We start from the raw sequence: 72,089 nt of genomic DNA, 5'->3' as shown, positions 1-72,089 counted from the left end.
GCTATGTTAACCAGTGTGATGAAAATGTGTCAAACTGTTTATAAAACCAGTGTATGGTGCCCCACAGTCGCATTAATGTACACAGCTATGATTTAATAATAAAAAAATGAAAATATGCACATTGCCCTTAATCATAAAGAAATGAAATCAAAACCACCCTGAGATATCTCCTATCCCAGTAAGAATAGCCCACATCAGAAAGTCCCAAAGTTGCAAATGCTGGCATGGATGTGGAAAGAGAGGAATACTTTTACACTGTTGGTGGGACTGCAAATTAATACAGGCTCTTTGGAAAGAAGTATGGAGAATCCTTAAAGAATGTAAATTAGACCTCCCATTTGGTCCCACAATACCATTACTCATTTTATTATAAAGACATTTGCACTAGATTGTTTATTGAAGCTCAATTTTCAGTTAGCAAGATGTTACTAAATGGCCCATCAATCCAGGAATGAATTAACACAAACTGTGGTATATGTATACCATGGAATTCTATTCAGCCATTAAAAAAGATGGAGACTACATCATTTGTGTTAACTTGGATTGAGTTGAAGCACATTCTTCTTAGTAAAGTATCACAATAATGGAAAAGCAAATATCAAATGTACTCAATACTAATATGAAGCCAGTAGATAATCTAACACTTTCCCACATATAAGAAAAAAAATTAATTCAACTTGTTAGGGAGGAGGAACGAGGGTGTGGGAAGGGGGGGGTTGGTTTGCTCCTACTTAATGGACACATCATGGCGCACCTTTTGGGTGCAGGACACAACCACAAGAGGGACTCTACCTAACATATGCAAATATTGTAACCTAGTTGTTTGAATCCTCACATTAACGTGAAATTAAATACAAATAAATGATTACTTAAATAAATACTTGTAGTTTGGGTAAATTGAAAATTCAAAATAATAGTTTTAGTTAGTCCCCTCAAAGTGTTGATGATTATAACACAAAAGAATTTCTATCCGAATGAAGATTTAGAATATAAGAAAGATATTTATTCTTAAGCTTACTTAGTTGTTTCTAAGAATTTATGACTAGATATTCAAAAAAGGGCAAGTGAAATGTAAAATAATTTAGGGGCTGATTCTGCTAAAAATAGGATATTTTTCTTTGCTTTAATTTTTTTTAATTTTTTTTGTTGATTTGATAAATGTCTCCAAGAATGATTGCACTTCCCGAAAGTATATTTATCATAAAATATATTTCATGTAGTAATCTTTGCACGCTATGCTAAAGATACTCAAACTTAAAAGAGAACGAAGTTTAAGTAAACGATTTAATTGTTACTGGAAATTTATGTTCTATTTTGCAAAACTAAGTTACTATTTACAAAAGTCAGCTTTCTAAATGGCCCTAAATTGTGGCTACAATTTTATTTATAATTTTAAATAAACTCACAAGCTGTAAAGATAATTTTTTAATTATTAGATGCCTTTGGATTATGAATTATTAATGCATTGAAATCAATGAAGTAGGCCAGATTTTTAAATAGGGAAAACAACTTAATCAATTTTTTGAAGAATTTTTGTGTATTCTTTGCTTACCTTTAATCATTCATCAGATTATGTCTAGTGACTGCTTATTAACTCAATCTTTCTCACTAAATAATAAGCCAATTATGGGCCATGACTGTGTTTTACAGGTAGTTATTTCTAAGATGTTTTTTGGTTAGTGTTTGTTCTGATTAATTGGTACCATCAAACCAGTGGTTATATATATATATATTTTTTTTTTTGGTTAAATATTTTGAATATAACTCCAAGATGTTATGTGATGTGCCATAATGCCTGACTTCTGGAAGGGAAACAAAACACAATGGAAGAGTGAAAGCATGTTAAGTGTAACACACGAGGCCCGGCTCCTGCATTAAGTGCATGTGTATGAAATGTACCATTCTCCCATTGAAATAAAAGAAAAACATCAACAAATTAATCTACTATAGAAAGCATTTATAAGGTAAATATAAATTATTTCTATTATCCCTTTATGACTGCTATTCTAATCATCTTCATAGACAATCAAGAGCTAGCAGTATACATCAAAGGTAACTGTTTTCGTTAGATGGAATTATATGTGTATATATTTAAATATACAATTTTAGGAGTCTGCAGTATATTTGGTCATGGAATAGAAAAGATTCTTCGATTAACTAAGATGAACTTGCAGACTTGGATAGGTAAACTTGACATTTGATCCTTGCTTGTTAAAATTATTTAAATTACTTGGCAGTCCACCTGTAATACTCCTTAGTTATGCTAAATTTAACAAGCACTAATTATCTTCAGTTTGCAAGGTAGATGTGTTATGAGTCTAAACTTCAGTATACTACCCCGTTTCCCCAAAAATAAGACATCCTCTGAAAATAAGACCTACTCACAGGAAAGATAAGACGTCCCCTGAAAATAAGACCTAGCGCATCTTTGGGAGCACACCTTAAAATAAGGCACTGTCTTATTTTCGGGGAAACAGGGTATTGTTTTTGTGTAAAAATGTCTAATAATGAACACTCTATAAATGATGAAAAATTCTGTATTCTTGGCCTCAAGGATTTCAGCAGCACCATAGTGGTGGATATGCTTTGTGTATATTACATAGACCAAATAGCTTCCTCCCCAAAGCTTCTATCAAAAGTTTATCATTAAGTTTGAATCCCTATGAAATTTTATCCTGATCTAGTCTCTACAGGTACTCTTTGTTAAGACAATGACTTCGCTAAACTGGATAAACTAATCCATGCTATTATATTTATTGATCATAATCAATTGGCTCTCTCCTGATAAATGTAGAATTTAATAGTTGACATATATGAATGAAACCTGTCTTAAATTAAAGGTGTGGTGAGGCTCAAGGTGAGATTTTTTTGCAGCATTTTTCAACCTTTTTTATCTCACGGCACAATTGAACCTATAACTAAACTTCTGTGGCACACTTAAATTGTGTTGATCCAAAAAAATAAAATAAAATAAAATATAATGTTAAAAAAAAAAAAGAATATACTTACTGTGCTCTGTACTTCTTTCAAGAATAATTTACTTAATAATCTTTTTAAAATTTCATGGCACACCTAAGATCCTCTCGTGGCACATGGGTGAGTGGGGCACAACGGTTGAAAATCAGTTTCAGAGTGAACAAGAACATGCATTGACCAGTAGACGCTATTTTGAAAAAAGCAGATTTTAAGATACAGTAAAATTGAAACTCCCTGTCTTTTACCCATACTTATGGCTAGGACTCATGGTAATCTACCCAGGAGTTTTATCTGACGTAGTATGACAGTATTACTAGTTGTATTTCTTACCAAATCTAACCACTATTTTCTATTTAAATTCTTGTACACTCTGAAATTCCAGATACTTTCCTCATGGAGAAACTTCATCAGCCTTTATATTTTAATTCTTCATAATTCTCATCTTTCCACTGCTTCTGGATGGTGACTAGTACTTTTCTTTTTTATGCTCTATTTTATTTTTTCCTAACTGTGACTTCTATTCGTGACAGCTGATCCCTAATTTAGAGAATTAAGAATTCTTCATTCAGAATGATCTTTATACTTTCACCTTAGAAGAAAGGGGAAAAGGGCCAAGAAACTGCTTTAATGATGTGAATATTCTAGCACAGTTTTGCACTCTGCTTTTTTTCTCGCTTTAAAATGTCTCATCTCATAAATAATTTATCACAGAACCTTTGGACATCAATTACTGAGACTCAGCATTTTTCCAGGAGAGAATTACAGTATGCATGACTTATGAATACAAAAGTTTGGCTTCAATATTAACTCAATGTCCTTGAATAATATGAATTGAATCTAAGATTTCATCATAATCCCCTCCATTTCAGAATTCATTTAATGATCTAGGGAAATAGATTGTTTGGCTTTGAAGTTCTCTCATCAGTGAGTCTTGGGACCTTGAATAAGTGAACAGACCTTAGCATCAGCTTTCTCACCGGTGAACTAATTACATGTGCTTAGCTTAGTCATGGCACAGGGTAAAAGCCCAGCACACATAAAACAGGATAAAATGAGTGTTGGCTATTTTAAACTCTTGAAACAGGTACTTTAAATTGTAAAATTATAATGTTAAAATGCATTTTCAGGAACCCTTTAAAAGAAAAAATTACTGTGAGGTTTTCAAGGTGGTCCATATTCATGGTAAGTCTAGCAGGTTGGCACCAAGAGCTTCTTGTTTCACTGAAGAAATTTCCATTCAGTTCTATGACGATCTGTCTATCTATGAGGACCTGACTACTTTACCACAGTGTTGAGAGTGCAGGAAATATGGTGGAGTACCCCCCTCATTCTTCCCTCTGCTTTCCTTCTGGAAGTGATTCCAGTAAGCACTTGCGTAAGTTGCCGTGATCCGGTTAGAACCACCTTATAACTACAGTTCATTTCATATATTTATTTTTATTTTATTTATTTTTTTCCTCAATAGTGAAATTATCTATTGTATGCTTCTTACGTGTAAGAGCCTGCACAGGAAATAGATCATTCTTTACCCTATAGGAGTTTCTAGGCAGAAGAGACACACAGGCTACTAACCATAATTTGATAGGATAATAGAAGTGTCAGTGAAGTGAAGCACTAAGGAATTCAATAAAGGAGCACCTACTCTTTCTAAAGGTGGTCTGGAGCCATTGCCATGTGCATTACTAAGATAGTTGTAAATGAAGAAATTGCCTCTCGGGTTTATGTTCCCAGTAAAAGTGTTTAAGTAGCTAGAAAGAGCTAGAAATAGAACAGTAATAAAAGCATTTATTATCCTCTGGGTTCCAGACCAGCAAACACATTGGTTTGCTTCTGTCCCTAATGAGATGTTTCCTAACTAATGTCCCTGTCCCTTAATTAAACAATGCTTGAATCCCAGGAGGTGATTGGCCATCACAAGTCCTGATTTTAAAACTACCTGGTAGACATACATTTTTATTTTTACTCCTCAGGATTAAGAGAGTAAGCATCAGTTTAGAAATTTAGTTTTAAAATTTAACCCTATAATTCACAAGTTTGTTGATTGTCTTCTTTGTTAAAATGCAGATTGTTGATGTTAACTAGTGGTGCTAATGTCTAAAGGAATTCAAAATAGGAATGCCTTTAGCTAAAATGTAATTAGCAATAAAATTATTATAGCTATATAATAATAATCCACAGAAGTCCAAGGACTCTTGTGGGCCTGTATTTTCCCTCTTACCTTTGCATACCTTGATAGTTTATATTAATGGCTTAGTCTTAAGGTCAAAAAGACCCTCCTGATTAAACGCTGAGCCATATGACATGTTCAAATAAATAACTGAAGTGTCTTAATATGGTGTTTGTGCCAACACCATTATGATACCCTTTTTATACGTACTAGTGTATTATGTGTTCCAAAAAAAAAAAAAAACATGCATCTCTAAATACATCAGGAGCACAGCGATCATCTGTTTACATTTGTATGTTTTACTTTTACCACTAGGTGGCACCTATATATTGATATTAATAGTTGCAGAGCAAAAATTCTGCATGAGTTTGTAAACTTTACTTTGTATTTAAATACTTGTGCAGTAAACTGCAGAATTCACTTTTTAACAAAAATAAAATGTTATTTTTATTTTATTTTTGTTAAAAAGAAAATTCATTAAATATTTTTTTAAGATAAACATTTACTTTGTAAAATCCACCAGGGTGGTGGTGGAAACATATAGCCACTTAATCTTGACCTTAGCTTGCCATTCCATATAACAATCTTCCAGTTCAAGGAAATTTTATAATTAATAGAAATTAATAAAAATAAAAGTGTGAAATTATACGCAGCACCATTAAAATTGAGCTTTATGTTACTTTTATAACTTTGATACAAAATGAAACTGTCTAGTACAATAATGATTTTTGTGAGAAATAGTAAATTAACCCTAATTAAGTCTTAAATTACCAGGATATTGCATCCTCATTTATAAGTGAAATATGTTTGTAATTTCCCCTTTATAATAATGTATTTTCTCCAATTTTAATATCAGCTTATCCAGATTAAGTAGAATGATTTTGAAGTATTTCTTCTTTTTCTATTGTCTATAAGATTTGGCATAATATGTTTTTTGAAATTATTTTTTCCTTTTATTTATAAATATTAGTTGTCAATTTTTTGAGACTTTGGGGGCAAAAAAAAGAAGAAGCTCCATACTGAGCCTCAGAGTCAAAGCATTCTATAATAGACATACTCTTATCTGACAATGTGAATGTTACTTTCTTTGCATTATTATTATTATTATTGCTTAATATTTCCATGCAGTAATCGTCTGATTTCTTTCCTGAATGTATTTATTGTCGTTCATACTTTACGAGGTTTTTGTTTCTAGTCCTTATGGTAAACATTGTTATTATTAAATTTTAAGCCTTTTTAATTCTGTGAAGGGAATAGTTGAAACCTAATAAACATATGTATAGGTAAAAAAATTTTTTTTTAAAATTACCAAGACTAAAAGTGTCATGCTAAAAATCTAAATATATTCATAAAAGAACAAATGCAATGATGCATTTAGCATGATAATGGCATTATCAGTCATTAATTATCAAATGCCATACGCAAGTATTAAAAGATGCTAATAATAATAGTTTATATAACAGCTAAAAATACTAGTTAACATCAGCCCAAAACTTAAAAGAAATCTGTATTACTAGTCTTAGATGTTAAAAGTGTACCCAAGGTAACTTTTCTGCAAGATTCTTTTTTTTTTTTTTGGTAGAGACAGAGTCTCACTTTACTGCCCTCGGTAGAGTGCCGTGGCCTCACACAGCTCACAGCAACCTCCAGCTCTTGGGCTTAAGTGATTCTCTTGCCTCAGCCTCCCAAGCAGCTGAGACTACAGGCGCCCGCCACAATGCCTGGCTATTTTTTGGTTGCAGTTTGTCCGGGGCTGGGTTTGAACCCACCACCCTCGGTATATGGGGCCAGCGCCGTACTCACTGAGCCACAGGCTCCGCCCATTCTGCAAGATTCTTAACATACATTATCACATTTAAACATAACTATCCTGTGAGGTAATGCTTTATTTTCCTTATACATCCTTCATATAGGTCTCATAAAATAACACCAATAGAATTTGAAAGAAATTAAAAAGTAAAATAACATGGCAGTAACCATCACATTTTTATTACAACTCTTGATAGGGTCTAAGCTCTAGTAAGTATTACATTACATTTATTGATGAAAAATTGCAATGTTGAATTTAGGCAGCATAAGTTTCATAGTGTGATGGAAAAATACAAAGATGACTAGAAAGAAATACAGCTTCTAGATCATGAGGAGACTGCCCTGTTAAGCTTGTAGTCTGAATGGATGTCTTAAATTTAGAATAATCCCTTTTAAAAGCAACATTAAAAAAACATAATAATTTAAAATGAAGCAGCCTACCACGACGATCTGTTCAATGGTTTATGCAATTATATAAAGGATTAGAGTTACTTTACCAAAAGGTTGTCCAAATACATCCAAGTCCTTTTTGTGTTTGGAATGTGTTGCCTTTGTTTCTTTTTCCTTTAGTTCAAAACTAGGGTCAATTGGTAGTCAAGGATCATGTTTTTGAAAAATCCTTTATACTGGAACTACTTATTGTTGAAAATAGGACCATGAATTCTAAGATGTAAAAAACAGTTCTGTATGTGATCTTCATAGAGGAAACTTTAAAATACTGTTTATATAAAATGAAGGGAGCCAAAAGAGTCTATAAGCCCTTGGTTTAAAGCTATATGTTTGTATTTTTCAAAATAACAGTAACACAGATAACTATAGATACTCTTACAGCAGATGGAAACTGGAGTTAGAAATCTGTGCCTGGTCTCCAAGTTAGAAATCACTCTTTCACGCTAAGGTAAATCTCCTGGACTACTATAGCATCTATAATGGAGAAATGACCTTGGCAAGTTGCTGAAGGTTACTGGGGGCTTTCAACTACAAGGCATTAGGAGCTAGTGCTTATAGTTACGTAGAATATTGTAGTTCTGTTTATAACATCCTGTAGTTGTCCATGACTGAAGGAGGGTGATTGTTGGTCTCTCTTCTTGGGAGTCCTTCTGAATATAGTATTTTTCTGTGAGAGGAAATTGGCTGTGTGCCTGTATTTATATGTGTATTTATATATAAGCAGGTTTTCTAAATGGTTGACATCTAAAAGTTAAATTCTGCACTTGTTATATCCATCTTGACTGAATATATTTTGATGTGAAAGTATGCTTGATTTGAGACATTGCTAGAGAAGTATCTAAATATAGTTTGTTCGAGGAATACTTATGTGTCAAACGCTGCCTCCCTACCTCCCACCCTGCCCAGTAGTAGAACCACTACTAGAACCATACTAGAATCATATTACTATGTAGCAACGTACAGGTAGAGTAATGTATTTTAAAGGTGTCCTTCAGCTTTTTGATCTCTCCAAATAAATCATTCTTAACTCCTCTTGACCACATGGAAAACATTCTTACTCAAGGATGTTTGAGCCCAGCTCATTGGCCTGGAAGGGGTGAATCAACCTTGCATATCACACTTTTGACTTTGTGTGAGACAAAAATATCTCATATTTTTGAGATATATTTGATTATTATATTTGAGACAAAAATATCAGTATATCTTCCTCAGGTGCCTCTATTCTCAATCTCACACTGAAGAGGCAATAGTCTCCCTAGAGGTGGTTTGAAATAGAACAGTGTGCTCATGTATCTACAACTTTGAACTAAAATTGGAGGAATTGGGTTCTGAAATAATTTCCTTTTTTGAACCTCAGTCATTCATCTGTGAAAGGAAAACAAAACATCAGGTCCCAGGGAAGTTATGTTTAAATGTGATAATGTATATTAAGAATCTTGCATGTGCTCAAATGTTTGTTTTTTTTTTTAAATCTAACCTTTATGTTCTGAGCAAGTGTTTGGCAAAGTGTCTCATAAATAGTATTTAATATTGTTGGGCATTTACATATGTCTATATCATAATGAGCTTAGCTTTAGTTCTAACATAAATCAAAACCTTCAATAAAGTCACAATATGATGAATGATATCAAGTTATCTTACATGCCTGTAAAATTACCTATAAATTCTTATTAATAATTTTCTAAAGTAAAATTTTAGTTTTACTTAATTATAGATGAGAACCATCACAACTATGTTTAGACCAATTTATCGCACTCCGGTATTTTTTTCCAAAATGTGCATTGATACACATATACATTTAATCAGTGTGTTAAGACTGTCATCATATGTAAACTATCAGACAACTACCAACAAAAAATAGTTTCTTCAAGTAGTACAGTTGCATGTACTTTTATTTTGAAAGGATGCATTCAAATATCCATTGCTTATATGGGAAAGAGGGGATAATTTTTAGCAGCAGCTATTAGGGTATTAATGTCAGCTACATTAATACCTTGGGTAAGAGCAGAAGGAAAAAGGACAAAAAATGTTATCTTGGGAATGAGTTTAGCTCTAAAGATTTAACTGGTTTTCATAGTCTGAATAATGGTATGTGCAGCTCAAAGAAATGTAACTGTGGTTATCCTAGAGAACACAGAAAAGAGTTAATGAATAATTATGTTAAATTACCTTGGGAGATTTGACAGTTACAATTGTTCTCATCAGTAAGAAATTACTTTTAGACAGCACATAATAGGCCTATGACCTTATTTGTATATTTATTGAATACTTGTAATTACGATTAGAAGGTTCTGAATGCCACTATTCAGAGTGTTTGGTAAGTGTTGGCCCACTTAACCTTCATAATCTCATTTATTCTATGAGGTAGATATTAAAGATGAGTAAAATGAGAAGCCAAAATTTCAGTAACATACCTGAAGTCACACAAGTAGTAAGTGATAAAAGTTTTCAATGCACAAACCATGATCTTACTCATTAGAGTCCTTAAGACCATTGCAATGGATCTAACCACTACACTACAGGGATTCCAGGTCTTTAATGTACACATACATTATTTAGAGTCCTTGTTAAGACATTTTCTAATTCAGTAGGTCAGTCAGGAAGCTGGGGCTTCAGCACTTCAAATAAGCTCTCAACAGTTGATGCCGCTGGTTCATAGACCACACTTTCAATACAGAGGTAAAACCATGTGCACAGTGTACATTTGCACATGGCGCCAAAACTAAATAAATGTCAAGGGCATTTATTTTTGTGTGTGCTTAGTTTAGTAGTAACAATTGAAATATCTGGATATCTTGGTTCAACAGAATTGAAGTAAGTTTTCTTAGGCCTTGCTAATAAATCTAGACTGATGATAGTCAACATGTAAGAGAAACAATAACTTTATAAAATGCAGTTTAATGTATAACCAGCAACACTGATTTCCTATATTATGAATCTTCTTAAATAGCGGAAATTTCATCTTCACAATAAGCCTACATGATAATGGAGTGTGATCACCACCTTCGAAGAAACAGAAAGCCAAGGCAAGTGGCGATCACTACAAGTCCTAAGGCCGCAGGTATCCACATCCAGCTTTTCCCATCCTATACCTATATCTTCTTTTTTCCATCAGCTGACCTTAACATTGGGTTGTGCTCCACTAATTATCTAAAACTGAATAGATCCAGACAACTGCTAGTATTGAAACAGCTAAGACACAGCCACATTCTGATTTTGCTTTAAATACTCAGACCAATGATTTGGAAACATCAAGTAACTTTCAATTGTTTAATCAACAGGAAACCATCTGAATACAAATGATAAAACTGCATATATCACTTTATTATGCTACTAAAATAAAAATAAATTTTAAGGACATTGTTTTCTTATTCTTATCCACTCCCTACCCATGAGGTAATGTATCATTTACTTCCCAAATCCATAGATATAGTATAGCTGGCAGATTATTTTAATGGAACTAATTATGTTAGAAATACTGTCTTGCTCACAAACAGTTCTTAAAGTTTTATGAAATCATACTCAGAGCTCAGGGTTGATCTCTAAATGTCAAGTGTATTTAACACCTTTGGAGACTAATATTTCCCCTGAAAAAAAATCTCCCTCTGGGGGTTTTACTCGGGGGACAAATAATTCAAGAAATGCTGTCACTAAGAGAGGAAAATAACCAGCATTCCTACATGTTAAAACACCTCAGAATAGACAGCAAAGATGATTGTCAAGTCTAGGCCTGCTATACATGTCTGTGATGATTTGTAATGTTATTTTTCTGACAACTGACAAAAAAAATTGCTCCATTCTTGAAGAAAAGTCTAAGTGACACATCATTTTCATTGTACTCACCATATAAAGTTTTGAAATGACAGTAAGAAGAAACTCATGTAGAAAAATTGTTTTTCCTTCAAGTGTACAATTACCCTAAAACTAAAGACTGTTTATTCTGAGCCGTACTAATGCTTTAAAGTCTACTGAATCATCCTCCCTGAATCAACTGTAGGAAGTTCTCCATGGGAACTGAAAACTATGCTGCTCCAATTATGCTGAGCAACAACCCCTAGAATCCCCCTTCCTTACGTGATAGCAGGTGAGGAGGTCTCAGAAAGTGTAATGATGGGTACACTGGGATGATCACTCCCTCTAAACCCCAACATAGCTTAATCATTTTATGTTTGCTTGTGGTATTAGCAAAGTGACCATAACAATTTGTCTAACAAAAAAATAAATAAATAAATTCAGGTAGAAAGTCGCTGATGGATAATACTTTTCTCCTTTCATTATTTTTTCTCGTATCTATTTCAGGAAGATATGGATGGCACAGCAGTGACTAGACAGTGTGGGGCTTCTGCCTACCTCTCTCACTTGGCCGCTCCTTCAGAAACTTTGGTCTTTCTGTCCTCTGTTCCTCAACAGCACCAAGTTCCATTCTCCCAGCTCTTGGCCTTCAGACTCGGGGTTCCCTCTGCCCACAGCAAACATTGCCAACCTCATTCTTGGGTTCCCTTGTGGTACATGTTTCTATAGTGGAATATTTCCTTTAGAATTCTTGTGGTGACCAATTTGTCTAACTCTTTATTTGTCTGGCTTTTCTAATGAACTGTAAGCAGCATGAGAGCAGGGTATTTTCCACATTGTATCCTTATCAGTATTGATGGTGTTTGGCCCTTAGTAGTTCTGCAAATATTTATTGAAGGACAGTATGTGAACTAGAATATTGTTTCCTGAGGAATTGATCTTATTTACATCCCTTACAAAGATTAGTCACCACACTGAGAAGCAATTAATATATGTTGAATTTCCAAGTTTAAGAGTAGAATCTTTTGAAGGAAGGACTTGTGAATTGTCTAGCTGTGATTGTGAAGAAATTCAACCCTAAATGAAATGGTTTCTTTAATGAGAACCTACTGAAGTTTGGCCTAGTGATTATTTCCAGTGACTTTAATATTTAAAGGATATGACTTATAAGGATTTAGAACAGGTTTCTTGATTTACCTCTACAGATATACATTAGAAAAGAAATAAAACTCATATGGGTGGCAAATTTTAAAATTCTTTTGTAAGTTACTCAAACTGCATCATGTAGGAAGTATTGATTTCTTAAGAGTAAAATTAAATGTTTGTTATTCAGTGCTGTACTTTGGAATGTTTGGTATACTTTTAAAATTCCTACAATGTTTGTGTTAGCTCCTCCCCCCATTCACTGATGCATTGCTCCGTAGAATTCTAATATTCAAAGAATGAGAAATGAGAGACGAGATACTTTCATTTAATACTTTACTTATTTATTATTTAACAGCTTAAACTTATCACTTGAAAGCTGCAATATATTGAACTGAGATATATGAGTAAAAATCCACATCTAGATATCATCATATAGATTTCTTTTCAACAAATAAATACTAAGATGTCGTTTAAAGGCAAAAGATATAATTTTTGAGAGGGCAGGTTCAACTTCTTCATCTAGGGATATTCTGGAAATATGCTATCAATGGAACATTTTATTAAGTACCCAGGAAGAAATATATAATTACTTCCTAAAAATGTCTGAACTAAAGGGATTATTTTAAATGATGTATTCTCCATAGGCAGTTGCTTAGACATTATTAGAAACCAGGCTCACACCTACACATCTTTTACTCTCCTTTATAAGGAGGACAAACTGGGAGATCGAAGTTATGCCACCCCCAAAAGGACAATAATCTTTTTCAAAAAAATCCATTCTGCAAAAACAATTTTTAGGATCCTCTGACCTTATGACAAGGACTATATCCAGGAACACGGCGTCAAAACCTAACCTATGTTCCACGCAGTTACCTTGGATTTTAACTAGATGTGCAAGTTGACTTCTGACCATGGGGAATCCTCTCCATGCATGGATTATGGATTGTTGAGGCCATGGCAGATAACCAGTTCCACAGAAGCAACTTCATGTTCTTCTGAGGAAGATCCATAGCACTGTGGAACAAGGAATATAAATGAGCGATGCCACAACAGACTGCAAATGGGGTTACCAAAATACAACCCTCAAAAATGAACTCTGGAGGCGAAAAATCTACAAGAAAAAACGATGTTAAAAAAATACAGGGTTTTAAAATGGCGTCGGTTACGTTAAGAGCACTGGTGGACATTCAATAGTCATGGCATGTGCTTCTCAAACATCAGTCAAAATCTCTAAAGTTGTAGAAATTTGTTACAAAAAGAAACACTTTTTCTTTCAGCATTGCCAGAATTTTAAAAAACACATTCAATTGTCTACAGGAGAAAACACCACATGAAAATATTCAAGCTGTAGTAATAAAATCTTTGGCCTTTAATTACTTTCAATAAAATTATATTTGAAAACTTCCCCCACCCCCACCCATAGTCATACACAAACACATCAATGTTCAAATATTTTATAATGGCCAAAGAAGGGATTTACATAGATATGCTTATTAATGGAACTCACTTTGTAATCAGTTTTTAATAAATTGCTAATCCATTTAGCCTCAAATCAGTTCCATCCATTCCTCAATCCCTTTCCTGATGTTTAACAGTTAATGTCCTGTACCATGAGTAGAGTTTCCTGTGGCCCTTGGGGAATTATCTGTTCTGGGCTTAAGTAAGTGCAGTTGAAATAGTTCTCTCTCTCGTCTTCAGCCCCCACTAGGATGGATAAAGGCATTTCCAAGGGCAAATTCTCTTCCTCTTTCTGCTCCTCTTCTTCCAGCCCCTCCTCCTCCTCTTCCAGCTCCTCCATCTCTTCCTCTTCCTCCTCGCCCTCCTCCAAGTAGCCAGCCTCCTCCTCCACCTCCTCATCTTCCTCGGCCTCTTCCCCCTCCCCCTCCTCCTCATCTTCCTCAGCCTCTTCCGCCTCCTCCTCCTCCTCACTCTCCTCCTCCTTCCTATGGCACATTTCTTCTTCACACTCCTCATCCTCATTTTTCTCCTCTTCCTCCACCGGTTGCGGCGTGGGAGACTGGTTTTCCTCCGGCCTAGGTGTGAATACGAGCAGAGAGGGATTCTGCACGAAGTTGTACGGCGTTTCCTGCAGCTCCGCGTCGTCCTCGCTGCCGCTGAGGGGCGCGTTGTTTCCGGAGCCGCCGCCTGTAGAGACCTGGCCGCGGGCCTCAGCCTGCTGTGCACGCATCGCCTCCTGCTGGCGCCCCAGCTCCTCTTCCTGCCGCATATCCTCGTAGATCTGGTTCATGATGAACTGAGTGGTGTTCTGCGGCGCTCGCATGCCAGGTGCACGCCACCCGCACAAGTTGACCGGCCGCAACAGTGTGCCCAGATCCACCCGCGGCGGTGGGCTCTTCGGGGAGGAGCGGCGAGGGTGGCGGCGGCCCCTGCGGCCCCAGCGCTTCTTCCTGCCTGGAGGTCTCGCCCAGCCGGGGTTCCAGGGCCCGCGCCAGCAGGAGCAGCAGCAAAGGCAGAACGGATTCAGACCATACACCCGAATCACTTGCATCGGACTGGGGGGCTTCCAGAATCCCACCGGAGGAGGGCGCCAGGGCCCTCCCCAGCGCTCCCAGTTAGAGCACACGGCCCAGTTGGGCCTTCGGGGTGGTGGTTGGAACCAAGATCCCGGGCCATATTGATGCTTTGGCTGCTTCCTCGGAGGCTCGTACTCTGCCTTGGGGCCGTAGCGGTGTCGTCGCCTGTATATCGGGGCGCCCCTGCGCCTTCGGTGGCAGGACGACCAGGTGCGTAAGGGAGCTGATGGTGCCCAGCCGCCACCCAGATTAAGAGGGTCCTCTCTTGTGTCGAGGGTCTGGGTCATGGTTCAGGGTGTTCCGAGAGGTCTAAATGGTAGCGTCCTAGAAGCTATGACGTTTGGCCAGTTCGGACGGTCTTTAGAGCCTCGTCACCCTGTGTCTCTTCGCGCAGCGCCACGTGTCTGTCCCAGGGATCAGGCCTTCCTCTCCCGAAGGCGTTCCTATTCTCTGCTTGCGCGCTTGTCTGTCATAAACTTTTGTCCTTCACACCCGCGTTGTCTCGCCCAGGTGTGTTGGGTGGGGCTGGGGCTGGGTATGGATGGTGGGGGAGGAAGGTGTTGATGGGTGACACACAGTGAGACCCGCTCCCGGGTCCCACATACACCCGCCTCGGCAGAGGCGTGGGCTGGGGACGCGGAGGCAGGGGGTTGCGCGTTACCTTGCTGCTCCCTCTCAACCCAGGTGCAACGCCGTCCTGGCCCGACTGAAGCGGAGCGGGCAGTCGCGGCCTTTAAATACCGGCTGGGACCCTGGCGTGCGCACCGCGTCCTTGGTTGCCCATGGCGACAGCCAATTGGGATCAAGATCGTTCTCCCGGTGCGAGAGGCGGGGTTCTGACCAGAACCAAGTGCCCCGTGAGCTTTCACAGGGTGCTTGTGACGCAATTCTTGCAGGGGGAGGGGAAGGGCTGATTTTGTCTGCGTGTCTCAGATGAGGCTCGAGGCAATTCGCTTGAACCCTTTTTATCACTTTGAGGCAGGAGATTTTGAACATGGTCTTTTTCAGTCAGACCCCGGTGGGGGTGGGAGATCTTGTGTATTGTAAAACCCACATTCTACACTTTTTGGGAAGGTCTTAGGGAATAAAGGAAGGTTCCTGGAGTCAGTAAACCCGGCCTACTCCTTACCTTATGGCCAGTGCCAGCTGTTCTCAGTCCTGGAAGATGGGATTCATGGTACATGAAATGCGACCGACAGCATTTATTGCACATACTGACAGGGCACAGTGGGCTCGTGCAAATCCTCACAGCTACACTGAGATATAGGTGTTCTTACCACATTTCACATTTTCGGAACTGAAAGGTTAATTCGTCCAAAGTCGTGGGCCTGATGAATTAATTCCAGGGCTAGTATTTAAGCCTAAGCCTGTTTGAATCAGAGTTAAGTTCTTACCACACTGCTATAGATACTACCCACCCAGCTTAGAGAGGATTCTTGAGATACATAAATGTCATACATATGGGGAAATACTTTGGTAATTGTAATATACCATACATACGTCTGTTGATAGAGGTAACCTTATCACCAGTGGGTTTCTCCTTGAGAATAGGAGTATTCTAATTGTCATGTCTTTTGTTCCTTAACTAACCTTGAGTTAGTGGGTTTCTCCTTGAGAATAGGAGTATTCTAATTGTCATGTCTTTTGTTCCTTAACTAACCTTACCTCACATACATTATGAGCTTTTAAATTATCCTGGTTTTGACTTAAACACAGAGGGTGCCAAAAAAGTGTACATTTTAAGAAAGGAAAAAACTGCATTAAAATTATAACATATACTGATAACAAAAGAACAAAATATAAATACAATTGAGAGCACCTCTTGTAATTGCAGACGTCAAACACGACTTGAATGTTATGAATTTAATACAGGTTTTTTTTTCTTTCTTAAAATATGTATACATTTTTTGGCTAGGATTCAACTTCAGCTCACCAGTTCCTAACCTATATAAGCCTCAAATTCCTTACCATATCACGACTATAGTTTGGCACATGTTCCCTAGTGTTAAGGCCTAAACAAGATACAAGAATAGGCTTACTGTTCTGGATAGGTTCTTGGAAACTGCATACTGCAAGGTATCGCATTAAATAAGCTCATTTCAAAATCATTTCTTTATAATGTTGATGAGGGAAAAATCATTTCATTGTATATCATTATGCTTAAAATGACAAGTTCCAAGAACCTATGATATGATGTGAGCACTTACTGTAATTCCTTAAAGAACTTAGTGCGAACACGCACACAACTCACGTGCCATTCTAGTGATTCTCCAGGTCTCTCAAGTAGGAAGTGAGTCTTATGCTAAAGGTCAGGATTCAGTTTCCCACACAGTTATATATTCACATCTATCTGTAAAGAGGGCAGGTAATATTAAATGGCAAGTCCTTTGTTCCTTTCAGTGAGTTCATGACTTTGGTTCTATAGTTTTGGATGTAGGAGGAGAAAAATATGGAGCTCCTATGGACAATTGGCAGGGTGATGTCAGAGGCAAAGAAAGCAAGCAGGAGGGAAAGGTTTGAACAAGAGATGCTGGGAGTTGAAGGGTCAGTGAGGCTCAGGGCACAGAGCCTGAGGAATGGGTGATATGATGCCCACCATCCTGCTGGACGCTGCTTCTGTGGTAATGTGCGTTCACTTCCACTCCCCCATGAAAGCTCCCACCAAGGTTATCAGTTGCATGTGCACAGGTGAAAGGAGGCATTCTTATGGAGCTCACAAAAGAGGACAGACTCACATCTGAAGAAAGTGGTGGAAACCAGAGACAGATGTAGAACAGCAGGTACCTGGAAGGAGAGGAGATGAGCAAAGACGCCCCCTTACCAATACTCAAGGGCTTTGTGCTTTCACTCAGTTCTTGGCATTGAGCTCATTGTACCTGGAGCTTCAAGGGTGGGGAGCTCCAGATGGTGTCTTCTGGAGGACATATCCAGGGTTTGAATCTCTGACCAGGGCTTGCTGTGAATGGACTCAGTCCTTCTACGGTCCAGAAGATGAAGACAGTCTTAGTTACTACATGGGCTGTGGTCCCTACATTTCCTTGTGGGTCTACCCTAGTTGAGCCAAACCACCTGTGAACACTGAGCCTTTTTTTTACCCAGCCTAGAGGCAGACCTCAGCAGCCTGCCCTGTGATTCCTTCCTGTTTGTCCTTCCCATGTTGCTGTTTTGGAAGGACATAAGCTGTATCAGGCACCAGAGTTTTATATCACACCAGTATCTAGGAAATTGATAGGGATAGAAATAGAGGTAGATAGATCTCATAGATGGGTAGAGCAGACCCCAAACATAAAGAGATAGGAAGAAGCCAAGAAAGGACTTATCTGGTCCCACCAGACATGATCTAGCCTGGTGGCCTAATTTTGTCTCCATTCTGCCGTGTTCCCATTTGGGAGCTCTTCCCCCTTTTTGGGAGAATGACAGGTAGGGATTGTAACAGAGAGAAAGCCTGGAGCTGTGCCACTATATGAACAATTGATCCCTGTTTCCACCAGATTCTCCCACCATCAGAAAATTTCCCTTTCCATTAAAAAGAGCAAAGTTCATTGCCCCTCCCAAAGCTTCAGGGCTTATAACATGGAGTTCTCAGAGCAGAGAGGGTAAGAAGGCTGTGGTTACCCTGTCCCCAGGTTTGCCACGAGGATTTTGCATCTCTGTGTGATAGCCCTTACAACTATGGATTGTAATTTTTCTGTGTACCTGGGGTGTCTCCACCACCAAGTTGTGAGTCCCTTAAAGACAGACCCATGCTTTTGCCATCTTTCTATTCCACATGGAAACTTGTGCAAGATTTGTTGAATGGGTTTCCATTTTCAGGAGACACACATTCAGAACAGAATAGAACAGAAACTGGAGTCAGAATCAGCAGAAACCAGGAATCACAGAGGCAAATGAAAAAAGACAAAATGGGGACTGGGGTTATAGCATAGGGTGGCTGCTACTTTAGTGACCCAGGTCCAGGACTCATACTGGTACTCTGGGTGCCAGGCATAAGGAAGCAAGAATGACCCCAGAGCCCACCTGCAGGAGGCAGAGGGCTGTCACATACTGTCAAGTTTCTCAGCTCAGGGACTGGCAATGTTTAACCTGTCCTGTGAAGATACTCTGTGCTTCAACAGGGCAGAGAAAAACAAACATTCACTATTTGTTGGGTTCTCACTTGGGGTCAGGCTTTATTTTCGGAATTCTGGTATTGTTAATCCTTATACAACTTTACAATAAGGTATTATATCACCGTTTTGTAAGTGAGTAAACTGTGCTCAGAAAGTTTAAGTGAGTTGTTCAAGGACTCCTGGATAAGAGGAGAAAGACCTTGGACTCATATCCAGATTATTTTATTTATTATACATACACTTGTACTTATTACCCAAGTATTTATTATACACCTGTTAAGCCTAGGTTAATGTAGAAAAATACCAGTTAACTCCTGACAATTTCCTGGGCTGCAAGCCCTCAATAAAATGGAATAAGTCTGGTTCACTCCCAAGATAGATGGAAAAGTACTCCCTAACTTCTTCCTTGACTAACTCCTGGGCCTGGGAAACAAACCCACTGTCCCCGGACTAACCTTTAGAGAATACCAGGTGGAGATAATACTGAGACAAAGATATATGGACATATATATGGAGACAAAAGTACTGGAACTAAAATGTATGGGAAAAATTAAAGCAAAGATGTATGATGTATGGCTAACTGCAAAATTCTGCTTCTGTACAATGCTTGCTTGCTACCCTATCCGGATGCCCCTGGACAGCCTGTGTGCCAACCAGGATGCAGACCAGGCCTTAAAAACCTCACCCCTTAATCACTTAGGGCAGGTCTCAGAAACCCCATGTTGGAACACTGAGGCAGATGCCAGCTGGCTCTTCAATAAAAGGACTCTGTTGTAAAAAATAATAATAATAATAATAACTTAGTGCAGGTACCCCATACGTCCTTAGTAACTGTCATCATTGTCACAATTAAATATTTGAGGACTTGAAAAGGGGGCGATATTATATATGCAAAGATACCTGTGTCTTAGGCAAAACTAGCCATCCCTACCTTCGTATTCTTTTTGTGTCCCACTTTGTAGAAACATCAACAAAGTGCTACCAGGCTTGATCATGGAGAAAATCATCTTGGAGTCTATCTCCTTATTACTTTCCTGTGCTGAGTGGAATTGTGAAAAATGGATCACTGCCTGCTGGGAACCTCAGTCTATACAAGCCTCCATTAATGCCAGAGAGGCAAAATGTGTGAACGCCCTGAAGCTAGCAAAGGTCATTTATACATCCCTGGCTAAAAATTGAGAACAGTATGGGGGTTCTTATATTAGGACACCAACTGCTACCTTGGGGCCGGAAGACTTCACAGACTTTATTCTGTTTCATTTTCTCTGTGGTTTGCTGAGGACAAGCCTGCTTGACTCAAAGTACAGAATGTGACACTTGTCGTCTCCAGGGTCTGTGGCTAATAGACTTGTGCCTTCGGCTGTTATTCTAACCCTCTTCTGCTTGACTCAAAATGGAATGAAGACAGTCTATATTATAATACAGATTTGTTATGAAATGATAAACCATTCAAGAAAATTTACTACCAGGACATATTAAATACTACAGTCAAAAATTCAATTGAGGAATTTTTAGACACTTTTTTATAGTTTCATTTTTTTTAATTGAAAAATAATTGTGCATATTTATGGGGTACGATGTGAGGCTTCAATACACATATACATTGTGGGATGATCAAATCAGACTAATTAGCATATCTGTCACTTCAACTATTTATCATTTCTTTGTGATGTCAACATTTACAACCACAATCCTCTCTTTTAGCTATTTTGAAGTATATAATATTTTAGTGTGGACTAGTCACCTTGTTGTACAATAGAACACTAGAACTTATTCCTCCTAGCTAACTATAACTTTGCACCCATTGACCAACATGAAGACTTCTTTTTAATTGGTCCATATTCTTTAAATACTGCAAAATAAAATATTCTGATTCAATATTATAATACAACACATTTACCATGTTGTTCTATAGTCTATTAGTTTTCTATTTTCCCATAACAACAAACTTGGTTACTTAGAGTCACATACATTTATTATATCAATGTTTTAGAGGCCAGGGGCTAAAAGGACAGCTTAGCTTGGTCCTCTTCCTCGTATCCCAGTAAGCTATAATCAAAATGTTGGCTGGTTTGGGTTCTCATCCATGAGCTGGGTTCTGGGAAATTGACTCCCAGATCATTTCTTTGTGGGTCTGTGACTGAGAGCCCTACGTAATTTCCATCTGTTGCTTGTAGGCTGCTGTCAAGACTGAGAGGCTGCCCACGTGTCCTAGGGGCCAAGGGCAGTTCCTAGATGCTGCCCACAGTTCCTTGCGAGGAGTTTCCTCAACCTGGCCACTCACTTCATCAAACCAGCAAAGAGAATCTCCCTAGTTCTTCCCAGCAAGGTAGACATAAAGATACAAGTATAGGTGTAGACATCGAGACATGGCCTTGATGTTGTGTCATCCATCACTGCTGCCAACTGCTATTGGCTAGAAGGTTTGCTGATCCTGCCAGCATACAGGGTAGGGGCATTGGCATTACACCAAGCTATGAAAACTAGGAAACCAGGAGGTGCAAAATAATTGAGGGGTTCTCCTCAGAGTCCATTTACCACATATATACAAAGTAAATTTAGTAAAAATACGTCTTTCATATTCACTGGTAACAACTGTGTTGGGAAGTATTTAACAGTGTTGGCATTTGGAAATTCCAAAAATGCCTCTAGATGGCATATTTTATGTTATACAGAGCATTACGTTCTTAAGTTGAAAACACATGGTGATTTTGGTGGGATTTTGTGCATCTGTGTGACTTGAAAAGAATGTATTCCAACACATGATGGCAGTAGTAGCCCATTCAAAATTCAGTCAGCAAGCATCCCCATACAAAACAGAAGTAAACACCTCGTTTCTGTGTTTTATCACAAATTCCACTCTTAAACTATTCCGTGTTACCAATCTTAATTGCCTTTTTTTCTGGTGCAATACAATTTGGTATATATTAGAATTTAGCATTTTTCGATGGCTTTTACAAAACTAACCTCAGCTAATTAAACTGGTAAATAAAATTCTTCAGAGAGAAATCAGATATGACTGATAACGGTCAGATAAATTAAGTTCAACAAATATTTTTAGAGCCATCTATGTAACTAATGCAGTGTCATAGGATACAAAAAATAAAAGAATGTATGGTATGCACCATCAAAGGTATGCCTTTATTCCACCCTGCGAATTCGTCCAAAGACAGATATTAAAATCTAAAAGGTTAGCGCTGTCTTTTGATCACACGGTCTAAATATTAAGTCTTTCTAGCTTTTCAAAGGTGAAGCAAAGAGATTTGAAATGACGTGTCACTCTGTTTTAGTAATTTAAAAAGTTGTAGGATTAACTTGCAAATTTGTAAGCTGTGTTGTGTGTCATGGATCACAGTTGTGGCATTTGTCCATGTACGAGTCTTCAATCATTTTAAGCAAATTATGAAAAGTGAGCTATGTGATAACAACAAAGACAATAGTTCTGCAGATTTAAAGAGGAAGAAAGAATGTCAGATTGACACTCCTAATGATACTATGTATGGGCACTGTCTGCTGTCAAAAAGTTTCAACTTTATGAAAATATCATTAATTCTATAGCAGCTCAAGATTTTCATAGGGTTAGCACAATATATCATAGTCTTGATATATGAAAAGCATGTATTATCAGTAAGGCTTACATAGGAATTGTTAGCCTAGACAATGTTTTACCTGTAAATAGTGTTAATACACAGTATGTTCTGGGGAAATATAAGACAGTGTTTTATCTTGGCAAATAACCTGTTCCATTTAGAGAAAAATAAATGTGAGTAGCTATTGAATAGGAAAAAAAAGTTGGGTTATAAAAAAGACATAGACTGTGTTTAATTAGAGGTCAGTTTTAAAATTCGAATTGTCAGTTAAAAATGTGAGGCATGCTTGGGTGTAGTGGCTCACACCTGCAATCCTAGCACTCTGTGAGGCTGAGGCAGGTAGATAACCCGAGCTTAGGAGTTCAGCCTGAGCATGAGAGAGACCCCTCTCTCTACTAAAAATAGAAAAACTAGCCAGGCATTGTGGTGGGCGCCTGTAGTCCCAGCTACTCAGGAGGCTGAGGCAAGAGGGACGCTTGAACAGAAGGCTTTGAGATTGCTTTGAGCTATGATGCCACGGTACTCTACCCAGGGAACAGAATGAGACTCTATCTCAAAAAAGAAAGGAAAAAACAAACAAAAAAAAAAGAATGTGAGGCATATTAAATTTCCCTTTAAACATGATGTAGTTAGGATCACTAAATTATCATTGTCACATTTTCAGTTTTATTGTAGTAAGTCCTTTGTCCTTGAGTTCATGGTGAACATCTGCAAAGTAACCTTGTGAGTAGGAAATCGTAATTCATAAGAGAATGTCAATCAGCACCATATCATTTGCATAATTGTGCCCTTTTAATCCTAATAGTTTATTATTTAATTTTATTTTAATTCCTTGCTACAATATACCCCCCCACCCCAGTTGTCATAATAATGGTATACAGAGAAGGCTGTGAGAGCAACAAGATATTCTATGCTACTTGTGGGAGACTTGATATCATCAGTGCTGTTCTTGAAGGCAGGGCCTCACTATGACTTTCATGGGCCCCTTTCATACAAATAGTAATATTAAAATTATGTGGCTTGTTGCTGTAAGAAAGAAAATAATCCAGGTTAAATGATTATCGCATACTATTATTATTACCATGTACTATTTTTATTTTAACATACATATATAATTGCATATTTATTATTATTATTACCATGTTCTGTTTTTGTTTTAAGAGAATTTAAACATACATATATATAATTGCATATTTATTATTATTATTACCATGTTCTGTTTTTGTTTTAAGAGAAGTTAAATATTTTCATAGGTTCCTAAAATTATTGTGGGCCCTAAGCCTGTTGTGCCCAGGGCATGAGTCAACACTGCCTGCCAGGAATCTCCTTTGAACTCATGGCTCTAAGGATGTCAATCCACTTTTCTCTGACTTTCTGGAGGCCAGATATCTGGAAGACCACAGAAATTGTTGCTTTATTGTAACTTGAAAGAAGGCCCTTTGTCATTTGGAAGTCACTTTGCATACAAAAAGACAATACTGATCTGTCCAGTCTGTCTTCTCTGTCCAGTCTGTACACAATTTCCTTCCATTCCAAAACAGGAGAAAGGCATGCCTGTGGTATTTGAAGCATGATAATGGAGTGGAATAGCACAGGATATAGGAGTCAGCTGTTGGCCGAGGGCAAGTTATTTAAGCTCTCTCATCTGCTTCGTGACTTGGAATAATTATTATCCCCAGCTCCTAAAATATTATTTATTAATACATGCTGAACATCTTAGTTTGTAACCAATAATTGTTTGCTATTATAACAATGTGTGTATATATGGACTAATTTTAAATAACATTTAGTATCCTTCAGAGTTAAACTTGAGGCCAAAAATGATTTTTTGAGGCTATCCACTGAAGTATACTCTCTCGTGGTCTCCTGTATTTTATCACCTTCTATTCTATAGCAGTGTTGTGGTATAGTTCTTATTATTTTAAATAACTTAACCTTGTGCGAAGTTGTCATAACTCTGTGGTCATTCTGGGAGCTATCAATTTGTCCACTGAGAGTGTTAACCATTTAACTGAATTAAAATGCATAGCCGGTAAAATAGAATAGATGGTTTTCCTTTTCCCTTATTACTTATCTTTATATTTCTCACAGACGCTAACAAAAGTAACAATTGAAGATAGTTTTGGCTAAAAATATGTCTGTGTGTTTAAAATAACTGAAGTTTTTGCAGGATTATTACAATTCTTTTTCTTAAACTATAAGAGATGAATCAAAACCAACTGCCTCTCTGCAAACCAGAACTAGAAAAGTCAGTGGTACCCTTTGTCTATTTCTTTGTCCGAATTGACTAAAGAACATTTCATGTCCAAGATGTAATAGTAAAATGGCTTCATTAAATGTTACTAGTGTTCCCTTGTTATTTCCACAGCTACTATCACTATTTTCTATGTGTTTAAGAATAGAAAAGAGAAGCCATAATCTACAGTGAAGCACCCTTTGCTTAATACTATTGGCATTTGAGATTTTGGTAGGTATAATTTTAAAGATGTCTCTGCCCTCTGAATTTTCAATATTCCTCTAAGTAATAAAATATTTTCAGATGTAATTAAAGTCCCAAATTATGGGACTTTAAAATGGGGAGGTTAATGGGCCTGACCCCGTCAAAGGAACACTTTAAAAGCTGAGGATTTTGTTTGGATAGCAGCAGAAGAGGAAATCAGAGATTAAAAGCACGAAGATTTGACATGCTGTTGTTGGCTTTGAAAATGGAAGAAGTCATATAATAAGGAATGTGGGCATCCTCCAGAAGACGTGAGGGGCCTTGATGGACAGCCAGGAATTGGGGACCTCAGCCTCAAAATAGCAAGGAACAAATTCTTCCAACAAAATGAATACACTCGGAAGTGGTTTCTTCCCTGTTGCATTTTAGGTTAAGTGTCTAGTCAGTAACACCTGGATTTGAGTCTTGTGAAATCTTAAGTAGAGGATGTAGGTAAGCCAAGTAGAAGTTCTGATCTAGAGAAACTGAGATAATAAGGAGGTGTTGTTTAAGCTGCAACTTGGAGGACTTTTTTTAGGTCTCAATAGAAATCTAATACAGATACACAACATTAGATTAAAATTTTACTTTCATATGGTCCACAGTCATGTAGTTATGAGGAAATGTATCTAAAAAGTCAAAACAAAAACTCAATGTTCAAATGTCACTGGTTTGTGGCATTTGAAATTTGGATGGTTATTCCAGGTTGAGCTTTTCAACTTTGGGGGGATACAAACTGATTAAATGCATGATTAGTTTTGCCTCGTTTGTCTCAAGTAAATTAATATATATTTCCAGTTATTAAAGATATTAATCTGTGTACATTTAAAGTGGCACAGGAAATTGCTTATGCATCATATTAGAACAATGTCCCCTCATTGTTATAGTTTAGAAATTTTGGATTTATCCATAGTGTCTATGAATCATAGCACATAATGGATGATGCAATGCAATGGGAAAACTTTTAGAAAATTTAAATATGGAAGTATATCTGATTGAAATATATAGTTTATATATATATAGTGATTTTAAATATTGGAGGAGATGGATTACCAATCATCTCATTTTTAAAAAAATATATTAGTAATGCAGAAACAGACTTGCGATAGTGAGGCTATAAAAAATTGTGTACTTTCTGGGGCGGCGCCTGTGGCTCAGTGAGTGGGGCACCGACCCCATATACCGAGGGTGGCGGGTTCGAACCCAGCCCCGGCCAAACTGCAACAAAAAAATAGCCGGGCGTTGTGGCGGGCGCCTGTAGTCCCAGCTGCTCAGGAGGCTGAGGCAGGAGAATCGCATAAGCCCAAGAGTTAGAGGTTGCTGTGAGTGTGATGCCATGGAACTCTACCAGAGGGTGGTACAGTGAGACTCTGTCTCTACAAAAAAAAAAAAAAAAAATTGTGTACTTTCTCACACTGAAAAAGTAAGCGAATATAATTTCTTTGAAGAGCACTTTAGTAACATCTTAAATTATTTAAAATAATAATCTTTGACCCATAATTCTACTTCCATGAAATTATCCATAGATATTTGTATCCAAATTTGTGTACTCTCACGTGTACACAAAATTATTTCTGTTCAATCAAGGACATTGTGTGCAGTTTTGGTGTTATGTGTGAAATTGTGCATCCATGTCATGGCCTGATATGTGGTTTTCAGAATTTATAGAGTTATAAATGTGCGGATATGGAAAGATCACCAAGAAATATTTTTAAATGAAACAAGCAAGGTTCAGAATAGTGATTATTGTTTGCACTTAAGAATGAATGTTTTATGTGTAGGTCCATAGGTAATGGTGAAATGTATGCACATGTAGCCCGTGCACATTTATAATTGTGTATAAGAAAGTCATTATGTATAAGTTTGTGTTTCTTTTGGAAAACTTCATAAACATGTACAAGAAAACATTATTTCTGGGGAGTTTGATATTAGACTTTTCATCTGAATGAGGGTGGAGAGAGTTGTGTACATTCCTACACTGTTTATGAAAGTGTAAGGGGATAGAATACATTTGAAGGGCAATTTAATAACATTGTAAAATATTTAAAATAATAATTTTTAACCCATAATTCTACTTCTATAAATTTATCCATAGATGTACTCTCGCATATATACAAAGTTATTTACCTTCAAGCAAGGGTCTTCTGTGCAGAAACATTGTTACTAGAACTTAGAGTCTTACAGTTGGGAGGAAATTCACCTTAAATTAGATACTATTTTGTAATTAAGTTTTTAACCATGTGCCTATGTTAGGATTGCACATTTTTGGAAAGATCGACTCTCCTTAGAATATGCTTGTTCCTTGATACATTTCCTAATGTAGTTATATCATTTTCTATATTTTCTATTTTCTCTATTTTATTTTCTTTTTTACAGATACTGTAATACAGAAGATAGCAAATCAGTTTACTGGAGGTCTAAAATGAGTTGATAGGTCTTTAAGATGATAAAATGTTATCATCAAGAAGATGAACATTATGTATTTTATTGTTGTATATGATTTTTGCATAGTGTGATTATAATGAATATTTCCCCACAAGGTCATTGTAATTTTCAAATACATTTATTCTTCATGCTTTAATGAATTAGGGCAAAAAACATGCTTTCATGAAAAAAATACAAAGGTTCAATTAAAAATATCTAAACCTTGACAAAATAGCTAACTGTTTATTTTTAAATTCTTCTTTATTACTTACTTAATTCAAAATTGTATAGGATATGAACCTCTAAAATTTGCAAGCTATTATGTGATTTATAAGTGTATCTGTGAAAGATTTTGTATCACTTAGTCTTACTCTATGTACAACTTTTAGGTTTATTCCTAACTCATCTAGTGTTTTCTTAAATAACTACATTTTCACCATAATAGTTGTATTTTTGGTAATCACATAATCTTTCAGACAATTTTTTGAAAGTATCTTACTGAGTTTTGTTTTTGAAGAAAGCAGTAAGATTTGTTTTGCTGTGGGAGGCCTCAGAATGCTGAACATTATCTGAAATTAGACAAGGCTCCCAATAGGCAAGCGAGGCAGGCACATGTATGCTTGAGGAGTTTTGCTGAGATTGATAGGGTTTCCATCCAATCGAATGTCCTCTAGTGCCTTACGAATATAAGTGAAATTTTTAACATTGCAGAAAGTATCTTCATGCATCTCCAGAATGTTGTTATTCTGAAAAAGACAAAAATAAATTATGAGACAAGATACAACATGTTCCTAATATTGCTTGATACCCTAGTCCATTTTGCTTCACTCTTGTGTTTATTCTCTTATTCTTTCCTTCAATCAAAACTGTGTAATATTATATGCCAAGCATTTCCAGGAAGCGGGCATAATTTAAAAAATGGGCACGTGTTTGTTCCCATAGAGCTTATACTTCAGGAGGGGAAATATAAGACACAGAGGTAATAGGATACATTTTTAAATGTTATTTCCAAAAATGTTGAGTATTATGAAGAAAAATGGTGAGTGTGAAAACGTACCTTCAAAGGTTGCCATTGAAGTGAGAGGGGAATGACAAAAAGACAAGGGCATGGAAAGAACCAAGGGAACAGAGAGAGCCCCGAGTTCAAAGTTGGGAAGAATTAGCAGGGAAAGCTGCTCCCTCAAGTCAGGGTGGCCGAAGGGAAGTGATGGAGAGAGGGGGAAAGGCAAGGGAGACAGCAGAGTCCAGGACTGGATTTTTACATAGTTTTACTAAATATGTTTCACATACCATGAAATTCACCTACTTAAATTGTATAGTTTAGTGATTTTTAATATATTCTGAGTTGCGCAACCATCACTACCATCTAATTTTAAATATTTTAACACTCTTTAAAGAAAAACCATACACATTTCCATCTCCCTAGTCCCTGGCAACTGCTAATCAACCTTCTGTTATTATATATCTTCTTATTCTGAGCATGCCACATAAATATTAATAGAATTATACATTATATTATTATTATTATTTTGAGACAGAGTCTCAAGCTGTTGCCCTGGGTAGAGTGCCATGGCATCATAGCTCACGGCAACTCTTGGGCTCCTCTTTCCTCAGTTTTTCTATTTTAGTAGAGACAGGGTCTCACTTTTGCTCAGTCTGGTCTCAAACTCATGAGCTCAAGCTATCCACCAGCCTCAGCCTCCCAGGCATGAGCGACCGCACCCAGCCCTTTATGTTATCTTTGTGACTAAATTCTTTCTCTCAGCCCCGTGTTTTCAAAGTTCATACATGTTGTGACATATATTAGCATTTCCTTATTTTTTATTGTCCAATAATATTCCATTGTAGAGACACACAAAAATTTGTTTATCTATTCACCAGTTTAGGGAAATTTAGATTCTTTCCAAATCCAAATTTTGACTGTTATGAATAAAGCATTTGTGAACATTCATGTAGAAATTTTGTGTGGACAAATGTTTTCAGTTATTATGGACATTGGAATTCTGAGTTATATAGTAACTCTAGGTTTAACATTTTGAGGAACTGTTAAACTGCTTTCCAAAGTAGCTGCACCATTTACACTTCCACCAACAATATATAAGGCTTTTAGTTTTTCCTGCATCCTAATCACCACTTATACATATCTAATTTAGCCAAAAAAAGTAGGTGGGAATTCATTTCTCATTGTGGCATTGTTCATTAATAGTTTATTATAATAAAATTGGTATTTTATATTGATTTTAATAACATCACATTGCTCAGCCCATTAGCACAAATAGTTTATGTATTCCCTAGGATTTCCATATATAAAATCTGGGGAGCATTTTCATCTTAAAAACATTAAGTGTTCTGATCCATGAATATGGGCATCTTTCCTTTATGTGAATTTTCTTATTTTCAACGATGTAACATTAGGTGTATAAGGCTTATATTTCCTATGTTGAAATTATTTTTAGGTATTATTTTTCATTTTTTGTAACTATTGTATATATGATTATCTTAGTTTTACTTTAAGATTGTTCGTTGCCTATATATATAAATGCAATTTATATATTGATCTTGTAATTTGATTTGTTACATTGCTCAACTTATTCATTAGTTCAAATAGTTTTTCAGTGGATTCCTCACATTGTTTTTATACGAGATGTCATCTGAAAATAGCAAAACTGCTTCGTTTCCAATTTGGATACTATTTATTTACGTATTATATATTGTAATTTTTTTCTAATTGTCCTATGTAGAACTCCCAGATATAATATTGAATAGAAGTGGTGAGAAAAACAATCCTGCTCTTCTTTTTGATCACAGGATGAAAGTTTTCAGTCTTTCTGCATTATATGATGTCAATTGTGAGTTTTTTACTCTTTCACTCAATAATGATGCTCTTTATTGCATTCAGGAAGTTTCCTTTTATTTCTGTGATTTTAGCATTTTAAAAGGGTGTTGTATTTTCTCAATTTTTTTCTGAGCCCATTGAAATAATCACATGGTTTTTATCTACCATTCTATTAATATGTATATTACAGTGGTTGATTTTAGACATTAAAACTGTGCTTGTATTCCTATGTTTAATCCCACTAAATCATGTGTGTAATCATTTTTATATAGTGGTGGATTTGGTTTGTGTCTTTTTGCTGAGGCTATTTGCATCAATATTGATAAGGTCTGTTTGGAGTTTTCTTTTCTCACGTTGTCTTTGTCTAGTTCTGTTAATAGGATAATATTCACCTTCTAAAATGGAATAGGAAATACTTCTTCCTTTTTGTTACTTGGAATATATTTGTTGATAGTTAATTCTTCTTTAAATCCTTGGTAGAATTAACTAATAGATCCATATGATACTGTGCTTTTCTTTGTTGGAAGATTTTAAAATTGCTAAATCGATATCTTTGCTTGTTACAGATCTATTACAATTATGTATTTATTATTTAGTCAATTTTAGTAATTTTTGTCATGTTAGGAATTTGTTCATTTAATCTATCTAATTTGTTGGGGTAAAGTTGTTCATAGTCTTTCCTTATTATCTGTTCTATTTCTATACGGTTTATAATGATATCTCATTCCTATGGAAGGAAAGTATATTTTCATAGGAATAAAAGAAAAGACACGGAGGTAAACATTTGTAGATCCACAGGAAAAAAAGATAGGAATCAGAGACATGCCTGTACATAGCAAAATCACTTCCTGTAATTAAATCACTTTCCAGTAATTTTGGATTATGACATTGTTTACTTGTTCATAATATGGATGTCTTCTCTACATTTTATTGCACATAATAGATGAAATTATTAAAGAAAGCTAATCACAGCTGTAGACCAAAAGCTATCCACATCTGAAATAAATAATTTATCTTTCTTTGTTTCAACAACCAAAAATGTGTTTTAATTGAACAATTTTTAATCACATGATGAAATTTAAACATATTTAGAAAACATGAGATCATAACAATTTTGAAAATGTGTTTTTACTCAATTACTTCAAAGATAAAATGTGGTATAATAGGATTTAAAATAACTCAAACTTCCAAATATGTTGTTTAAAAAAAAATAACAACTGCATCCTCTTTTGTCAAGAAAGATGGAAGTCTGCCATCTCTCCGCAACAGGAGTGCCTTAGAATTGAATTTAATTCAGTACATAAAATCAAAATCTGAATTTGAAATTCCCCCTCAATGCTAGAAGTCAAATTAAATTTTTCTTTCTCCCTTTTCTCTTCAACTTCTAATCCCTACATATTTCTTCATCAGGTGAAGATTTCAATTTATTTCAAAAGAAGCTTTGTGGACTACAAGTATGCATTTGGGGGGGAATGAATAAAAATAAAGACAAAGGTTGTCAGGAATCAATAAAGAAAGATAAGACTGTGAATGTATAAATAACTTGTGGTCTGAGAGACAGAATGAATGAGATAGGGGAAAAAAAAAGAAAAGTTATCACAGTATGTCAACATGCCTTTATAGACAAATTTTTGTGTCCTGACTTCTTCCTATTTTGTTTTATTTTCCCCAAAGATTTTGGGCACACATTCCTATTAGAGCCCTACCTGCAGGTGAAGGGCCCGGAGGTTTTCTGGGAGTGGCAGAGGAATGTGGTCCAAGTTGTTATCGGTGAGGTATAGATGATGGAGATCGTACATATCCTGTAAACATTCCAAAGGTAGGGACTTAACGAAATTTAATGGTGCCACAGTTGTTTTTCCATTCCCTCTACATGGAAATATTTGTGAAGCAACGTGTGCCTGTCTAGGTCTTGTTGTATAAAGTTGAGGTATTTTAGTTTTCTAAGTCACTAGACAATTCCAACGAATCTTGGAAAAATTATCTATCAGCAAATATTTTTTCATGAAAACAAAATGTATTGTGTTTCTAGGAAGGTCCTTATTTTGTTCAGTTTTCTCAACTCAAGGCAGCTTTTTCCCAGGAAGACATTCTGCAGTGGGATTTTGAGGATTTGGGCAGATAGAGCAAGAATTTCCCTTATTTCATAAACATAGAGAGATGAGAATTTCTCCCCAGCAACTCTTTCATAGCCCAAGTGCAAGGAAAATGTCAGCCTATCAAGACAGAAAACTTAAGGACGATAACTTGTTTACTCTAGCCAAACACTAGAATAAGCTGTGACTTCGCACCACCTGTGCCAACAGAGCTGGGTGGACAGACTAGACTTGGATCCTTGCCAGGCTATTATGATGTACCCTAATCCCCTGAGCCACCTTGGTGGTGTCATAGGAGACCTAGCAGAGAGTTAGGACTTTCACCATTGCCTAGTGGTAATGAGGCCATACTAACTCCTACAACCTCCCTGGAAATAATTTCATATCCCTTCAAAAAGTATTTTAAAATTATTTGTTCAGTGTATATTTAGAGGAGCAGCTTGAATGCAGTAAGGGTAAGTAAGAAAGCCAGTGGGGTTACTGTTCTTAGACTCTATGCCATTGTTTTAAGCAAGTCCCTTTCCCCCAAACCTGCTTCCCTCACTTAGAAAACCCATAAGGTTATCTGAGTCCTTTACAAGTTCTCTTAGGAGGCTTCTCCAGACATGGCCTGCACCTCACCCTCGTAGTGCTCCTTTAAGCACATAAAGGATCCTCAGCAAAGGGCTTGGTAAACGTGAGTGCTCTGGGTTGCACCACTTCCAGGAGCTCCTTGCAGACACCTGCTCCCTATTCCGGCTGTGTATTCTGTTCTTGGTGTTTGACCACCCTCAGAATGTACCAGAACACACTACACGTTATTTCTTAAACGTATGATAGATATGGTTATGGAGTTTATTTTGGAAGTTAAAAATCTCATTAAATTAAATCCCCTATATAACGCTACTGAATGGAATAGGAAGAAGAAAGTCTTTCATATCAAATTCAAACGTACTTTAAATGCCTCTTGCTTTATCCCTTTCCTTCCAAGTCTGTTGTTGCTAATATCAATAAATGTCAAGGTGGTGGGCAATTCTGGGAGCTGCCTTATCTTGTTGTCACGTAGAACAAGCTCCCGAAGTTGAGGCAGCTTTCGGAATGCGTCTTCATCAATCTCAGATATTAAATTTGATGTCAGATCAATCCTTCTTAAATCATCTAGAAGAAAAAAAAAAAGTTAAATGTGTTTCTCTCACCTAAAAATATGAATGCAAATTTCCTACATATAGCAAATATAAATATGAACTTAACAATGGAGTGTTAATGACATAATTATCTTACTATTTTATAAAAATGTATTTCCTCCCAACACTATTTATATTTATGCACTTAATAAAGAACTGTAACTTTAGCAAATAAATTGGCATATTGTATTTAAAATAACTGGCATTTCTCCATATTTTCATAATCTTTGGATGTTACTATTTAAAATGTTCTCAGCGATGAAAAGTGTTGTGTTTTCTAATAGTCTAATACAGGAACTTTAAAGAATCTTCCAATGATTAAAACAATTTATGATGACATGTACCAAAAATTCTTCTCAGTTGGCAGTAATTCTAAAGTCAGAATGTAGGCCTTGCATTGAAGCATTCATCAATCACAAAGCAGCTATGCTTTAAGGAAAGCTTACTCAAAAAAAGCCAACTCCTTATAAATATACAACCCTGACATGTTACTCTTAATTAACATGATAAAAAATCCTAGAATATAAAATATAATTACTTATGATTTATGTTTAATTATAATGACAATCTTTCTCATCATTAAAACAAACCTTCATATTTAAATAAGAAAAAATATAATTTATGAGCCATATTTTGGCATTCAAGTTTTATTCTCAGTACCAACATTTTTCACTGTAAAAATGTTAAGTCTCTAAAGGAGAGATGGAGATTAATGCTGTCATCCATACTTAAGCTTGCAAAGTCATTTCTGTTGATCTTTTTGATTCTGTTAAACCGGGAATAGAAATAAGCAGTGTTCTTGGGCAATGGAGGAATGGCGTCAAGTTCATGGTCATCGCAGTATACGGTGGTACTTATACAAGTACACAAAAGGCAGGTTGGAAAGTCTAAAAGACAGAGGCAAATAAAATTATATATACATATATGTCACAAAAACATTTCCAAGAAAAAATGTAGTTAAGAATATTTGGTAAACAAGGCTAGACCATAACACAGATTTCATTGGCATATTTTATGTTTTTTGTAAAGTTTCCTACAAATGTAATATTAAAGTCAAATTTATCAAAGTTTCCCTTAATAATTAATATATTCCTTGTAAAAATTTAAAAATTATTTTAAACTACTGAGCGAATATAGCATGGTTGCTACTTTTATACTTCCTAGGAATTAAATTTTCAAAATACAAATATTAGGATTATGCTTTTTATGAAGTTAAAATATCACATGTAATATTTTCATTAGGTCTTTGGTTCAACATTTACACATCTCATTGAAACAAAATCTACTTCAAGAAAAAAGGTAACAATAATTAATATTTATTTGCTCAATACGTATTACTGAATCCTTTCTATATAAATGGCACAATACTAGCTGGTAAAACAATGGTGAGCACAAAGATAAACAGTTCTGTTTTATGATCTGCGGTATCAACGAATACATCTGTTTTATGATCCTGCTATATGCAGCTTCTTCCCAGGGAAGACATTCTGCAGTAGGAATTTCAGGATTTGGGTAGATAGAGCAAGAATTTCCCTTATCTAATAAACATAGAGAAATGAGAATTTCTCCCCAACAACTCTTTCATAGCCCAAGTGCAAGGGAAGAGGCAACCTAAAGGATTAATGAAGGTTAAATACAAATGCGATGATGAATGTGATAAATATCATGAATTATCACAGAAGCCTAACCTAGGGGGATTTGACCCTGTCTGGGAGTCATGGAAGGGCTCTCTGAGGAGGTGATAACCAAGTTGAAATCTGCAAGAAGAGAAGAAATTGGCTATGCAGGCAGGAAGGAAAAAGTAACATGTGTCAATCACTTTTAGTTTGAAAGAACTGAAAGACGGACCTTGTGGCTAAAACTCAGACATTTTAGAAAGTGTGGGGCAATAATGTGCAGGGGCCTTTTCGATTATGCTGTGAGTTTTATTCCTTATCCTAAGGATGGGCAAAGATATGTGTATTACATGATCTGATTTGCATGCCAAGAGAGCACCCTGCTGTAGGAGTGGTGGGAGATTGAAGGAGGGCACTGGAGATGAGCCACAGTCTAGATTAAAGATGGTAGCTTGGCTAGGGTGGTGGCGACAGACAAGGCAACAGAGGCAGAGATATCTGCGAGGCTTGGTTGGTTATGTCTCAGAACACTAATAATTTTTGTTATCCATCTGTCTCACATACTCACACATACTCTTTCCCCTCTTTCACTCTCTCTTTGGTGGTCAGACAGACAGAGGACAGTGGGCTTCAAAAGAAGATAAGAAATCAATGACCAAGAAGAAAGGAGACAAATAGGATAAAGCAACAATATGGAGGGAGATTGGACAGAGAGTTTTAAGGAAATAATCAATAGTCTAAGGCTGCTGTTGAGATGTCAGATCAGTGAACTTAAAAACATTTTTGGATAAATTATTACAGTGAGTATCAGACACTTTTCAAGATCTTTGGAGTGATGGGGCTGGAAGCCAGATAAAGAGTCATCTAAGGGAGTTGACAGTAAAGGAAATGTTGCCGCACATACAGGAAATACTCTTGAGATATTTGAGAGGACTGAGGAATAAGAGCTATAAGAAGATGCATTTGTGGTTTATATGATGGGAGGAATCATGATGGGGGTGGAGAATCTAGGGGAGGAGAGCTTAAAAATAAAGGGTTCATGACAGGGCAGTGGGAAATAGAACTCAAAGCACAGTGGAAGGGGTACACGTCCTAAGTGTGTAAGGACAGTGTCTCAGTTGCCTTAGGAGAAGGAGATAGAGTGCCTTGATTCAGATGTGGGTAGATTAGAAGTCTGGAAACACAAAGCCCCAGGGGCTGCTGCCTAGGAGATTGCATTTGCTCTGTGAAGTAGGGCACTAGGTTATGTGATGAGCAGAGGGCTCTCCGGGAGGAGGTAGAGAAGGTCTGTGAGATGTGAGATGAGTGGAGAAAGTGAAATAGCCATGAGAGAAACTACAAGAGAATGGTGGAAGAAATGCCTTGGAATTTCTCACTGATGGATTCATCTTGGTTTACCTGGGATTTTCCTGGTTTTATCATTAAAAGACACCCAGTACCTGAAGTTCTCAGACCCAGACAAACCAGGGCATTTGGTTGCCCTAGTTAAAAGGTTTACTTGTGGTTCATGATCTAGAAATACTATCATTCACGGGGCACAGTTCCTCATGCTTATAATCCTCGCACTCTGGAAGGCCAAGGAGGGTGGATTGCCTGAGCTCATGAGTTCGAGATCAGCCTGAGCAAGAGTAAGACCCCATCTCTACTAAAAATAGAAAAACTTAGGCAAGAGAATTGCTGGAGCCCAAGAGTTGGAGGTTGCTGTGAGCTATGATGCTACAGCACTCTACCCAGGACAACAGCTTGAGACAAAGAAAGAAAAAGAGAGGGAGAGGGAGAGGGGGAGAGAAAGATTGAGTGAGGGAAAGAGAAAGAAAAAAAGAAAGGAAGGAAGGAAGGAAGGAAGGAAAGCAATTTTTTTTTTTTTTTTGCAGTTTTTGGCCGGGGCTGGGCTTGAACCCACCACCTCCAGCATATGGGGCTGGCGCCCTACTCCTCTGAGCCACAGGCACCACCCAAGAAAGGGTATAATTAAATAGTGAAATTATTTATAATAACATTTGCAGGAATGAAAACTATTTAAGAATGAAAAAATACAAAAAATGTTATGAGGGAGCTATAAAATATTTAATACTCGCTAATTTATTCAATCATTATAAATTTTTTCCACTCATCATAAAAATTGTATGAGGTAAGACATTTGACTTTTTTACAAAGTCTGACAATTAAGTTTATGAACGCATCCTAGAAAAAGTGCTACATACTTCAAAAAAATACTCCCTTTGACAATCCATTCACAGATGTTAGTTAGCACCTAGTCCACCTTTTAAAAACAATTTTGGAACTCATTCTCTGGAATGGCCATCTGATATGTGGTTCTATCACCCTGATGTCATGAATGTTAACAAAGTTTCTTTCTTTCAATATTTTCAATACCTTTGGGTAAAGCAAAAAGTCACTGGAGGCCAGATCAGGTGAGTATGGAGGATGTTCCAATACAGCTCTTCATTTACTGGCTAAAAACTCACACATAGACAATGCCACGTGAGCTGGTGCACTGTCATTGGCTAAGATTTTCAGTTAAGAATTTTCTGTTTTGGGCAGCGCCTGTGGCTCAAGGAGTAGGGCGCTGGTCCCATATGCTGGAGGTGGTGGGTTCAAACCCAGCCCCGGCCAAAAACCACACACACACAAAAAAAAAAAAGAATTTTCTGTTTCTCTATCAATGTTTACTCAGTCTGCTGTGTTTCTCGCAGTCAACCAACAATTTTGACACAGAATTCAATGAATTTTTGTGATATTTCCTTCAGTTCTGCTTGTTACTGGCTATCTTGAACTCTATCAGCGAACTCTACCTTGAATTTCTCTCCCCTCAGGGAAAAAAAAAATATATATTTATTCCATTTGTACATAGCTGTTTTCTTTATGGCATTATCCCCATAAACTTGGACTAACATGTCCCTGATTTCACTTCCATTCTTGCCACGCTTAACAAGAAGTTTACAAATGTTTGTTCATTGCTTTAATGGAAGCCCTGACATTCTTTTGATGGTACACAAAGACACACATGACATACTGAACGCCACTCAGCAAGACACCACCACATGTCCACACAAACACAGATGTGAGACACTGATATACCAAGGTTATGAAACCTTACTGATTTGTTTGGGCAGGGCTGTCAAGGTAAGCACACAGTAGCAAGTTTGTGAACTTAATTGTCAGACATTATTTATATTCATAGTCTTGCTAATTTAGCAATCATTGCTTAGAGTAATTTGTATATATGTACATTTATTATAATTTAATTCTAGTATTTCTACTCTCAACTCAAGCCTATGTTACATGGCTTTGAAATACTTAGACATTTTTACTAATGATCAAAACATTTCATTTCGATTTTTAATATTCTAAATATTTCCAAACTATTTAACTTTGATGAATTTATCTTCTTCTCTGAAAATTAAAATATGAATGAGAATTTTAACATCATTATTCATCTTCAGAGTACTTTAGAGACAAAAATAATGGAAAAAGTCACATTTTTATTGTTTCAAAACAGACATTATTGTGTCATAACTTGAGTAAAGCTTTTAAAAGTATTGAGCATTATGATTGTGTTATTCTTGGCCAGGCGTGGTGGCTCATCCCAGCACTCTGGGAGGCTAAGGTGGGTGGATTGCCTGAGCTCAGGAGTTTGAGACTAGCCTGAGTAAGAGTGAGACCCCATCTCTACTAAAAATAGAAAAACTAGCTGGGCCTTGTGGCAGGCACCTGTAGTCCCTGCTACTTGGGAGGCTGAGGCAGGAAGATCACTTAAGCCCAGGAGTTTGAGGTTGCTGTGAGCTATGACACCATAGCACTCTACTGAGGGCAACAAAATGAGACAGACTCTGTCTCGAAATAAAATAAAAAAATGAAAAGGAAAAAATTTGGTATTATTAGATCAGACGAAAGACCCCAAGTATTGATTCCAGATGGGTTAATTTTTGAACAATGTGAAATTACTTAAAAATAAGTAATGTTCTAAAGATATTTAATTTTCCTACTTGGCATGCTTTGGGCTGGATGTGCACATTTCCTTCTCATTGTGTGAGCATCTTTCCATCTCTTTCTGTAAAGACACTGACTTTGGATTTAGTGGTCTGTGTTTGCCTTCCAGGACCACAAGGTACCAACCATCTCCATGATCTTGGACCAATATTATGTTGGAGTTTCATTTTTCTTATTTATGAAATGGAGAAAATAATTCCTAGTACGTGACGTCATTGTGGTGCATCAAAGAGTTAAGGCACACTTTATGTGACTGGCAGATAGGAAGCATTTGATAAAAGGCAATTTTTAATGTTATCTCTTAGTTAACAGTTAAAAACTCATATAAGCAAAGAGTAGAATGGTGGCTTCCAAGGGTTGTGGACAAAAGGAAATGGGGAGTTATTTGAGGAGTATAAAGTTTCAGTTATGCAGGATAAGTAAGTTCTAGAGGTCAACTTATTCCTAGATACCACATAGTATCTACAGTTAATGCTGTACTGTACACTGAAAAAAATTGTGAATAGTAAAAAAATGGGTAAACTCTATCAATAATAGAATCTTGATAATAACTAATGTTTACTGTATCTACTGTAATATAGGCACTATATTCATTCATTTAACCCTAACAACAACTGTATAAGGTAAATCCTATTATTTTTTATCTAATACTTTTTAGATCAGGAAACTAAGACATAAAAAATATCGAAAGCCTTGCGCTAGCAAGTTGCAGAGTTGGGATTTAGATGCATATGGTCTCTGGCTGTTCTGCCTCTCCAAGAGACGCTCAGTTTGGAAGCTTGTACCTTTGCTGTTAGTCTTGCCTTATGTATGTGGGTCATGACAAAAGTTTTGAGATACACAAAAAAGTCAAGGAATGTGAAATCCACGTGCACGAAAACAAATGAAGCCCTTTCAGCAACACCGATCAGCTGAGCAGGAGGAAACTTGCACGGGTGAACCCGAAGGGGCACAGTCAACTGTGTTTGTTTTTTTGGAAGTGAAATAATGTCTCACTTGAAACTTTGTATGTGACTCACATATATGTGGTGTTGCTCTTCTCTCTCTTTTGTCTTCCAATATGTTCTGTACAGACTTACACAAAATACAGTATTGGCTCTAAATTTGTTTAGGTGTTTGTCTCCCATGAAGAGTGGCCATTTAAAAATATGTTGTATCTAAAGAAAAATAAGTTGTAAGCTACTAGAACTGAGAGTTGGTGACAGGATTTAATGAATGAATGTAGTGTCTGTCCCATAGCTAGTATAATAAATAATAGTTATTTCAAGAGTCTATTCTTGATAGAAGAGTTTATCCATTTTTGACTGAACAAATTTTCCTCGTATAATACAGACGCTCAATATTCTATAAACCTTTATAATGCCTCATTACCTGCCTCATTTTTCCATATTCCCTTACTATGCTATTTTTTGTGTACTGAAAGTATTCTGGTGTGAATCCTCTTGAGAACCCCTGAAATTGACAGTGACAGATTCTAACGAGAAATATAGACAAATTATAGAATTACAGTTAGCACCAGAAATTCCTTCTCATTAACTGACAGGCTCTGGTTTAGATTATCTTCAGGCCATGAAAGATGGTAGCTGATGTTATGGAATGTTTTTCTCTTTTCCTCTCCCTGTTTTTTCCTCAGATTGAGTGAGTAGGAGAAGCCCAGTTTTTCCAATAAATTTATAGTTTTTCCAATAAATACCCAGACAAGTGTCTCAGCAGTCTGGCTTTAAACCCAGTGTACGAATAGCTTTGTGACCTCTCCCAAGTTACAACCCCCTCTGAGTTACAGTTTTCTCAGTGATGATAAAAATAATAACACTAACACCCTCATAGGAAGGTGTTCAACCAATGTAAAATATTGTTACTACAGTTTTCATCACTATCACCATCACCCCTTGTCACCTTATCACGTTGAGCTGCTGTGGCCTGATCTCAGAGACATCAATTTCATCTTGCTAATATAAATCCTTTTGTTCTAAAAAAGCATTCCATCCAAAAGTTGTTTCACTAATGATGCCAAAAAATATTTCCATTCCAAATCTTTGGTTACTTGATCATTTCCATCAGGCCAAAACTGAATTATACAAACTGCTTTATGTTTGAATATGAAACATGAACAACTCCGGCTTCAAATGTAGCCTATTCTGAAACTCTCTCCTTGGGTCATATGGGTTCCCTGTGGGAGATGGAGCTTGGCAGTCTGGAGAGATGATGAAGTGAACTCAATTATAATTCAGCTTTGATGTACAGACCTTCGTTGGTGTGGGGGCCCAGAACCCCCGTGAATTCTGGCTCCTGTGGGGAAAAGCCATCGATCAACCTGGGGGTGGATTCCTCCTCCGACTCCTCCTCCTGGGCCTCCTCAGGTTGTGGGGGTGGAGTGAGGAGCTCTCTGTTCCCTGAAGGCATCACTGTAGCTATTTCAATCTGGAAAAAAGAAAAAGAAGAAAACAATATTATCCATCAGGCAAATTTCTCCATCACCCTGGGTGGCTGTGACACAAATTTAAGATGTACCCACCTTTACCACAAGAGGTCAGTGCTGCTCTGAGGTTCGACACAATAGTGGCTCCTTGCTTGGGGCAGCATGATCAGGTTTTAGGAACTGTTGGTTTTAATTAGTTTATGAAATCTCAGAATTGTTTCTAATATATATATATATATATATATATATTGTCTTCTTGGCCATTGAAAATCATATGTGTTTGCTCACTTCATAGGTGTAAAAAGCCTTACTTATTGTTTGCGAATAATACATAATATTTCAAAAGTACATTATCTTTGTGAAAGATTCAAATTAATCCATAAGTGTGCACAGGAAAATTCAAAATCCCCTTTACCCTCCAGCCCTAATTTTCCTCCTGTTGAAGATTATAACTAATAAGAAATTGATGTGCATTTTCATGTCCTTTTGAGCCTTAATTTCCTAGATTCAAATACTCTGTTACTTACCAACATTGTATACTCCCTTTAATGGCATTTTATTTAAAAGTATCCTTTCTATTAAAAGAAATTTATGGTAACAAAAAAGCTATACAATTTTATTATGATGTGCCATTTCTGGCAGTATCAATATTATTTGAATAACAAATATCAGCAACCATGTTTGGATATGTTTAAAATTGATCTTTTTGAGAGCATTCACAGTAGGAAGAATTTGTAAAATTGCAAAAGTATTCAAAGATTTCTTTTCAAAGATTATATTTTGGATCTCACTCGGTTTCTTACATGCTCATTTTAAGTAATGAGTCATTGCTTCTAAGAATACTTTTGGGATTTAGAACAAACCCTTACTTTCATCTGCCTCCCCTTGTCTGATGTCTATTCCTTTGTATCACTTAGTAAATGTCTACCTCCCTGATGCCCTTGTATGTGTGGGCTGGAAACTTGCTCCAGACTGCTGGGAGGGCCACATCCAGACACACCCTTTGGGGTCCGATATTGTCACCAGGTTGTCTTTTGACAACATCAATATTTATTCTTGCTCCTTTTTACCTTTCTTTATTTGCTTTCTTTGAAATTGAAAAGACACACCCAAGTTACTTTCTAAATTGCTTAATGCCACTTAAGCAATGTGGATGTGCAACTATTCCTTTCATCTGTAAAACAAGCACATAATTAGACCAGATATTTTTGGATGTTTTAGATAACCATAAGAATTTAAAGACATGGCTTTTTTTTTTTTAACTTTTTTTATTGTTTGGGATTCATTGAGGGTAGAAAGAATTAGGTTATACTGCTTGCATTTGTTAGATTAAGTCCTCTTATACCTGTGTTCCACCCCCAAGAGGTGTGCCACACACTTTTAATGTCACTTTCCATAGATTTGAATGCATTGTAAAACAAAAATAAAATTATTCTTTTTAACAGAGACCAAACTTTCTTTTTTCAGTTGATATTTCTGAATTGTGCCTTCTTCTGTACTTCTATAGAGTGGCTCCATTTCGGCTTTTCCTACCCTGTGTTGGTTGGTTTCATCAGTTTTCGGTCTATCCAAGCCCGTTGGATGGTAAACTCTGAGTTATGTCTTTCATTTTTGTAGCTCTAGGCTGCAACATGATAGGCGATCCACAAGTACCATTGAAGTATAATTTTTTAAAAAATGCTTTTCAAAATATATCTAATTCATAGTTCTATGTTTAACTTTAGAGATTTTCTGAGAAGAATCAATGAACGTGCAAATGCTTACTTTAAATTAAAGCGTGAAATCAAACCAAAAGTAGATGGTACTGAGTTGGTTACTTTAGAAGCCCTACGTGAAGATACTATAAAGCTGGGCCAGAAATCTCCGGCAGAGAACATTGCGTATATTTCCTTAAACAGAAAGACATACGGTTTCCATCTGTAGGGTCAGAATGAGGAAGATTCAGAAGGAAAGGATTTGCAGAGAGACCCAAAGGAGGCTCCAGGAAGAGTGGAAATTGAGACAGCTGTTTCACGGAATGGAGGCAGCCTAAAGGGAGAGACGAATTCCAGACACGTTGCCTTGAATCTGTAGCTTTGCAAGAAAATGTTTGCACATACTTTTTACAGATAATTGTTTCTCCACTGATTTGGTGTGAAGCTGTCAGATCTCACTTGCCATCCAGTATAATGAAGCAAAACAGTTTTTGTGTTTATCAGAAACTGTTCTGTTCAGGCTTCCTTGAAAATAAAATGTGAATGCAGAAACAACTCTGAAAACCAAGGAAAAGGAATGTCTTTTCAGTTCAGCACAGTTACAGAACCGTAACCTCAAAGGGCTGTGCCTGCAGAGCCTTGTGCTTTGTAGAGACATTTATTCTCACTGTTAAATAGGCTTCTGTCTTTTCCTCTCTTTTAACAATATTGATATTGTGATATGAAGTTATGAAGGCAAAGCTTGCAAAATAATGAGGCCAGGGAAACAACAACCTGGTCATCCGTGTGGCAGACTTTTATGCTTACCCTACAGAAAACTAAATTTCAGTGTAAACCAAATGGCCAGGAAACATCTCTGCTGCTTTTTGTAACACAAGAATGCAAATGTAATGGGGCCACTTATATAAATATTCATAAATTTTCCTAGAGTTTCCTCTACCCTTTTCCCTATACCTCCTTGTTTATGCTTCCTACTGAATGGACTTTTTAACCTATTCATTATGTCACCCCAAAACTTAAAAACATAATACAAAGATCACTACTACATAAGACTTTGATTTTAATCATCATGGCACGTGCATGACATCTTGACCTAGTAGCAGGAGGGTACATCTTGGATTTGATTGGTTTGCAGTACTTGATTTATTTCTTTTGTCTTGATTTCTTCTTCTTAGAACTGTAGATAATTTAAGTCATGATAGACTGAGCTTACAAGTACAATCTGTGTCCTGAAAGAGGAAATCTATACCAGGGATGACAGATGCATAGCCCACAGACGGTGACCTGGGTAGAGCTAGGTCTCAGCAGATGTCAGCCTAGGAGATAATTGCCGAGAAGAAAGGTCCTTACATCTGCCTCAGGGTCTGCACCCTGCGCAGCCTTGACTCCGTGTAAGCAATGCCGCATCTCAATCTAGTCTCAGGATAAAAGGGCCAGAATGACCCCGAAATGTCTCAGATTAGCTTCTGTGCCCTGGAGAAATAAAGACAATTTCTTTATAGAAATAAATTGAAAATTATCTGGTTACAGCTCTTGGATCAGATTGAACTGAAACTTTTGCTAGCAGTATGTATGTTGTTATCGATAATACCACAAAAAAATTTAAGACTTTCATTTTCCAATAATCAGTATTGTTGTCCATAGAGAAATTTCTTCTATAAATGTACTTGGTCCCAGTTTAAGTGACAGTAATGTTTGGTTAAAAATTATTTTGACCAAATCCATTTGTCCCTTAGGAAAAAGCACATCTAAATGACCCATGTACCTATATTGCTACCATGAAACCTACTTCATTCATCTAAATTTCAAAATAAAATCATGAAAAAGTGGTGTGCTCAGAAACACTAGTCACACCTTCTCCTGGGGGCTGGTTGTGCACCTAAGTCCCTTTCCCAGACTTCTTGTTCAGCACGCTAATTACACCTAATTATGATATCACAAATGTTTGCTGCCATTCAACATTGTGTTTGAATTAATAAAACCAAATGTGATTTTTGGTGTGATATTTTGATTTTTAAAAAATCTCAGCACTTCATCTACAGATAATTTTCCAATGAAAATAATGTTATATATGTGTGATGGAAAAAAAATACTGTGATAAATTTTACATTACCAGATTTGATCCCTGTCTTCATGAATGAATAAAAAGCTCACTAAGTGAAAGTGTGAATTTGTGTAGGTTGGAACTTTTACCGGTTTCCAAAGTTATCTAATCAATCAGACTGGTGTCTATGCCAGGCATTATGCTTAAGTTATGATCAACTGTCCATTTTACTTGTTGAAGTTTAAATTTACATTGGCCAGCTGATTTATTTTAGTCAATAGAATGTGCTGGGTCTACATCAATTTGAAGGGTTTTCCTCTGAAACACTGCAAATTTCCATTTGCTTTCTAGGAATCCTGCCTAGTCAACATAAACAGAATGTGGCCGGCCTGATGGAAGATGAGAGAGAGAGAGAGTGTGTGGTGGAGAGGAGCAGCCATCCCTCCTGAGACCAACCAGCCAGCCCTGACCTAACTCACCATCTTGTCACAGGTCTCTGAATGAGCCCAGTCCAAACCAGAAGCACAGCAGAGCCCAAATCGCAGAGCTACACAGCTGTGAGCTAAATAAATGGTTGTTGTAAGTCACAGAAATATGGGATGACTTGTTATAGAGCAAAAACTGATACATATTTTACATTGCACTTGTGAATATTTGACTAATAGCCATCTCCCCATGAGGGTACATACAATGTATTTCTTTTCTTTGTCACCATTATATTCCCAGCTCCTGCCCCCTGAGCGCCTAGCTGTTAGTTCCCTGCAAATAAATATTGTTGAATCAATACAGGTAAACAGTGGCATTTTTTGATACATTGCTTTGTACAATGCAGGGTAAGAAAACATTATAACATGGTTAAAGGTACCTGAGAGAGTAGGTGTGAAAATAAATTAGTTATGGCTCCCAGACAGCTCCATGATTGCCCAAGAACATGCATAGCAGGAGCAAACTCATTGTGAAAGGCAATGAAAGGGGGGGTGCTTTGAATTCCTTTGGCGAAACTAGCTTTGAATCTATGGTTGATCTAAAATTATTAGGAATGTTAGGAATGTTCAATATTTGAGGGAAAGATGGAGTTTTGTAACCAAAGGTAAAGCACCTCTTTTGCACAACTTCAGGAGGCGCTATTCATGGAGTATTCTGTGTGAATGGTGGTCCCGGGATGTGTACAATGCAATATCCCTACTTGAGTCCATACCAGCTCTAAGTGATCAGTTAACCAATCTTCATGTTTAGGTTTCCCTTTTCTTTCATATATATATATATATATATATATATGAAAAGATAAAAAAAATTATATATATATATATAAACGTTTGTCCCCCCATGAGACGCATATAAATATTTTATATATTTAATTAATATATTAAATATATTTAATATAAATAATATATAAATTTTATCTTAGCCACATGCTTTGCATACTGACCTCACACCCTAACGTAGGCAGAGATGGAAATGTTTTATTAATATTCCCTTTGCAAATGGTACATAAGAACAGTCCAGAAAATCCCAGAAGAAAAAGCATAAGAATGTACACACCAAGATACTTGTTAATTCATTGGTATTCATTGCAGAATGAGAACGTAATTTTCATTCTAATCTGGGCCGAGACACACTATGAAAATTTTTAGATAAATAATAATTAAGAAAAAGAAAATCATTTGATTACTGTATTTTCTCAAAATAATCTCAACAGCATTCTACACACTTTTGCATTCTTCTAAACCATTTTTGAAAACACCCTTCCCACTCATTTTCTTCAAGTGCTGTAAACTCATTTTCATAGGTGTGAACAGCTTCTTCTGTGCTGGAAATCTTCTTCTTTTTTTACGTTAGAGAACAGGGAACACTGACATGGGGCCGGGTCAGTACTGTAGAGTGGAGGAGTCGTAAGTTCAACCTCTATTGTCTCCAGGAACCGAATGGTGTGATGTTAGCTGGAGTAGATGCTCTGGCATGTGCGAGACGATCCTCCGCAGTCCTGTCCTTGGCTGCCACTCTTGAAGCTCCCTCCAAGCTTCTGGTAGACTTATTATGATGTACTCCTTAGCAGTAACAGTTCTTTGTTCCTCCCAAGGAACAGTTGGGACGTGACCACTTTTGGAGAAGAAAGTTGCCACCATTTTCTTTCTGACCCTCAGGCACTTTTGTTAGTGGATTTTCACTGGGAAAAATCCACACTGTGGACTGACTCTTATTCTCTGGATCAAACTGGTAAACCAAGATTGCATCACCAGCAATGATGTCAGAAACGCATCTATACTCGCTTCCATCAAAGCTGACCAGCATTTCTTCTCACTGTTCAAAACAGATGAGCTTTTGCTCATCTGTCAAAGTGCGAGGCACCCATAGGGGTTAAACTTTCCTGACTCAAAGATCATCCTGCAAGATTTTGGACACTGCCAGCGATCCAATCTGTAGTGCTCTCCAGTGACTTTAAATGCTACTCTATTATTTTTGTGAAGCTTTTTTTCCACAGTGGCTATCTTCGGTCTCTGTGGTTGCCACACACCCCTTCCTCTCCTTGTCTTTCAGTGAAGTTCTGCCTTTTCTAAATTCTTGAGACCAGCAAAAAATTGTTGCATGTGTAAGAGTAAAGTCCCTGAAAGCCCGTTGCAAATGTTCAAGCATTTGAGACTCATTTAATCTACTTTTAAAATCATTAGAAAATTGTGACATGTAAGTGGTCTCCTCCCAGCTCCATAGTTGGTGCTGACTGAATGCAAGGTGGACAGAAACAAATGAAGGTCTCCCAGCAACACGGATCGGCCGAACTAGGTAAACCTTGCACGGGTGTATCAGAAAGGACACTGCTGCTGACTGCGTTTCTTGGAAGTAAAATAATGGACTATACCATAGTCTGCCTCAAAACTTTTGTAATTACCTTTGTAGAATCGGAATAATAATGCCTATTTTAGTGAAGATTCATCTAGAATTAGGGATAGTGTCACTTTGAGATCGCTGCTCCAAGATTGAAGTCTCTTTAACCTGTTTTCATGATGGAAAGGTGATCTTAAAAATGCATAATGAGAAGGCCTTGCGCCTGTCTTCTTCAGAGAAGTTTCTCTTCAAATCCCTTGCCCAGCCTGCGATGGGATCCCTTGTTTTTTTCTTGCTGATGCGTTTGAGTTCTCTGTGGATTCTGGTTATTAAACCTTTGTCAGAGTTATACCCTGCAAATATCTTCTCCCATTCTGAGGGCTGTCTGCTTGCTCTGCTTACTGTGTTCTTAGCTGTGCAGAAGCTTTTTAGTTTGATCAAGTCCCAGTAGTGTATTTTTGAAGCTGCTTCAATTGCCCGGGGGGTTCTCCTCATGAAATACTCACCCAGACCAATTTCTTCAAGGGTTTTCCCTGCATTCTCCTCTAGTATTTTTATAGTTTCATGTCTTAAGTTTAAATCTTTAATCCAATGAGAGTCTATCTTAGTTAATGGTGAAAGGTGTGGGTCCAATTTCAGTCTTCTGCAGGTTGCCAGCCAGTTCACCCAGCACCATTTGTTAAATAGGGAATCTTTTCCCCACTGAATGTTTTTAATTGGCTTGTCAAAAATCAAATAGCGGTAAGTAGCTGGATTCATCTCTTGGTTCTCTATTCTGTTCCAGATATCTACTTCTCTGTTTTTGTGCCAATACCATGCTGTTTTGATCACTATCGATTTGTAGTAAAGTCTGAGGTCTGGTAGTGTGATTCCTCCTGTTTTGTTTTTATTTCTGAGTAATGTCTTGGCTATTCGAGGTTTTTTCTGATTCCATATAAAACGAAGTAATGTTTTTTCAAGATCTTTAAAATATGACAGTGGAGCTTTAATAGGGAGTGCGTTGAAATTATATATTGCTTTGGGTAGTATGGACATTTTGATAATGTTGATTCTTCCTAGCCATGAGCATGGTATGTTTTTCTCCCGAGCCCTTGGAAACTGCTTTTTGACTCTTAACTCTACCTGTGATGGTAATAAAGCTAAAAATAAAAATAAATTAAAAAAAATGCAGCCTAGAAAATTTAACTTCAGAAAAGAGTAGTTTTTTTGAGAAATATTGAAGTTATTGAACATGAGCAATGTAGTCGCTATGGAGACTATTTCTGACATGGAGAAGAAATGTTTCATTGGATATCATCACGGGCTAGATGAAAATTATGACAATAACTGGCGTGGATTCTGTGCTCATCGAAGAAAACTTGTGCTGAATAATCCAGCTTCTTCTTCTTGTCTGAGAACAAGGGGCTCTCTATAGGAGAAGTTAGCATTGTCATTACTGGGAAATGCTTACTCACATTATAAATTCATAAATAGACTTACTTGTTTGTCTTTTAAGCTTCATATGATTTTTGCATGACATTGTTCATCAACCTAGAAACTAATATGACCATGACTGACTGACTATGTTTATAAAATTTAGTTGCTAAACCTAAAGGCTAAAAGGCCTTGCCAAGGCTTTGTGGCTCAATAGGAGTACTCGACAGTCAGTCAGTCATTCTCAGAAAATGACAATCATGACGAGTTTCATCTGACGTTGATGTAGGAGAATTGTGAAATAACCAGCATTTGTTAAGACTTCCTCATACTTTTGTGATGAATAAGCATTGTGTCAGAGCAGCCTACTTGTGCATCATGGAGAGGGACAATTCCATGTGTGTATGTGTTTCCTTTCTCTTCTGGACATTCAGCTAAGACACATTTCCTACTTTCTTTGAATCTAGGTTGGGTCATGTGGGAGAGAGGAAGTGACAGTGAATATTTGGTCCAAGACAGTGAAAAACAAGTATACTTTCTCCTCGTTCTTTCTCTTCCCTTAATCTGTCAGTGAAAGAAAGACTTAAGTCTTTGAAGTCTGAAGTGGAAGAAGTTCTAGCATAAAAGAACTTTAGATCGCTGTGTAATTACAAGTAGAAAAGTAGGACAAAGCAGTATCCTTTGACTTACGCTGGACAATCATGTCAACAAGATATAAGCTTTCATCGTGTTAAGCCACTGAGGCTTTAGAGTTGTTTTTTACAGCTACTAGTGTAACTTGCCCCAGTATTTTAAATTTACTGTTTCCTAATTATATGGGGGGAGTGATTTTTAACATTTTTATGGGCTGGTTTACCTAGCACCTATCATTGACAGAAAAAAGTACATGCACTTTTTTTTTTTAATCTATTCTCTCTGATTTCCTTTTTACAAACAACTCTTCTTTGATCTTGGTTATTTTGTGTAGTACTTACTTAAATATTATACCAACAAATTTGAGTAAATGTATCATTATTTCAATTTATTTATTTTGAAATCTCAAGATTTTATTAACACTTCAAAATGAACATTTATTAACAAATAAATATTTACAAGTTGAATATGAAAATTAGTTAATGGCTTCATGTTTTTATCTAATAATATAAAATTATCATAACTGATGTTGACTTGCTAGGATAGCATGCATTTTGAACGTGGAAATGCTTTTTAGTTTTCTTCCCAATCTATCCCAGTGTATGGTTATTCTTTTTTAATTTATAAGTCTAAAAGATAATGCTTATTTGCATTTAATGTAATGTCTAAGTGAAAAAATTAACTCAATAAGAGACAAGAAGTGACTTAATCATACCCCAATACTGTCTAGGCTTTGCTTTTTGGTTGTTTTGTTTTTTGAGATGTCACTATTTTTTTCTTTGTTCACATTTTTATTTTCTAATTTCCTTTTCTTATTGTCAGAAAATGGCAATATTCCATTTGAGTTGCCAGAAACATTTTTTACTTCAGCTTTATCCCAGTTTAGTCAAGATGCCATTCACCGTCATCTCCTTAGGCTCCAGAAACTTAATATGCTTCTTAAAATATATTATCTAGTTCTCACTAAATGTCTCCAAATAATATTGGTAGAGAACTTTGGCAAAGACTTTAGAAACATTATCTAACAGGAAAGTCAGTTCATATTCTCTTTCTCCTTACTGCTCTTGTTCTCCATGTACAGGTGCCAGAACAATTTAGAAACTTTAGCGTAAACCAAAATCAGTAATGTCATGAGGATGAGGGTGTAGAAGTTGGTCACAGTCAAGGTAATTGAAATCAAAGACACAGGACTGAAAACCACGATATTTGGAATCTTCCAAATTCTAGCTCTTTATCTTTGATGGAGTAATTCCCTAAATTTTTCATCCTAACACAAAAACAAATTGTTCCTTCTAACAACCTTTATCAAGGCACAAAGTATAATAAGCCAAGCATTTTAATTTGTAAAACTTCTTTGCATAAAACTACTGCTTATTTAGGAGGAAGAAGATGATAGTGATAATGACTATATTATCACAGGGTAACTATAGACATTTTGAATAGAACAAAAATGTGCTTTTACAGAGGATGCCCCAGAGAGGCCCAGGTAATAGCTGATTGCCTTTGGAAGGGATAATTATTATATATACTTTTATTCTACTGTCCCTTATCAGTGGCAAGTTCTTGCAAAATTTTATATATTTAGAGACCTAAATTTATATCTGAGGGGCAGACTTGTTTTAAATAAGTTCAAAAGACTGTGTTAACCCAGAATGCCAGCTTGAGTATTCCCATTGTCATCGACACATTCTGTGTAGATAGACCCACTTGGGAAGTTAAATATAATAGTGTTGACAACCACAGAACCAGAAAAAAGAACTCTAGATAAATCAGCTCTCTAATAGCAAAAGGCAAAATAAGGGCTGTTTCCCAAGGAATCAAAATCTTTACATGTGCTAACTATCATACTATTTTTTTTTGCAGTCATTAGCATAATAGAAGTTACCCTGCTGGGTGGTGCCTGTGGCTCAGCGGGTAGGGCGCCGGTCCCATATGCCGGAGGTGGTGGGTTCAAACCCAGCCCCGGCCAAATTAAAAAAAAAAAAAAAAAAAGAAGTTACCCTGCTAATAGAAGACCTTTGAATGGTATTTTATGGACCTTGAATATAAGCCTCTGGGGTTTTCCTTTTTCTTTCTGCTACCAAAATTTACTATCCTTTTCAGTCTCCAATCTCTCTTTATATATCTTATAGATTCAATGTAGTACAGTATTTCTTATATATGATTTCTTTTCATTTTCATTTCTTTAATCAGAGTTTTTGATATCAAAACACCAAAGAGAACATACTTGTGAAAAGATCTGATCAAGCATCAATATTTTAATATATATTTTCCTTGTTTTTTTCAAATGTGTCAAGAAATACAATGTATAATTATATACTTGCATACATGTCATTTAACACTTTAAAGCCCTCACTGAAAAAGAGAACAAAAACAAAATATTCCCCGAGAGAGTTATGAGATTATACCAAAAGATCAAATATCTGAATTACAGATATTCCTGAAGAAGATGGCCCTAATGGCATTGATGCTGTATTTTAAGACATAATGGTGGAGAATTTTCCTAGCATTGTGAGAGATACAGAAATTTAAATAGTACATAGTTTCAGAACCTCAATGTGACTCAATCCAAATAAAGCCTCTTCTGGAAAAACGGTAGTTAACTTTTCCAAAGTTAATATGAAAAAGAAAATCCTACAAGCAGCCAGGCTATGAAAAATCTACATACAAAGGGAAAACTATCAGGATGACTGTAGATTTTTCAGCTGAAACTTTTCAAGCCAGAAGAGCATGATCATCAAACTTCAACGTTCTTAAACAAAACAATTTTTAGCCCAGGATGATGTATCCTGCTAAAATGTTTCATATGTGATGGAGAAACCAAATATTTTACTGACATACAAATGTTGAGGAAATGTGCCATAACTAGACTAGCTCTGCAGGAAATATTCAGATTCATTCTTCATACTGAACAGCATGGTGGTCCACCACCAAAGTCAACATGCCCAGGCTCCACATGGTGCAAGTGATAAAATTAAGTTCTGGACCTCTGCAAAACAAGATAACCCAAACTCCACCATACCTATTGATTATCTCAACAAACATGAATGGCTTGAATTCCATTGATGCTGAAGAGGCTGGTTGAGTGGATACAAAAGCTCAAACTCAGTATCTGTTGTCTCCAAAAAACACACCTAACCTTTAAGTAGCTTCCATGTACACCAAAGACAGTCAAACTGAGAATCAAATCAAAGACACAATTCTATAGGGAGAATTATGAAACACTGAGAAAAGAAATAACAGATGACATAAATAGATATACAAATATATCATGTTCATGGATCACTAGAATATAATTCAATGCAATTCCCATTAAAATACCAACGTCATATTTTGCAAGTCTTGAAAAATAGTTCTACATTTTGTGTGGAAAAAGAAAAGCCCCCTAATAGCTAATTACTTCTTACATAACAAGAACAAATCTAGAAGTAGCACTTTACCAGACTTCAGGTTGTACTACAAGGCTGTGGTAATCAAAACAGCATGATAACGATGTAAAAATAGAGACATGGACTTATGGATGAGAACAGAGAACCCAAATGTGAAATCATCCTCACATTGCCACCTGATCTTTGACAAAGCAAACAAAACATACACAGAGGTAAATAATCCCTGTTCAATAAATGGTTCTAGGAAAACTTGATAGCCATATGTAAAAGACTGAAAGAGGAGCATCATTTCACACCACTCACAAAAAAGAAATCACAATAGTTAATAAACTTAAGACATGAAACTGTAAGAATGCTAGATGAAAGTGTTGGAAAAACTCTTATAGATATCAGCCTGGGGTGGAATTTATGAGGAAATCCCTGATGGCAATCACAGCAACAAAAAATAAATAAATGGGACCTGATCAATTAAAAAAAAATCTGCACAGACAAGGGCACAATCAGTAAAGCAAATAGATAATCTACAGAGTGGGAGAAGATATTTTCATGCTACACATAGGATAAAGGCATGATAACCAGTAACTACAAAGAAATCTGGAAAATTAACAAAAAGATCCAATTTCCCCATTAACAATTGGGCAAAAATCATGAACAGAAACTTTTCTAATGAAGTTAGACTAATGGCCAACTAACACATGAAAACAAGGCTCCATGTCTCTAATCATCAGGGGAATGTATATCAAAACCACACTGAGATATCACCCAACCCCAGTGAGAATGGCTTACATCATAAAGTCCCAAAGCAGCAAATGCTGGTGTGGATGTGGAGAGAAAGGAACATTCATACACTATTAGTGAGACTGCAAACTTGTACAACTCCTGTGGAATGCAGCATAGAGAGTCCTCAAAGAACTACCAGTAGACCTACCATTTGATCCTGCAATCCCACGACTGCGTATTTATCCAAAGGAAAAAAAGACATTTTATAAAAAAGACAGTTGCACTTAAATGTTTAAAGCAGCACAATTCACAACTGCAAAGATCTTGAAGCTATTCCTCAGTGTGACTATTATGTCAAAAATTGGCTTCCAAAGATGTTACAAACCTCTGAGCTGTTTAGCCAAAGTCATGAAAGACGTGTTCTTATGAGTTTAACATACAGGCATGTAGATGTGTTAAGCGAGATAGAATTTTGCTTTAAACATGAGCCTGGTGCTCAAATTTATTTAAGTGATCCATATTAATTATCTAAAAAATGTGACTATGAATGCCTGCCAATGAAAGCTGTATCTTATTTTCTATTTTATCTTGAAATGGATGACGAAGAAACATATTTGGCAGAGACTGTTCAATCTCCATATTTCTGACAAAGCAGCTTTCAGTTCAAAAGGATCATCTTACCCTTCTCTCCCTTAAATACTTTGACAGTGTAAAGAGATACTTGGCTACTGTGTTAATTGTAATCATTTGAAAATTGTTGCTTTTCTAATTCCTAATAATCAAATTACTTAATTTCAGGAAAAAACCGTCAATATTGGACACAGATGAAAGAAGTGAAGATTAAAGAGAAGCAGCAGAAAAGTAATGGAGGCTTTTAATGCCAAAGTCTCTGCTTTGGTATTAAAAGAATCTGGTTTAAATTTTACACTGAGATCCTCTGGCTGAATAACCTTGAAAAAAATTTCTGACCTTCAGTTATTCATATTAAATGGGTACAAAAATATCTTCTTTGCAAGGATGTTTGAATAAATTTATGTTTGTGATCTCATAAATAATGTATAATACAAATACAAAGATGTTACTAGCGAAGACTATCAGTATTTTTTTCCACCATGAACCTCCATGATTTTTTTGTTTGTTTTAAGATTTTAAAATACTGTACCTTAAAATTAGGATCAATTGGTTCAATAGTCATTTTAAAAGAATCATGGAAATAGATCAGACAACCATATTAAAATCTCATTAACAAAATTCTTTCCTCCCTTCCTCCAAAGTATTCTCAGTGAAGAGGGAGATTAGCTTTCTTCTCCCATACCCTGAAAATAATATTAATTCAGGGGAATAATGTTGTTACTCCAATATGAAGTTTTTGATGTGCAAACCATCTGTTTGAAACTTTAACATAACTGTATAAATTAGCCAAAGTGAGACCTAATTTCAAATATAAATACATATATTGTAATCTTTTGGTACCAGAGTAAAGAAATGGTAGGGATATTACTAATTTAAATATGTTTTGTTCAGAATGCATACAAATTATTTTTGACACAGCCTACACTTTAACGTTAACAAAGTTCTATACCAATTTATTATATTCAGAAAACCTAATGTGAAGATCCTTTTTATATATCATTATCTGAAGTGGACTTTGATATTTGTAAATTTTCCAGAGTTATCTTCATTGTCCTTAAGTAGTTTATGTTATTACTGGGGATCCTGAAATTATTTTGTGCGGCACCATACTCTTTTGATGACAGTTGAAAAGAAATCATTTCTCACTTGATAATTGATACAATTGCCTTCATTGAGTTTTCCCCCATTCCTACAACTTTGCTGAATTTAATTTTTAGTCCTTTTGATGAAACTTACAACTTCTTCATTTAGAAATACAATGTTCAAGCTGAATTAATTTGGCTTAATGGCAATTTTCTTTGTAAGAATGACTTGAAACAGTCTAGTTTGTTTTCTTTATGACAAAGAACAATTATCATCAATTTAATCGTTAATGAAGTGGTCATAGCAATGAAAGCAACTCTCATGTAAGGTTTCAGTGGACAATTCTTACTGATATTCCTTTTTGCATTGTTCTTGTTATTTACTGATGAATGCACATACCCTCTCATTCTGGAAAGGATATGAGACAATTTTTAATTGTCATACTTCAAAAAATCTACCTGAGGTATTAGGGTGACAGAACAATAAAGATGGGGGAAGTTCTATAAATCCAGAGAAGGATGACACAAAAACTGGGCTCCAAGTTTTTGCACAGGCAAGAGAAATTCACAAGCACAATAAGTTACACAATATAGAACCTAAACTACAAGCAAATTCCTTAAAAAGTTGAAGCCCATTCTGACACTGAGGGCTGAGAGAAATTTCTCCTACATATTCTCATAAAGATGGTTGTTCAATATCATTGTGAATCCTCCACACCATCTTACAGTAAATATAATTAAGAACTCCATAGTGTTCTGTAAAGGAGAGAATAAGTCTAATTACCTAGACGAAGCCAAGTAAATTTTACTGGAAGAATGGTAGTTTTACTGAAAGAACAGCTCAGTAAAAAGCCCCCATAAATACAGTAGAACCTCCACAGTTGATCACCTTCCTATAATGACCGGACATGCACCACACGTATCTCTCAGTACAGTAGGCCTAGTCCTTGACCAGCTTACTACAATCCTTTGGTTGTCATCTTCCTGAAGTTCTATTATATCAACATTGCTACTGAACACTGCTGGGAAGAGATGCTACTCATGGGCAGACTCAATGTCTTTCTTTGGAAACAAGGTGAAGCCCCCTCCAACCTAAGGGAAACGTAATAGCAGTAACCCAAAACTATGTCGTGAAAATGGAAATTTCAAATGACTACCTACATCCAACAAAGACAATATCAATTTAAGCCACTCAAAGAATACCAGCCTTAGAACAATGTAGTTTTCTGATGAACACTTGCAGGCAAATAAAAAAAAAAAATGTGTCCCTAGACTACTACATATATGAGAGAGACACCTACACAAAAAACACACTCATCCGGAGGGTGCCAAGAAAATGTACACCCACAAAAAAAAAAAAAGAAAGGAAAAAAATGTACCAAATTTGCAATACTCAAGTTACATTCGAATTCTGCAACATGCACCTTTTGTTATTGATATATGTTATTATAATATTAATACATTTTTTTCTTTCTAAAATGTGTCTATATTTTTGGCACCTTCCGTGAGTTTGTGTATGTGTGTGTATGTAATTACATTACTTGTTATTGTCCAGAACTTAGACGTATATTGAAGAATGCATATTCACAATTATTCTTTGAAATAGCCTTAAGTGATTCTTTTTTAGAATAATTGGATAACAGAGTCGGTTATGTATAAAACTTACTTCTAGTTCATGTTATCCACCCACAGAAGGATGCTTTTCTTTCTCGTTTAGGAGTGTTGGAGCACCTGGCATTCAGTTTGGCTAAAATCAATGTCAAGTTAAAAGGACATTTGGAACAGGATGGAAAATAAATGAAGGATAATACATCTTTTATTACCCTGCTGGAAATTATTTTCTGATATAAGAAGATACCATCAATATGATTATATGTCATTACTGACTTTTTCAAGTTATTTAATTAACTGTTCCTGTCTCAATATCCTCATCTACTGAATGGGAAAAACAACAGGAATTCATAGTTTTGTTGTGAACAGTATATGAGGTAAGACATATAACATGACTCAGATAGTTACCTGGAACAGAACAATTGCTTGCTTAGGGTTAGTTTTTTTTTTTTTTTTTTGTAGAGACAGAGTCTCACTTTATTTCCCACAGTAGAGTGCCAAGGCGTCACACGGCTCACAGCAACCTCCAACTCCTGGGCTTAGGTGATTCTCTTGCCTCAGCTCCCAAGTAGCTGGGACTACAGGCACCTGCCACAACGCCCGGCCATTTTTTTGTTGCAGTTTGGCCAGGGTCAGGTTTGAACCCTTGGCATATGGGCCGGTGCTCTGCCCACTGAGCCACAGGCACCGCCCTAGGGTTAGCTATTGTTTATCAGAAAGCAAAAAGGTTGTGATCATGAAGTCTGTAACCGATTCCCATTCATACCATTAATGGAAAATGAAAGCTTAGTAAAAAGTGAAACAATTTTATGTCATAACAAGTTTATCTACAGGATAACATATAACCATATGATGGAACTGTTGAGTTTAAAACCTGTTCCCAACATAAAATCTTATGAATACTGGATATTCTAGATCAGCGGTTCTCAACCTGTGGGTCGCGACCCCTTTCACATGGGTCGCCTAATATCAGATATTTCCATTATGATTCATAACAGTAGCAAAATTACAGTTATGAAGTAGCAACAAAAATAATTTTATGGTTGGGGGTCCACACAACATGAGGAACTGTTTTAAAGGGTCACAGCATTAGGAAGGTTGAGAACCACTGTGCTAGATCATCAGACATTTATATAAGTCATCAGTCTGGAAATCTGTGAGTGTATATAGTTTTCAAAAACAGAAATACCGTAACGACCTTTCCTTTACCACAGAAGAGGCCATGAATATACCACCACCAGTAGAAATCATCAAAGCTCAACTGAGATTCTCACACTGGATTTTGGGGGCTGGTTTGTCTTATCAAATAGCCAAATTATTGGGCTCACAAGTACAAGATTTGCAGTAACAGCTTATTTCAGATTTGGTTTTCAGAAATGAAAAGTTTCAGTTGTTACGTGTTACATTAATTTTCTATTGCTGCCATAAATTCAGCAGCTTTATTCTATATCCATTTTTTAGTTCACAGTTTCTGTGGGTAAAAATCCATGGATGGCCTAAGTTCTCTGTTCAGCAAGTCATGAGACCAATGTCAAGATGATAGCCGGGGCTGTGTTCTTATGTGGATCTGGGGTTCCTCATGTCTGTAGGTGTGAGGTCCCCAAATGCTTACTGGCTACAGTTTCTCTCACCATCTGGAGGCCTCCTGTATTCCTTGAGACATGGACCATCTTTAAAGGTAACCAAAAACATTTTACCTTGCCTTAAACCCCTTTCATGATTCAAATGTTGTCCATGAAATCAAGATGCTGATTAAAGGGATGGTCAAGCCCACCTAGATAATTTCCCTTTTTAAAATTCAACTGTGCCATATAATGTAACCTAATTATAGGAATGATATCCACATTTACTCATGATCTTAAGGATAATACAGAATATGGACACAGTGGGTAGTGGACCTCTTGGAGAATGTCTTGGAATTTTGCCTACAACGTATGTCAACTCCTCAAGGATCCAAGGATTTATCAGCTAAAGCTGTAGACCAAGGGTTCTACAATTCTCACAATATATGAGAAGAAAAAGAACTGGCTTGTATTTTAGAAGTATTATTCAGTTACACTCCAAATTTATAATTTTACAATAAAAGGTGCATTTTGTACAGATGAGATGAATTTTAGGCTAAAACAGGCAGAAACTTACCCTTGTCATTGAGGAGAAAATAATGAAGAATCTGTTCCCATCATTCTCCATGTGTTTTATTTACTGTGAATTTTTTTTTTTTATCAACCGTATCCTAGATGATTTTGTTACTAGTATTTAGTCAGAATGTGTCATGTAGGATCAAGAACATATGAAATAACTGGTCCTATTATGTAAAAATGAGACAAACAAGTTTCCCAAACATCACTAAAAATTGGGCTTCCAATACTGCTTCAAGACATTTATACCATGAGAAATTATGTTCTAGAATCCATTCACATGACTGGATCTATTAACTTTATTTAACATAATCCCACAAGGAAATGTAAAATCATTTCGCGTACAAAATAATTTATATTAATTTGTCATTATCTGAACCAAAGTTCTTCTAAATTTTGTTTCTTGTCATCTTAATCACTTTATCTTATTATTTTTGTGTTTGTATTTGCATATTCAGTGGTACTGTGTGTGTGTGTGTGTGTGTGTGTGTGTGTATGGATTGGTTGATTTTTTTTTGTTACTGGACCAACCCTATAAATATATCTTTAAAAATTATTTATAGTTTATGTTTTAAGAAGGAGGGAGAGGTGGGGGAAAGGAAGAGCAGAGAGAGAGAAGGAGGGAGAGGGGTGGGGTCTTGGTGTGTGCCACACCTTTTGGGGCCAAGGCACAATTGTAAGAGGGACTTTACCTAACAAATGCAATCAGTGTAACCTGGTTTCTTGTATCTTCAACGAATGCTCAACAATAAAAAAAAAAAAGAAAAAAATACATTATTTTTTCTTATAGTACTTGTACATGTGTATTTATATCTGTAACAACATTATCAATCTATAAACTGATTTCGGATGATGAGTTTATCAGAAAGTATTGTTAAGTCAGGGACAAATGATACATTTCACTCAATCACAAGGGATTGTCAGTTGCTCTTTGCAGCTCTCAATCATTGAGAATTCTATGTCTGGCTAGCACTAGAATTGTTTGGAAATAATTCTGTGGAAAACTAGGGATGTTGGCATTGGGTAAACATACTTGCTACATATTTAATATTTTACAGGAGGTTGCTATTCCAGAATCTGGAAATATTGGGTAAAGATTGTATATTAAATAACATTTATATAGCTGGATAGTACGAAAAACTTCAGAATTCCATGAGAATGTCTGAGGCTTAATGGACAATGAAAAGGACCCTCGCAAACAGGGATGGGTCAAAGGCATTTGGAAATACAGCTCATCTTCTTTACACTTTTACACGGCCAAGCCTTGGTCCTAAATGTATTTTTTCTATTGTGCATTTGGTCTTGTGAAAAGAATAAACAGGATCCTTGAATCTATTCTTCGACCCTGCTCAAAATGTAGCATTCATTATGGTAATTGTCAAATCCCATTGGTCTAATGGAATTTTTTGGGGGTGTGTGTGTGTGTGGAGAATGAAAAGTATGTTGAACTAAAATATTTATTTTGGGAGATAAACTAAGCTATGTCATAACTTTTTAAAATGTATTTTTATGCAAGATGGAAAAGAGCAAATGAATTAACTACCAAATAAATGTCTTATACTTTACATTGATGTGTTAGGTTAGAGATAAAGAAGTCATGTAGAGCAAGATTTATGTGAATGATCATAAGTTTCCAACATAAAATCTCATCATAACAGAAGCCATACAGTGGAATGAATCAAAGAGTGAATATTAATAAAGAATTAAAAAGTAGAGTCACAATCAAATGTGCAGAATTGATCTGCTACAGAGCCTAAAACTTTATTAAGGAGAATGAAAAGGAGAGAGAGAGATGAGTTGGAAAAGGAAGAAGGTAGTGAGGGTGGAAGTGAGAAGGGGAGGGAAGATGCAGGAAAAGGAGAGAGAGAGGGGGACGACTTCTCAACACTATCATATTGTGAAAATCTGACTTCTATTTCACAAGGCAACAAACAATATTGAAAATATTTACTATCTTCTTAATACATTTAAGTTCATTGCAAATTAGATATATTATTCTGTCTAAATATTTCATATTTCTTGGCTATCAAAGTAATTGTTCTAAGGAGATGCATACTTGAAACTCCCCAAAATATGTCATGATTCTTTAAAGGTGATGTAATTATTTTTGTTTATTTATAATTAGTTTTGTCAATGTTGTACATTGGCTACACTCTAGCACTTCAAGGTCTATTTGCTTTCTTATTCATAAAAATTAGCCTGTATCCTTTAGTTATATAAAAAGCTTCATATTTAGTTAGGAACATGTCATATCAGATTTACGTGATGGGCTACAACTTTGCCAATTTTTGTTCTTGAGAGACAATCACCGAGGCTAGCACATTCACTCTTAGGACACAGTAGCCTTTCCACCCATTATCCTCTCTCTGTATTCTTCTTGTTTTCTGCTAATTCATTTAATCTCTCATCTTCCTCCCTTATCCCAAATCATCCTCATCACTGCATACATATTATTTTAACTTTGCTTACTGTCACTGATTGCCTTTTCCTTTAATTTTCTTTGCTGCAGTCTGATAGAAATTTATTTTTGTTTTCATTTTAGTGAAGAAATTTGATAAAAAAAATACTATGAGCTTTAAGAAATCAAAAGACTTAGTATGAATTTCCAAAAGATTGAAAATGTTCTGAAGAGAAGAGGTTAATATAAAATTATTAACATAAAAGCCTGTCTACCTATAAATAAGCAAAAATCTGTTTGAAGAGAATAAACCCCAATCACTCCTCATGTTATGCTTTACAAGGTCTCCATGGTGGGAGGAATCAGTTACCTCAGCTTGATCAATAGGAATGTTTTCATAGTTGTATAAATTATCCAGGTCTTCCAACATGGCATCGTAGGTTTCTGAGTCATAGTTGATGGATGGTAGAGTTGGGGCAGCCACAAGAGCATCCAAGATAACAAGGCCCAGAACAAGTCTTGCTAATATTTTCATGTTTCAAACTTCCTGATCATAAAATATTAAAATGAATGAATATTTAACTGATAATAATTTATAAATAGTTTGTATTAAATAGAAATTATAAATCAATGTTAGCTTAAAGGAATTCAATCTGGTGGCTTTCCTTCCATGGATAATTAACACACAAGAAGTTATACGGCTTCTGAAGATCATTGCTATCCCAAGTCCAAATCAATCCACACAATAATCCATCTTTGTACAGTGGATATTTTGATTACAGTGAAACTGACTTCATTTTACAGAGAAAAATGGAGGAAATGGAATGCAGAAAGATTGTGAAACATTTATTCACAAAAGCCTCTTAAATATGTCTAAGAGTTTTACCATTTAATAAGTGTTAAGGTTCTTTTTTTTATTATTATTATTGTTGGGGATTCATTGAGGGTACAAGAAACCAGGTTACACTGATTGCATTTGTTAGGTAAAGTCCCTCTTTCAATCGTGTCTTGCCTCCAAAAGGTGTGGCACACACCAAGGCCCCACGCCCCTCCCTCCTTCCCTCTCTCTGCTCTTCCTTTCCCCCCAAGTGTTTAGATACTTACACGAGCTCTGGGATACAGAGTTGAGAACAATGATGATGACTTACACCTGCCATATCATTTCTCAGATGAGGAAAATGAGGCAAAGGTGGTTAGTGATACCCCTAGAACTGTTTCCTAGAAAGCCCGAGAAAACCTCTGGAGAAAGCCTCACAGGTTTTCTCCTGAACAAAATTACGAATTTTTAATTTTCTTGCTACTTCTTTGTTGTCTCTGGGTATCTGAATATATACATAATTTATACATAATATGTACATAATATGTACATAAGTTAATGCCTCACTCAACACTTTTCAAAATGTTCTTAACTAAATATGAAAGATTTTTTCCTTTTGTTCTTAATATTTTATTTTAGTATTTCATATCTATGATTTGAACTCAGAATCAATAGGAATACACATCAAAAAACATCATATGGCAAGATTCACGTAGAGGAGGATTTGCATGCACTTGGTATTAGAGCCATCTTTTGATCTGTAATTATTTAATAAATATAATTCTTACATTAGGGAGTTCAACCAAAATATAACAATATTAACTATTTTAGTTCTACATACTCTAATGAATACATTTAGTTTGGGGGGAAGCTTCATGTTTTTAAACAGTTAAGTTGGCCCTCTGAGAATAATATTACCTAATGATCACTTACTGAGTAGACAAAGTATAAAACTTTTTATCAAGCATGTCTAGTTTTATAAAGTTTTATATTTTGGATAAACTACTTGGGTTTACTTTAAGAATAGTAGGTATGGTGTTAGTGCCTACGCACACATATAAAAGGGAATTCATGGTAAATATTACTTTTAAACTTGAATGCACTGGCAGACATACTGACCTTCAGCTACTTGAAAGAAGGTCTTTATGAAGCAGGTTTAGGCAGAAGGATCTGAATTCCTCTGAGAATAAGAAGTAGCACAAGGAGCTCCTTTTTATTCCCTCCTGTGCTTTCTTCCAATATATTTCTTATTCACACTGGATAAACTAAGCCTCTATTTTACCTGCCTTTGCAGAGGTCTTTTCCGGATTGCAGATTTGGAACTGTTGTAGGCAATTACCCATGAAGTCCTTCTTAATAAAACAGTGTGATTTGCAAATCTTCTAGGAACAGTTCTTCCATATTCAAGAGGGAATCATTAACAGATGCTACTACCAACCTAAGAAAATATTTTTCTCCTACACTTCTGGCAACCTCCATTGTTTCAAGAAATCATGCACTTGCTCATACTTTTTCTTAGTCTATACTCTATATTTGATTACAGATGGCTACAATCCAGAGTTTACTTGCATTTGGCGTATCTTCTAACGCTATCAACAATAAGGTCATCTGTGTGAACCTTAAAATAGTGAGAAACTTCTATCTATGTTTAATTTAAAAATTACATTCTTCCTTCAAGCAATGACATCAATGCTTAATGTAGCTTGTAATTGAGACTTAAAACTGTTGTTCACATTATAATATTAGTTCATAATATTTTGAAAAGGCATGTTTGTTTAAAACTTTAAAACACTTAGCTCAAAAAGACATTCTGAAAGCATACTATCGTGATCATTAGAATATTTTTAAATACCTGAAATTTCACTGTTTTCTTCTTTTGCATAATATTTCAACCAATATCAATCAGTAATGCCTGTCTATCCAGGCAAAGGATGTGTGGTCTGTGTCAGGGCACTTGATTTAAGGCATGTATTGGAAACTACTGTAATTTTATTGGCATCTGTCATGACATCAGTATTGAGATCATCTACTTTGTAGCATGTTATTAATTCCTAAGCTAATTCAGAATTTTGCATTTTCCAAAAATAATATAAATTCAATAGCAAAATTAAACCCTATCCATTCAATCTAAGTTCACCAGGAGATATTAAAGCAAGCTGAACTATTTTTTAAAGGTTGTTATATTAGGGGGAAAAAAATCTCTAACCCAAGAAGAAAGCAAGTATAAAAACCTACCTTTGGCTCCGACTTGGTGAAGTGGCACAGAGTGACTGAGGCAGAGGCAGTGGTATTTGCCCCTGACCAATGGATGTGAAATCTGGTCTGTGGGAGGTGGACTTTATAACACTCAACTTTCTGTTTGGAAAAGCTAACCTTGAGAAATACTTCTCAGTCTTTAAAAACCCCAAATTATTTTATAGTCACCCAAACTAGGAAGCAGCATCCAAATTACATAGTATATAAAACTCTTAAAATTATGTTCATGGACTTCAAATTTGCCAGTGTGTTAGCTTAAATTTTTTAAATGTTGGTTTTATGTCTATAACAAAGTCACCAATTAAGAAAAGACGTTAATGAATACGGTGATACCATAGATGAATGTTTCAGAAATGTTCTAATAACAAAAGGTTTTCCCAAATCTTGCATGTCTTGAATTGCTTTCCTTACTTTTCATTAATGTTAACTGAAATTTAGTAAATGTTGCAAAAATCTTACCTGTTCAATATTGCATAAGTAAAATAAGATATCCAAATTATTTTGATTGCTTGGAATGCTTTGATAGCAATGAACAATGAACCTTTTGTATAAAACTTCTGGAAAAAAAGCATGTCCAGAAATCATGCATAAATATGATCTTTGTGTTTTGAAAGAAAGGGGCTCTTTTCTTGTTCATCTGTCAGAGCCAAAAAAACACAGTTATATATATTTTAAAAAATTCCCCTAGAGTATAAGATTTACTTTAGGCTCTTGATACCTGATGTGGTTTATGAAACTGGCTTTTATTACAAGTATAAAAAGAAAATATATATATGTATTAAATGTCCATTCCTCACTTTCACACTGTAAACGTTCTAGAGAAAGATGAAACTTGCATTTTGTACTTGTATTTGCTTTATAGATATCTAGGAGTCTGATTCTCACTTGTGTATAAGGAATCTTTCTTCCATGGCCAGAAGTAAATAGCTGTATTGAAGTTTATTTTATTTTATAATTTTGAGACAAAAATCTCACTTTGTCACCCTGGGTAGAGTGCTGTGGCATCATAGCTTGCAGCAACCTCAAACTCTTAGGTTCAAGAAATCCTCTTGCCTCAGCCTCCCAAGTAGCTGGGTCTACAGGAACAAAAACAGCAAGGACAGTGGGTAAGGAATGAAGTCTACTAAGGCCTCTTGAAAAGTAGAGAGTCCATGATGGAGGAAGGGACTTCTTCCTGGCATGTTTGAGTCTCACCTCATCACACAGAGACTCCCTTCAGATGTAGCACTCTGGAAAGAGGCCTGAATCTGGTGGAATTCCTAGGCTGGCTTTGTTTAACAGTCCGGTCCTACACTGGCTAGTAGGTGGTTTCATATATTATTGTTATTATCTCTATACTTTCTTGAGCACAGTGGTTGTCACTATTCACAGATGGGAAAACTGAGACTCAGAGGTTAAATCAAGAATCACATGTGACACACACACACAAAGAAGAGAAAATCAAATTGGAGTTTCTGTGGTTCAGGTCCCCAGAGATCACTGAGCCTGTCTACCTGTCAGGCTTTGAAAGAGAATCTAAAGAGCCAAGAGCTACAGCTGACTTTTTATATTCTCCCATAATTTGGGGGCTTTTTCAGATTCTTTAGAAGAAAAACAGATTAATAGAATATCCACAAAAATACCTAACATCTCTTCCTCTTTTCTTATTATTTAGTCTAGTACTTTTCATACTTTTTAGGTGGCAGGAATGTGGCATCAATCTAGCCCCTTGCTTCCTGGAAGGTGCTGACTGCACTTATAAAACTACTTCCAGAAATAACATTTCCACAGAATCCTTTGTAGAACTATTGATGTTCACACAATATCTTCCTCAGACCTCAGAACATTGTCTGCCAATGCACTTGAAGTCCCATTTTCATGATAATTTAAAAGCCAAACTAATTGTCTTAGTATAAGATTGAAACCATAAATTATCATTTGTGAACCTTTTCTTACTCCAACCAAATAAGACCTTCCCTTTTCCTTATAGAAATTGACAACTTCATAAGTAGTTTCCTCTGGTCATATCTGGATCCTCACCAATATTTAAAAAATCTATTTTAAACTGTGAGAGCTCAAGTTTTGTAACAATCTCATGAGTTCCTAATCACCACTGAGCAGTAGAAGGGATTAATTGCCAGTTCCAGCCTCTCTCATCCTTGGTAAATATCTTCTAGTCTCATGATAATTTTCTTAATAGAGCCCAAGCTTGGTCATTAGAAACCCTCAGGGGATCAGTTATTGTGACTCCTGGAGGTTATCTAGTAAGGGAGGCTTTGTGCCTTTATCCCGTTAAGCCCCCAAACACTTTTTAAAACCTTTTGGCTACAAGCCTTTACAAAATTAATTAAGCATTGCCCTACTTGCTTACACAGAATTAATTTTTAACAAAGCACAGTCTTTTTCCAATGATTTCTTTCTGTCTGTTCTGTGCCTGTGGGGAGCAGAGAGTGACAGGCACTCTGAGGATAGCCCACGGCTGCCTGCCCTTGTCCCATCCACAAATGGTCACATCATTAAAAATGGCAGGTGGGTATAGAGGCCCTACCCTGCTGGTTATAAAGAATAAAAGCATTGCCTGCAATAATTAGCTACCTTCCTGTAAAGAGTTACTAGAATGAATGTCATGTTGCTCCAGAGAATGTCTACTCCCCAGAAGAGATACAAAACTCCACACTTCTCAGGGTCACCATAAACACATATTACTGTGTTACTGCTACCCCCTAATCTTTTCCAATCTTCTTATCCAAAAACATTTTCAGCCTGACCTCCAATCTACAAACTCACCTTTGTCCTCAGTTCCTTATGGAAAACGTTCCTTGAATTCCTTTGCCTGGAGAGAATCCGGCCTTCTCCTGGACAGAGGTCTTCCTGGGTAGTCCCTTTGAAGTGGAGGGTGATTGTGTCTTCTCATTCACATAATTCAAGGATGCAGAGTTTCTTCTTGTTCTATATTTTCTTCAGAAATTATCTCTTTACTTTTTCTTTTTCTTTTTTTTATGCTGTGGGACATGATTTTTTTCTTTTTTACTTTTTCTTCCATTCTTTTATTCTTTTTTTTTATTATTATTAAATCATAGCTGTGTACATTAATGTGATCATGGGGCACCATACACTGGTTTTATAGTCCGTTTGACACATTTTCATCACACTGGTTAACATAGCCTTCCTGACATTTTCTTAGTTATTGTGTTAAGACGTTTATATTCTACATTTACTAAGTTTCACATGTACTCTTGTAAGATGCACTGCAGGTGTAATCCCACTAATCACCCTCCCTCTGCCCATCCTCCCTCCTCCCTCTCCTCCCTCTCCTCCCTTTCCCTTTTCCCTCTATTCTTAGGTTATAACTGGGTTATAGCTTTCATGTGAAAGCCATAAATTAGCTTCATAGTAGGGCTGAGTACATTGGATACTTTTTCTTCCACTAGCTCCATCCATGGAAACATGAAAGAGGTAAAGTCTCCATCTTTCTTTAAGGCTGCATAATATTCCGTGGTGTACTGTCATGGTGTACATGTTCTGTCAGTCTAAATCAAGAGTCAAAACAGTGTTGCTAAACTTTTTTGATATCAGAGGGATTGTTCATTACGATTTTATACAAGTAGACAGTTAACCAAGTTTACTACTGGAAGTGCTGAAAAGGCTGTGTGAAAAAAAAAGTTAAGACAGAAACAACTTGAAATTTTCACCAATGAACCAGCTCACATGGCACTATTTTTGAGGGAGTTTTCAGCCAGTAAACAAATAACTGTATTGGAATACACTCCCTACTTTGGCCCCAAATGGCTTTTTTCTTTACCCTAAGATAAATGAAATATTGAAAAGAAGACATTTTGATGACTTTTGATATCAAGGGTAATATGTCGACAGCTCTGAAGGCCGTTGCAGAAAAAAGAGTTCCAAAATTGCTTTGAAGGGTGGAGTAAGCACTGGCATCAGAGCATAGATTCCCTGGGGGAGTACTTCAAAGGTGGCCATAGTGATATCCAGCAATAATATGTGTAGCATTTTTCTAGGATGAGTTCACGAACTTAATTGTCAGGGCTCATATACACACATCCTCTGGGCACAGGATCAAGCAGGTATGCTATGTAAACCAAGTGAGCTTAGTGAAAGTCAACGGAAAACAGCAACAGAGAGAGCACATACTAAGTTTAAGGGAATGCAGGATTGAATTATTTTTAAAACATTGTAGAATTCAAAATGCATCTGTAGATTTAACTTAGCCTACATATAAACCCTTCAATTTTGGCATCTGCAATTAGATTCCATTACAAAAAAAAAAAAAGCCGTAAGACTCCACATTTTCATTCTACTACTATACCATTTCTATGTCCCTTTTCACAGAATGGAAATCCTAAATAAACCGTGTGCATTTGCCGTTTCTGTTTGCTGTGCTCCCATTCACTCTTCATTTCATTTCGCTGCAGGTTGGGCTCCAGATGGGTAGTTTTCTGGCTGATTCGATCAATGTCCTAACATTCTACATTGACTTTGATGTGTTGTTTTTTTTCCTACTTCATCGGCTAAGACTTCTCCCTTTGTTTTTGTTTTTGTTTTCTTTCTTTTCCTCTATCTAGCCTCTAAATTTTGGAGTGCCTTGAGCTTTATTTTTATGATTAATCTTTTCTCTATTTCTCCTTTTCCCTTGGATGACCTCAGCTACTGCTATGCTAAAATTACAGCAAAAACAGTAATGTTAGCAATAACTAACATTCTGAATACTCACTCTAAGCCTGGCATTGTTTATCATCCTCATTTATGGAACAGAAAATTAAGGTCCAGAGAGGGTAAATGATTTCAAGGAGTAAGAGGCAGAGCCAAAATCAAAGCTGTAGCAGTCTGACAGCAGAGCCCGAGATCTTAACTACATCACCAAATTACCATCTCGTGTGTTAACTTTTCGGCTGTACAGCCCCAGGCCCCACATTTCATTCTAACCTGATGGCTCTTATGTACCTTTGCCAACTTACACACTGATATCTTCACCTGGATATCTAATTAGAAAAATCACAATAGGTCTGATCTGATGGCTTTTGGACCTTACTCTTAACAGTGAGTAAGTGATATCACAGCTCCCTAATTTGTTCCAATCCAAACTGTTAGAATTACTGTTGATTGCTTCTATTTCCCTTGTATTTCTGCCTCCATCAAATCTAGCAAAAGAAGTTATTTCTACTTCAAATGTATCTTGTATCACCATCATCTCATGCCTGAACTATCAAAAAAGCATATTACAGAGTCTCCTGGCTTCCTCTTCTGAGTTTGTATCATTCACTCTCCAAACATCAGCCAGAGAGGTCACAAAAATGTGAATATATAAAACTTCACATTTTTTTTTTATATTTATACATAGTTGTTTTTTTTTTTTTTATTGTTGGGGATTCGTTGAGGGTACAATAAGCCAGGTTACACTGATTGCAATTGTTAGGTAAAGTCCCTCTTGCAATCATGTCTTGCCCCCATAAAGTGTGACACACACCAAGGTCCCACCCCCCTCCCTCCGTCCCTCTTTCTGCTTCCCCCCCCATGACCTTAATTGTCATTAATTGTCCTCATATCAAAATTGAGTACAAAGGATTCACATTTTTTATTCGAAAACATCCAATCCCTTCATATTTCTGTTTGAGTAGAGTTAAAACTTCTAAGCCATGGCCTGCAAAGCCCTCCATTATCTAGATCCTAGCTACTGAGGTAAATTTAGATTGAGTACCTCTCCCTCGGTCCCTCTGCTACAGTTATATGAACAATCTTTCTGTTCTGCCATCATGCTAAGTCACTATGTGTGCAGTGGTGCATGAAATGATTGGTCCCATGGTTCAGAATGGTTATCTCACTTTTAAAACTAAATAAATTTTTGCATAAATTTCACCTTAAAGATGCTTTCCCTGACCCCTTCCTCATCAGAGCAGACCCTCTTTTTCCCTAAGCTGGTCACATTTATTCTTTCATAGTACTTGCCACAGTCTGTTATTACGTTTTTTTTTTTTTTTTTTAATTCTTCTATGTTATATACCTGCCCAAGGTGAATATAAACTCCATAATATATAAACTTTACTGGTCAGATTTGCAATTATATCTTGAGTGTCTAAAATAGTCCTTACCCCACATTTTCAGTGTTTTCTGAACACATCCAATGATGAATGATTGACTTAATCAATGAATTAGTAAATTATTGAATAATAGCTATGATATGTTTGAGCTATTTTAATATACATGGAGTTACTGGCATTTCTGGTAGTAATTACTGATTCTTGACTAACATGATAAATTAATTTTGTTTGTTTGTTTGTTTTTATTCCTTTTTTCTGTTGCAGCTGACTGCCTACCTCTCCAGTGATACTGTCCAAACTGTGGCCCCTTAAAGTGAGGTTTTACCCTTATTTGCTACCTTCATATGACACATAGAAAGATACATGGTATGGATTTTTGATAAAACCCTGAGAGAGTTTCTGCACCACGTAAGACTCCTCCTGGCTAGAATAACAGAAAACAAAACATCATATTGTCTTAGGAAAAAGGGATTTCACCGACCAGCCTAAGGAACTGAAAAGTTCAAATATCTCTTTATTCCAGGGAGCTTCCTTTGGTTAGCAAGATTCTCAGATGGGCTTCAAATGGAGGAGATGACTATAGGTCTCTGATACTTACATTTGTTCAGGTTAAAATCCAGTGAAAAAGAGAGGATGCCTTCATCCTAGAAAATCCCCAAAACATTGTGTCCTCTGAATGAACCACATAATCATCCTTCATTCATTCAAAGAAAGACAAATGGTGTTGTGAGTATTTGATGTCTAAGTTGGCTGAGCCCTCATCTCATTCAAAGCTCTGCTCAAATGTCACTTCTTCAGTTGTTC

General features: G+C 36.3%; 2 protein-coding genes across 2 annotated transcripts; both read right to left on the bottom strand.

Annotated features, from left to right (window-relative positions):
* Window positions 1–13,928: 13,928 nt before the first annotated feature.
* Window positions 13,929–15,161, bottom strand: CCER1 (coiled-coil glutamate rich protein 1). The gene has a single exon (XM_053582254.1). The coding sequence runs from the start codon at window positions 15,159–15,161 to the stop codon at window positions 13,929–13,931; it is 1,233 nt and encodes a 410-aa protein (XP_053438229.1).
* Window positions 15,162–27,599: 12,438 nt separating this feature from the next.
* Window positions 27,600–62,712, bottom strand: EPYC (epiphycan). Its single transcript, XM_053584854.1, has 6 exons — window positions 62,548–62,712; window positions 41,427–41,601; window positions 34,300–34,458; window positions 33,343–33,545; window positions 32,019–32,114; window positions 27,600–28,222 (listed from the first exon to the last, which is right to left on the bottom strand). The coding sequence occupies exons 1-6, from the start codon at window positions 62,710–62,712 to the stop codon at window positions 28,052–28,054; spliced, it is 969 nt and encodes a 322-aa protein (XP_053440829.1). The 3' UTR covers window positions 27,600–28,051.
* Between the last annotated feature and the right edge of the window lie 9,377 nt (window positions 62,713–72,089).

Source organism: Nycticebus coucang, chromosome 3 (assembly GCF_027406575.1).
Source record: "Nycticebus coucang isolate mNycCou1 chromosome 3, mNycCou1.pri, whole genome shotgun sequence".
Lineage (NCBI taxonomy): Eukaryota > Metazoa > Chordata > Mammalia > Primates > Lorisidae > Nycticebus > Nycticebus coucang.
Note: the sequence above shows the minus strand (reverse complement) of the source record. Positions and strands in the feature narration are given on the sequence as shown.

Bases quoted from the DNA above. Each gene is read 5' to 3' on its own strand.
- CCER1 (XM_053582254.1), bottom strand. From the start codon at position 15,161: ATGACCCAGACCCTCGACACAAGAGAGGACCCTCTTAATCTGGGTGGC.
- EPYC (XM_053584854.1), bottom strand. From the start codon at position 62,712: ATGAAAATATTAGCAAGACTTGTTCTGGGCCTTGTTATCTTGGATGCT. The intron at 33,546-34,299 runs GTATGGATGACA...TTTTTCTTCTAG, and splicing joins AAATGACTTTGCAAGCTTAA to ATGATTTAAGAAGGATTGAT. The intron at 32,115-33,342 runs GTACGTTTGAAT...GAATGTTTACAG, and splicing joins TAAAGCAAGAGGCATTTAAA to GATATGTACGATCTCCATCA.